Source organism: Adiantum capillus-veneris, chromosome 9 (genome assembly GCF_014529385.1).
Source record: "Adiantum capillus-veneris isolate H3 chromosome 9, ASM1452938v2, whole genome shotgun sequence".
In the NCBI taxonomy this organism is placed as follows: Eukaryota; Viridiplantae; Streptophyta; class Polypodiopsida; order Polypodiales; family Pteridaceae; genus Adiantum; species Adiantum capillus-veneris.
The window spans coordinates 139,290,807-139,362,895 of record NC_140939.1 but is presented as its reverse complement, the minus strand read 5'-3'; the positions used below and the strand labels follow the sequence as shown (position 1 = coordinate 139,362,895).

At 43.6% G+C, this 72,089-nt stretch overlaps 1 protein-coding gene across 2 annotated transcripts; it reads left to right on the top strand.

Annotated features, from left to right (window-relative positions):
* The first annotated feature begins 21,972 nt into the window (after window positions 1-21,972).
* LOC147451257 (uncharacterized) lies at window positions 21,973-56,167 on the top strand. Of its 2 annotated transcripts, none has more exons than XM_086520229.1 (3): window positions 21,973-22,181; window positions 54,316-55,252; window positions 55,341-56,167. In XM_086520229.1, the coding sequence occupies exons 2-3, from the start codon at window positions 54,420-54,422 to the stop codon at window positions 55,891-55,893; spliced, it is 1,386 nt and encodes a 461-aa protein (XP_086376355.1). In that variant the 5' UTR covers window positions 21,973-22,181; window positions 54,316-54,419; the 3' UTR covers window positions 55,894-56,167. The 2 variants fall into 2 exon arrangements, with proteins under 2 accessions (XP_086376355.1, XP_086376354.1); XM_086520228.1 differs by having other exon boundaries at window positions 54,279-55,252.
* The last annotated feature ends 15,922 nt before the right edge of the window (window positions 56,168-72,089 follow it).

Below are 72,089 nucleotides of genomic sequence, written 5' to 3'. Positions count from 1 at the left end.
GATGCAAGGAATACATCTTAAGGATAGTATGAACCTTGTCAATGCTTACAATGCTACATTAGAGTAAGCAAATGTACATGTTTCTTCTAAATGACCAATGTTGTTGTCTTATAAGACTAATTCTCTTTTAATTATGCACAAATTTAGATAGTATGCATGCTTAGAATCTTGTTTGTGATGACGACGTCTCTCAAACACCAAGTAGAATTTGTCACTCTACTTTGGGAGAATGAAATGGACTAAAGACCAGACATGCTTGCAGCAGCTACATCTCCCAAGCACCAAATGGATTAGTCATCCATCTTGGAATGATGTCCTAGGGTAAAAAAGGATCCTCTACCCGCTAAGAAATATCGACTAATGACTGAGGCTTTATCTCTTCTACCTCATAGTCGAGGACAACTATGATTTCAAGAGAGAGGTAATATCATAAAATCTAATATCTAACCAACCCAAATGATTTTTTCATATTAAACTGATCATTTAATGTGGGAGAATAAATGGAAACGATTAGAATCTAGACATGTGCTTATGGATCTATCTCAACACGGGGCCAAGTTAAAGGGTTCAAGTGAGAGATGGTTTGTCAAAGAGCAATGCTAGCTAATGGATCTTAAAGACTTTAGGGTTGGCTTCATTAAAGACCTCTAAAGGTTAGTGTTAAAATTCCTTTGACCTTAGGCAAGTTAGGGTTGTGCTTGAGGTGGGAACCCGGCCCAAGCTTGAGGTGCTTGTTGTGCTTGATGACTGAGGTGCTTGAGGTACTTGTCATGCTTGATGACTAAGGTATTTGAGGTGCTTGTTGTGCTTGAGGTGCTAGGGATGAGCTTGATGTGGGAACCTTCTCTAGTCTTGAGTTAAGCTTGTAGTGAGAACCTTCCCTATGCTTGAATGGTTCAAGGTGTTCCCAAAAGTCAATATGATCCCTACTCAAGGGGGGGCGAGCCCTCATTGTAGGAGCTAGAGAGAGAACATGCACACCCTCACACAAGTCAAGCATGGTCTAGAGAAGTAATTAGGACACTTGTCAAGTTCCTCTTCATATTGTCCTCATGGTGTGCCTAAAGCTTATTGGTTGGCCTCTCAAGGGGTCCAATGATAATTTAACTAATTTATTTAATTGATTATGCATTGATCAAGTCCTCTCTCTCAAAGGGGAAAGGAGAACACTTGTCCCAAGGGTAGTATGGTACCTTGATATGCACCCTGCATGTGATTGGCTAGGCTTGTACGGGTCCAATCATCTTCTAGCATGAGCTACAAGGGGGGGGAGTTGGGGGCTTGCTTGCAGGGTATACTCTCTCACACACATACACACACACTCTCTCATTGTGTGAAGTGCAAAGTGCAAAGTGCAAGAGCTCCATCTCCTTCTCCAAGCTTGTTGAGAAGTTGAGAGCCTACACCAACACTCTTGGCTATGGAATGCAAATCCAACCAAGAGCCATGCTCCAATGCTTAAGTTTTCCATCTTCTCCATCTTCATTGCTATGCTATTATGTATGCTAAGCAAGAAGTGTAATGATAAGTAAAAAACTATTTCTTTCTCCTATGAATGTTTCTTCTTCCTCTTCCCTATCCTCATTCCCCGCTAGCACTCTCCACCTTTGAAGGTGTTTGAGGCCTTGGGACTGAGGCCAGGGATGGTTAATGCTTTTACAAAGATTATGTTATGTTTGTGATGCATGAAGCTTTCCATCTTCATTACATCACCTAAGTCACAAGGAACACAAAGATTGTATTGTACCAAGTCTCTCTTGATGGGAGAACCTATAATACAAAAGCCTATTGGAGGGGGGATCGGCTCCACATAAATCCGGTCCTCAACGGTTCTCAAGTTCTCTAAACTCTCTCTCTAGCAAAAGTATTGTTCACGCCAAGTTAATTAAGTATTATTATTTTGTTGCTACCGCTAATTAAGTTCACCCTCTATGTTCTCAAAGTAGTCTCACAAAAATGCTCACTCTAATTCTCTTAATTCCGCTATCCTCAAAGTTCATAGGCCGTTTCCATTACATTCACATAGGCTGGATTGACAGGCAACATCGAATAAGGACCAAGGATTTCCCACTCTGTTATAAATAATAGAGTTGCTCTTCTAAATCTTCATTAATTGGTGGCCCAAGCAAGGGTCCCCCTTGGCATGCACCTCGCCAATTGAACAAAAAAAAACAAAGTGGACGTCGCCATCTATGCGATAATCAACACTAGCCAGCTCTCTCTCTCTCTCTCTCTCTCTCTCTCTCTCTCTCTCTCTCTCTCCAACGTGCTATGTACTAGCTACAACTACAAATAGTACACAATGATGCCACGTGGTTAGTCTCTCTCCATGGGAAAGCTTACCCTCTCCTCGCCCCCTTGGTAGTGTCTGCAAGAATACTATGTTGGGTTGGGGTATCGAGGACAAGGGTAGCCCCCCCTCAGCACTAAAGGGCACGGGGCATTAAATGAAGCCCCAGAGGTGGGATCTACGGCTGAGAAGCCCGAGCACAAAAGCAGAGGCGCGCAGGGCCGTAGGATGCACCAGAAGTAAACTAGGACGTCGAAAAGTAAACTTGGACATGGGCACACCTGTCCACGTTGACTTATCATGCATTTGTTGCCCACCATGGTCAACATATGCGCACAGGGGGTTGGATAAGCCATGCGCCTTGCCCAGCACCCACCGGGGTTCAAATCGTGCGAGCAGCACCCCACCCCCCATTTTTTTGAGCCCTCAAATCTCCTTGAGATTCGTGCGCGCATCCTCAACCGTAGATCCCATCTCTTTGCTCCCATGCCCTTTAGTGCTGAGGGTAGCCCCCCGGTGTGAGGATGCCTATTAACGTCCTAGGAACAATTTCAAGAGATCTTCCCATTGAACTTGGACCACTTAACTTTGAATTGAAGGCATGTTTTTCAAGAGGTAAAGGGAATAACCTGAGGGAAATGAATCCAAGTTCACTTGGTCACACAAGGGTTGGGGGGGGGGGGGGGGGGTCATTGTGCAGAGAGAGAGAGAGAGAGAGAGAGAGAGAGAGAGAAGATAAGCTTCACTTTGGTAGAAACAAGTGTTTGTGATGAATCAAGGAGAAGTAGCACAGCGTATGCGTGCGCACACATCCTTAATTGCGGCAAGCTTCTTGTAGAGGCGAGGGCAGAAGGTCACGCCACCGACTTTACGGCAGCAGGAGCAGATGTTGGTGTAGCTGCCATCAACGGGGCTTTTGTCGCAGTCGGGATGTGGCAGCCTGCTCACGCATCTCGGTTTCTTCTTGTAAACATCAGCAGCAGCAGCTCCTTCCAACAGGACCGAAACCAAAACCATGCTTATCACTGCCAAAGCGAGTACTGATGAAGCCTTCATTTTTGGTGATGATGGCTCATGCCTGTAGTGCTCGGCGCTCGCGCTCTTTAATCCCACGCACTCTCTTGTTCGTGGGCCGTACGTGGCGCGTTGTGGCGGTGCGGATAAGCTAAGTTGACTTTCGCCTTTTTCTTTCCCACCGAGATTTCGCTGACTTCAGAGCTAGAAAAATACATTTTCCCTAACCGGTAAAAATAAGGGCAAACTTGAAATTCCCCTGTTTTTAGGTCAAAATTTGAAGCTTTTGCCGGCAATTACACTAAAACTTGTGTACATATTCCGGGTTTCTCAAAGGCAAGCTCAAAACATAACCGGGATTTTACAATTTCAGCCGGTTAAAATACATTGGACCCCAAGTTTTTTCTAGCACTAGTTTGCACATGAGGGCTCTTCTGCAACAAATTTGAGCGCTTTCGCACATCTATGGGTAGCGTTATGAGAATGTAATCAAATTTTGCCTATTCTAACAACTTAGGGTTCCCTTGTGTTTGCCTCAGAGCATGACGGGGGTAAGGGCTGGGGTAGAACCCAAGCCGACACTCGTCAACAAATGCATCCCTCAAGTCTCAACGGGGTCTCAACTCTGCCGAAATTTGCAGAGTTGGAAAATGCCTCTCCTACTCCTACCAGCAAGTATTGTTGGCATTTCCAATCGGCTCCTCTTCGCATAATCGACAAGGTAGATGACGAGTGGCAGGGGTTCTACGCCCACCCATGCGGATCCGTCCTAAAGAAGAGAGTTTTGCAACTCTGTCTATTTTGGCAGTGTTACAAACCAGTGAAGTAGTTTGCTAACATAAGGGTTAACCCCCGCTCGTACAAATCCCCCTTTTTCACATCCAAAAACTTAGCCACCCACCATCCCTCGTCGCACACATGATGAAGCTCCCACCATAAGAATCTCTCTCTCTCTCTCTCTCTCTCTCTCTCTCTCTCTCTCTCTCTCTCTCTCTACTTTGAAGCTGGTTGCAGCATCTAACTCTTTTGTGATTCTTATATTCAAGGGTTAGATGCAGCAAGTGGAAGATTCCTTGTTTGTGTCGTTTAGTGAGTAAGTTTTCTCTTCATGTGCACATCCTTTGAAAGTGACACACAACTCCTTTCTATGTAATCTACTATCACACTAAATTCCTCAAATTATAGGCATACTTTGTCTCCTTGCTCTGAAGAGTTCAGTTGCACCACATAACAAGGGTGGAGCATGTGAAAAAAACAGATGGAGGCTACACCTTGTGGAAAAGAAAAGAGTGAAATTTTCAAGGAGCAATCTACGAAAATTCTCAAGCCCTCAAAACAATGGGAGCATTGGTGGATCTACATATTTTAGATTAATACCTTCAAAATATAAAGTGCTCGTAGCACTACAAGTGAGCTTCCATCTCTCTTCAGCATGACATGGACATACCTCAAATTTTTGAGTGATTCTGCCCAGTGGTCCTGCTAACCCGAAGTGTAACTTGTCTTAGATTGTAAGTTGATACGCTTTTTGCAAAACAATACTCATCAATCAAATGGGAAAGTGTGGTCGTATAATTGATTCAAGGTTTTCTTTGGAGTTTTTCTCTAACGTGAAGCAGCAAGAAGGAACTCATGATTTCTTTGTCAAGTACAGAGACTGAGTACAACAGTGTTTTTGTGGTAGCATGTGACGTAATATAGCTAAAGATGCTACTTAGAGAGTTGGTTATATAGCCACAAAGGTTGGTTTCCATTTACTTACAAGCTTAGTAGCATACAATAGGTGCAAAACTCAATGTTCCATGCAAGGATATAGCACATTTAACTGCATTACCACTCATTAGAGACATGGCCTTGGCTAGTAACATGGACCTTAGGTACATGACGATAGATGAGCAAATTGCGGGCATCATCCATGAAAGCCCTGTGACCTAAGAAACTGAGGCAGATGGCGTTGAGATTGAGGAGGAGTGCTCATATGCCAATCTCATCTCATGGTATGCTTGGATGACTTCTCACACGTACATTATCATTGGCATGAGGTGATGGGCGTGAGGAACGCTGTAATGGAATATGGCTATAACATTGACTGTAGTGGTATTAAAGTAACAATAGTGAGCATTTCCTTAAGAGAATTCTTAAAGAGCATAAGGAGAGTACTTGATTAAAGGTAGCAAAATGAACATTATACCTAGTTAGCTTGGCATTAACAATACTTGTAAAAGACAGAGAGAATTAGAGAAATTGACAACATTTGAGGACTGGATTTACTTGGAGCCGATCCCCCCTCCAAAAGGCTTTTGTATTATAGATTCTCCCATGAAGAGAGACTTGGTACAATACATGCTTTTTGTTCCTTGAGACCTTGTTGATGCAATGAAGATGGTAAACTTCATGCACCAAAGTTATGCCCGTAACTACCTTGTCAAAAACAGTAATAACTTGTCTCCGGCCTCAATCCCAAGACCTCAAACACCTTCAAAGGTGGAGAGAGCTAGCAGGGAGTGAGGGAAGGGAAGAGGAAGAAGATGTAGCATACAAGAAAGAAGTAGTTTCCTCTCATATCATTACTCATAGAGCATAGTATAGCATAGTAAGGAAGATGAAGAAGATGGTAAGCATTGCTTTGAAGCATGACTCTTGGGTGGATTTGCATTCCATAGCCAAGAGGTGTTGGTGTAGGCTCTCTACTTCTCAAGCTTGGAGAAATAGATGGAGTTCTTGCTCAACACAATGAGAGAATGTGTGTGAGTGTGTGTGGTAGAGTGTATACCAAAAGCAACCCCCCTACTTGCCTTGGTCGACCCCTCCTCCTAGCTCATCCATTCACTTCATTGGACCTTGCCAAGCTTAGCCAATCACATGCTTTAGTCATACCTAGTAATAGTGATAGCATTTGGACAAGTGTCCTCCTTTCCCCTTTGAGAGAGAGAGGGCTTGAATAATGTTTGAATAATTAATTAATTAGTTTAAATTCTCATTGGACCTCCTCAAAGGCCATCCAATGGGCTTTAGGCACACTTTGAGGGAAACCTTGCTAGGGGCTTGACATGTGTCCTTTATGCCTCTTGTGGGAAGGGTGCCCCTTGGGTGAGTGGTAGTGTGATCTCTCTCATTCCCTACTCTTGGGGCTCGCCCCTTCCTTTGTAGGCAACATGTTGACGTCAAGCATCTCAAGCTCCTTGGTCATCAAGCACCTCAAGCACCTTAGTCATTAAGCATGACAAGCACCTCAGTCAGCTCAAGCACGACAAGCACCTCAAGCAGAAGCCTAGCTTGCCTAAGGTCTAAAGTACCTAAACGTCCTAGGTCTAAGGACTTTTAACACTAACCTTTGGAGGTCTTTGACTAAGCTAACCTTAAGGTCTTTAACGCTCCATTACCGGATCATTGCTCTTTGGTAGACCATCTCCCTTTTGGACCCTTCATGAGATGTAGCCTTCTCTCGCTTGGTCCTGTGATAAGATAGGTCCAAAAGCACATATCTATATTCTAACTCTTGTTCCCATTAATTTTCCCACATTAAATGATCATTTCAATATAAGAAAATCATTTGAGATAGTTAGATATTAGATTTTATGACAAACACCGCTTGTGGCATTATAGCTAGAGTTCACTGAACTAGATTATCTATAAAGAGTGATGGCCATTATATTTCCATCTGACTCATAAGAGGTTTCACATTGGTCATTATGCATAGTCTCTTACTATGTTGTATTTTTCGCTTATCTTTTGTAGGCCTTATCATTATTTTGAGTAGTGGAGAAACAGAGTAGTTTTTAGTCCCATTTCCATTGTGTGCTCTATTTGTTTTGTGTGTGTGTGTGTGTGTGTGTGTGTGTGTAGCTGCTTTACTTATATAATACAACATAAATGAACATTTTAGTTCAAAAGACAGCTTCCTTTAGACAAGTGACAATGCTAAGCACAAAAAAAAACCCAATCTTAGAATTATTTTTGTACATTGCTATAAGAATGAGGTCTCATCGTATTGTAAAAGTATAATGGTCAATCTAAAATGTATGTTCCATAAAGTGGCAAGAGCCTCCACTACACCTACAAGAAGAAGGATCCAGTTGTTACTTGCATCCATACAAAAACATTCAACTAGAACTGGCTATGTTTGTGCATGTTGCAGGTGTCGACACTGGATCCAGTTGTTATCCATGTCACACATGTAGACCTAGTTTATATTCCCAAGTTAAGACTTATGAAGCATAGCATTAATGTCTCTATCAATGATTGTTTGTGGAGACGCAATTGGTACATTGGCATTTGCAACCACTGCATTTCCTCTAGGAAGCATGGTAACTTCCTGCACCATATCAACCAAGATCGCTCTTGGTACAATATATCCTATTCCGTCGTAAGTCTCTCTAAGTAAAATAAATTTGACAATTGAAACTATGACAAGAGAGTGAAAGAAAGAATTATGAATAAATTAAGTTAGTTCTAGATCGCAAAAATTGTTCGAGGTTTAAAATTTTACACTGCCTTTAAAAATTTATCAATAACTTCTAATGGTCCTAACATAATCTACTCTATAATAACCATTATGACATCCTTCAACTATTGGGTCATAGTGGTCTCATTTTAGGAGTATGTATGGTAGGTTATCCCATTAGTTCTTCACAATTTTTGGCTAGAACGTTTCTTTGGTGGCGTGTGAGTCATACCACTCCTATGTGAGTGAGCAGTTCATCATAGGCACTCCCATGTTGCTATGGAACGTCGCATTCTTGAAGTTGAAGTAGTCATCAAACTAAGAAAAATCCTTAGGAAACTTGTCAGGTATCTTCCATCCATTGGTACTTTGTATACTCGTACAATTGGCTAAGCATCAGAGTCTATTGTAAACATTGCACAATATCTTTATGTTGTGTGGGTTGTGGATTGTGGACTTTCCAAATAAGTCAAAGAATACTTTCCAAGGCATTGGGATAAAGAAATAGGCGTCATTGGATAAACATTTTTAACCCTATACGTTAAACATGACAATATTAAAGCATCCCGATGCCATTACTAAAGGAAGTATAGTCCTAGCTATCCACGTTCCCTTCGTTGGTCTTAGGGCAAGTTCATGGGCATCGATGTACAACAGACGATTAGTGACAATGATCTCCTTTTCTAACTTGGATTATACCCATTCGATGATTCCCATTGGTGTACTTTGTCTCCTTGCGGTCTAAACTTCGGGTTTCCTGTAGCATAATGATACCATACTTGAAAGGTACTCAGTACAATATCCATCGATAGTAATCTTTTCTTCTCCATCCCATCACGTGTGGTCGTGATAAGCCACTGCACCTCCACTCACATTTGAAGATGCTCTTTGACTATCAATTTTACCCATATTCCTTGAGGCAAAATATCAATCATCTATACACACACCCCATCGCTCAAGTTAGTTTACAATTGATAAAACTTGGGTTACAACTCAACCAAAAATGATTGGAATCAAATCAAAATCTAATTTTCCCAATTATAAATGACAAAAGGTTACATGTTACTTTAAAGAAGGTGCATAATTGTGTAAAGGTCCAATAAACCAATTCTTGGTTCCTATGATTGAGGTTCTACCCTTGTATTTACTTACATCTTGGGTTTTAGAGTTTAAAACTTCTACTTGTGCACTTAAATTTACATCCTCTTCCTTATACCAACCTTCCCCTTAAGAAATATATGTTGGTGATAATGCACAAATGCAGTTTACATGGACGTGTCGTTCATTGACATCATCTCTATAAAAATGCTCGCTTGAGTTCATCACCATTGGATATGCTTGAGAAAAGTTTCAAACACATCTAGGCTTCTCATAGTTGTCAAAAGTGATGGTAACATTGTGAGGATTGAACTTCAGGATAGGTCCATAGACTTTACTAAAAGAATCTTGAGGTACGTAATAGAATCGGTTGCCAATACTTGACTTCTTCCAAACCCTTAATATGACCTTCTCGTCGCAAAAGCCATATCTTTGGTTGAATAAGAGTGCTTTCTTACTAAGAATGATTTCACAGCTTGGTGTATCCAGAAGTGAGCATAGGCTAAGGTAAAGAACATATCCTTATACTTTGATGTTACCCTCTTAAAAAAGTTCCTTGACCCAAAGTTGTGGATCAACCATGTACCTAGCAGGCACTTGGGTTCGGTGTTCAGGTTGTGCATCGACATACAATTCTCATGTTGTGTAGGAGTTTGGAACAAGATAATCTTTAGTCCCCTTTGAAGCTTGATCCACTTCAACTCCCCAACAAACATTGAATCCAATTGCAGAGTTGAAATAGCCATTGCTCGCAAAGCCACTCGAGAATTCATCTAGACAATTAAGGAGATCCATCTAAAAACAAGACAAGGAGAGAGAAGACTTAGTACACATGGATAAAAAAATTGAGTTTATGCTCTTTATTCATCAAAATTTGATTTTTATGGCTTCTTACAATATTAATGATGCTTTGGGGCTAACTCTCTAAATACTCTCTTAACTCTCATTACTAGGAATTCTCTTAGATTGTCGACACAACAATGTGGTCTGTAGTTATCCTCTAATATTTATTTTCCTATAGTAAGTGCTTCAAACTGCTTGGCAAATCCAGCAATTATGAGCATTTGTGAGCGCATTGCCAAGTAATAGTACATATTCCCTAGGCCTATCCACATTCTGAGTTGAAAAACTTTGAGGTTAGCAAACCAATCTTTTGGGCTATCATCAATGTAGATAAAGAATTGGCAGAAGAGTTCTTAGTTGCAAGTAAGGTAACTACATTCAACACTCTTCTAGCAAGTCATAGTCCATGGTGTTGCCAAAACTTTGGTCCCTATCTCAAGATAAAGAAGTTCCCTTGCATCCCCCGATAACCATGTCGCCATATTGTTGAACACTATGGCCAAAACCTCGTTCCCATTGTTAAAGCATTCAGATGTCACCTTAGGAGCCATTGCTAAGTACATAAAAAACATTCGAAGAAATTCTTAATACACTTGTATGATACTTCAATCAATTCATTGTAATCCAATACCACATAAATCCATACAAGAAGACAACTCAACCACATGTCACCACTCAATGTCACTTATAAATGCATTGTGAATACAATATTCTTTCTCAAATAGCATGCATAAATGCATGCATGATGCATGACTAACCCAACTAGTATCAAGCTTTAGGCTATTCCTATAACTTTAGGCTTTGATACTAGGTGAGAGATATCCCTCCCCAGGGATCTATGCAAAAAATATACAATTTTACACTTTAATAAAATTTCAATATACATCAGAGTTATGAAAGCGTTTGCATGGAAGAGGAGTTATTAGTCCCCGATCTAGCATCGAGTTTAAGCCATGAGCCGGATTGCATTTAGAGGCACCTAGCGACTAGTGCTACCCCTGAATGTTGTTATGAATGAAAGCGTACTCAAGAAAAATAACAAGGTGGAGGGTGAATATAAGTGTACACCACATTGCCGGAATAATTAATGAATGAGAGAGAGAGAGAGAGAGAGAGAGAGAGAGAGAGAGAGAGAGAGAGAGAAGAGCGGTGGATGAAATAATGTGCATAGAGACACAGGAGAATGAGAATGACAAAAGAGAATATTTAAATGCCCCATCTAAATGAACCAGGCAACCATGAATTAATGCAATAACAAAATTTGGGTATACCACAACATCAAAGCACGGAACTAGCAGAGCACGGAACCTTGTGTCGGGATCAACTGGTCCACCCATGCACTTTCACTCTACTATGGACAAAGAGAATTTCACTTTGAAGGGAGCGAGCCAGAAAACCTCCAACCTACCTGAGCCAGACATACGCTGAGGCCGCTTCGCCTTTCTCCATGAACTTGAGCTATGAAAGCATCCCAAATACCACTAGGTGGTAGGAAATAAAAACCAACCATACTAGTTTAGGTGTCACACCTCTTCCATGCCTAACATCAAGTGTTTAGGCAAAGCCAAGGCAAGATCCTCGACGCATTAGTTGTGTAGATCATTCAACCCCCCCGATGCACTAACCATGTAGATGAGCCTATCAAAAAACAGGCCTAGGCAATATGCCCGATCGAGTAAAGCCCCATGCCATTGACCATTTTTTCTAAGGCTAACTGATATAGGTGATGCTGGTCTTATAACAATGTTTCCATGAGAAACATAACACATGAGTCCAATCACAATAACATCTTTCATATGCACAAACAATCTTTTCCAAGCAGTCAAACTGTACAAGGTCTCTACCCTTACACGTCCACCATAAAGCATCAAAACCACTTCATAATCCAATCCAAATCCCTAAATCATAATCCCAATGTCATCACATGGGTGAGCACTCCACCCAACTCAGGGTGATGTACATCAAATCCTGCAAAAACCACTTTAGCACATAACATGGCTGCAAAATTTTTGGCAACACAACCATATCCCCAAAAAAAGATCCAAGAGCCACACCGGCTTTTACATTCAAGATCATAACCATGATCCATGAGGGATCTTAGCTCTTGACCATAAACCATAATCCTTAATGAACCATCTCCCATACTTGGAATTTGACATATATATTGCAATCAAATTAAGCCCACACACATGGCCCTTAGCTTAAGACATGAACTTTTTATGTATAAAATAAGTTCAACCAGTGACTACACATAACTTCAAAATCCCATTTTGACAATTTCTAACCATGCATAAGTCGATGCACTATGATCGTACCTCACTCCCTAGTACATAAAGCTAGTTTTGACTTAGGAGGGTGGAAAGAAATATATACATGCATATAAGGCATTCGTGTCCATCTATGAGGTTCCATACATCATATGACATCATCCTATCAACTTAACCATTATGCAAAACAGCACCGTCACTTTGATCAACGATATGCCATAACATCACATATATGCAAAAAACAACTTTTTGCTATTTTTGGGTACATGTATAACATGAAAATGAAAGTATTTGACCTCAAACTAGTGGATCAAGCTCAGTCCCATAATATAGAATAACACCTTATCACATCACTTTGGCCATGCAAGACCTATACAACAAACTGTGGCACACAAAAAAAGCCACCTTATTCATATTTGTTCGTACGGTTTGGATTGACTAACTGTATACCCCCATATAAGTTTATGGACATCAAACACTTGAATCCAACTCACCAAAATAATCCATAAAACATATGTGAACCTCGTCCAACTCACAACGTCATATGGTACCCCTACAGACATATGTATTCACGTACAAGGAACAATTAATAACTCGCATTCACGAAGTGATATCAATGATCTAAATACATTTATTAATAATTTTAATCAATGTTTTCATTTGGTTAAGTGGGTTCATCCCATGAATCTATATAGTGGTTTTCCAAGAAGCCTAGGGTCCAAAATTTTGACTTAGTGCAATGGACAGCAAGCTATATTTTGACCTTAACTCTTTACTCGTGCATGACACCCAAGAGACAAATATTCTAAATGATGTGTTTAATCTCTTGTTTAAAGGGTTTGACCTAATTCATAGTGGTTTAAGAGATATGATCAAAATAGTGTTATCGCCTACATGACATGAAACGAAAAGCGGCTTTTATATACATACATGACCATTAACACAATGTGTGCATAAATTAGCGTGTTAAATATGATGTAACAAACATGGAGTATCCTTGTACATATCCAACACGTCCATACATGCCCTCGTATATGAAAAAGCAACCACCAAGAGGGTAGTAACTCGAAAAATATAGAGAGAGAAAGAGATGATGGCTATGGAGTTTAGAGCTTCTTACCATTCTTTAGAGTAGTTACTGACTGTCAAAAAGGCTTCTTGCTTTGCCACAAGAGATCGGCGATGAGAGCTACGTAGAGGTTTTCACCACAAAGTCATCGAAAACACGCACATCGTGAAAAGAGAAGAGAAGATAGTAAGCAAGTAGAGAGGGAGTGTTCAGCTTGCACCACTCCATATAATACATACGTATTGCTGTGCGATAGTAGACGCAACTGTCAGCACCGAAAATTGAGCACTCTAAGCAAAATTTAGGTGTTGGGTCAGGCTGGAGTGTGTCCCAAGCTGAGGCAGGGTGCCCCCTCTTGTGCCAAGATTAGCTACAAGCTTTTGGGAGTCTTTTCTAAAAACAAGGATTTGCTTTTGGTGGTCAACACCCCCTATTTCCCTTCAATTTTTGTAGTAAAATTGATTAATTTGCCAGTATCCCAGCAGCTAATGTGAGCGTGACTAAACTATGTTGCATTGTGATACCTCGACATAATTATGACTTTCTTGTACTGCCCGACGTATTTACGGTGCCACTTTTTATAAAAATAATTCCCATAAAAATCTCATTTAATCTTGTTTCTTCACTAGATGGTCATTTTCATATTTGAAAGTGAAAAAAATAATATTTTTATATTTATGTCATCCTAGAAAGCACATTGCTTTTCAAAAACGCCAAAAAACACAAAAAGCTAAAAATAACGTAAAAAGAAAAAAAGAAAAATTTTCTAAAATTAACCACGGGTTTCTCTTGTCCATTGGAAAAAGAAAAGCAAACTCGCTTTTCAAATAAAAGCACTAAAATCATGAAAAGATAAAAACATCGTGATAAGCGCTCGAAAATCATATTTTTATAAAATTAAACCATAGCTTCCCCATCAGGACTCGTAGATTAAGGATCTAGGACTTTTTGCAAAAAACCATCGAAAAGCACAAAAAGCATGAACAAACTAATAAAAGGGGGGATTTTTTCAAAACTGAACCAAACGTGCATCTGGCCTACTAGAACATGAAAACGACCTTGCTTTTCACTTTGAAACCTTGCAACACTGCCAAACAAGCATTTTGAACTAAGATTTCACAAAGCAGATATTAGAATCTATTTTTTTTATTTTTAGAAGAGACTTGCAAATTGGGGATCTTACAGAGTGCATGCGATTATCAGAATACACTCTCATCGGTTGGGTGCAAGTACAATCTCACCCACATACACTCTTAATCCTGCAAGAACTCACCACAGGAAAGATAGCCAAGATGTAGTGCGCCTTCACAGTGAGCCACACCACCTTTTTGCACAAGTGGTTGCGGAGAAGTGTCGCCGCTTACCTACTACAGGGGTGACAATGCCAATAGAGAAGACATCAATGCAAGACATGGTCACGGATTATGGTAATCCCATCAATATAGCGAATTTTGGTTGCACTATTGCTAAGACCAGGAAGTCTAAGAATGTCTGCAATGGGTGTTGGAAGAAGTTTGGTTGATGGCCAAAGTCTTCAACATCTCCAGGGCGGCTCATGGAATGATCTCTATTGTGAAATTAACAAGAGGTGTAAATTGGGTGGAAATTCTGGTCAGATAGTTGTTTGCAAAAGCTAGGCGTGTGGCTAGTACAATGAACAAGGAACACGCAGTGAACACCAAAGTGGGCGAGATTGTGCGGTTGTTGTTTTCTGAAGAAGGATATGAAGGCCCTACATTTCGAGCTTTTGTTCTTGCTACGACTTATGTGCCACTGCCAACTCTTGATGTTTCGGACAAGGGGAGTCAAGTCATTTGGCTACTAGCGATTCTGGTGGTGTATAAGGATCTACCTTTGTTGCGTCCACCAATAACCCTCCCTACGACAGTGACCACAACTCCCCAATCAATAATCACTTCCCGTTTATAAGATGGAATCCAACAACCCCCTACCAAAAGATGGAAACAAGAAATGCAGGAGCAGTAGTTGTAAGCTTTGGTCGCAAACCAAGCTATCGGTGCCAGACAAAGCAGTGATGCAGGTTGGTGTAGGGACAAAGCAATGATGCAGGTCGGACGGTGTCCCTCCAACAAATGTTGACCGTAAGGTTGCAAGAAAAATTTTGAAGATGTAAGTTTATGTTCCAAGAGGAAATCATTCTTTTGTCAATTCATACAAGTATTATTAAAAAAGTGCTGATAGGCCGTTGATTTTCACAAAAGATATTTTGATAATCGTGGTATAACCAAGACATCAAAGCAATAAATGTCCACCACATAACATAAATGGCGTTTAAGATTTATAGTGACAAATAAATCTAAATAGTAAAAAGCACTAAAACACATGAAGCAAGCACACTTGCCAAGTAAAAAATTCCATCACAAAATCACTATTAAATTCATCACAAAATCAAGTCTGACATTCATCTTGATTTTTATTCAAAAAGACACCAAAGCTCAACAAACAGTCACATGTGAACCCGTTGCAAAGGTAGGATTTGGTTTCTTAGACAAGAACTGCTCCCCCATCTCTCATCTCTCATCGCTCAATACTCATCTCACTTTGTGTCTCCCCATCGCTTTATCTGTCATCATGTCTCTTCATCTTGCCTAGCTCATATTTTTGCCAATAGCTCCTAGCTCAACATCGGTCCTACATTAGTCTCACATGAGTTCGGATCAGCTCTCGGCCCCACTTAGACTGTCGTAGCTCAGCCCTAATCAACTTAGCTCAGCTCGACTCCTCTCAGCTCTGTGGATCTTGGCCATGCCACTGCGTCGCTGACCCCTAGCAATGTACACTCTCTAGGCACTTTATCACTTAGCAGTGCCAAATTCGCCGTAGCTCTCCACCTAGGTTTTGATGTTGCCATTGCTCTCTAGCCCTTGTGAAACCTATCAAAACTAGTTCGTGTCGGCGCGGATCAATTTCAGTAGGTTCAAGAAGCTATACAAAACTACCTAATTAGCTCGTTAGCATGCTATACAAAGCAGATTCTTCATTTTTAAATAAAATTGGCTTCAACAGGTTATACCAGGCTAGATAATCACTTTATATGACCTTCGTGAAACTACTCCAACCTAGTTTGTGCGGCCGCGAACTGGTTTCAACACGAGGTGGCGACACCATCGACCACAACAGATACAAGTGCTGCTACGGTAGATTTTTTGTTTTTTTATATAGAATTTGCTTCTTGGTTAAATTGGATCACATTTATATTAAAGAAAGCCCCCAAGCATGTTAGAGAAGTCGAACAATTGCCGCGGTCCCAAAAGTTTTAAAAAAAATATTAATGTGATCCAGTTTAATACATTCATCAATTAATGGGGATGGGAACTGAGAGAGCTCTTGGAGGGAGCTTAGGAGAGAGATTTTCCAAAGCCTCTTTATGGAGCAATATTTTTTTATGAAAAAGCTTTTTTCACCTCTGACGGAGAGAGTTTTTTGGAGGGAGCGTTTTTCCTCTCACAAACTAATTGAACCTTCAAAACAATGTACATTCTCATCAAAAAATATTTGAACCTTCAAAACCTTGCACATTCTCATCAAAAAGTAGAATGCTTCAAACATATTGGAGGCACTGGTTCACATAGGCAAACTCTGTAGATCATGGAATTCTCCATTAAAAATCACACACAATCTAGCATATAAATTTTCATTGCACATAGCACAAGATCAAAAAGATGCAATCCACTTTCTCAATCGATAAACTCCAAGAAAACGAATTACAATATAAAAGGAGTTACAATTCGTGCCGCAATTGCATATTGGCATCAAAGATCGTTATTAAAACAATTTAATTATAGTTATGTACTATGCTGCTCGACGAAAGTTGAAAACACGAAGCAAATCCTCACTCCTCAGCTTGCTTTGATGGATAAACATATTGTGGTTTAAATCCATGCCAAAATAGCGGAGGAATATGCTTGAAAGTCATTATGGCTTGCTTTGTGCCACTCGTTCTACAAAGTCTCCACATGTACACATCGAGCTACTTGTAATATGTACTTCATACCTCTCGCCTCAGACTTGTGAAGTAGATGTTCACCATGAATTTTTCATGCACGCTAGCCTTAACGATAGTGTGTTGCACAATACGATCTTCCATGGTTACTGCCGACTCAATTCTCTTGGAGGCTTGAATCGATACTCCTGTCTGATAATGTACATTGTTGGTTTCCTTCACTTCAATCTTTTCTATGGTGAAGCCTCCTGTTTCCAAATCCAACAACTCAGAAGCATTCATGTTTGTTCCCTTTTCCACTGGCCATATGTCTTTGCAGGTATGTACATTTGATAATTGAGGTCCAACGAAGATTTAAACTTGTCAACTAACAATTTTCTTGATTGTGTTATATGGTTGCGGATGCACAAGTTTAACATAGAAGGGGTTAGGAGCTTACAGGAAACAGATTCTACCAGGATTTTCCATGGTTCCTTGAGTACGATGAGGGATACTTCCCTCCAAATGAGGAGAAGGCACACAACGATGCTGTGAAGGATAGAGAGGAAAGAGCACGTGGAGGGGCACATACGTATGCCATAGCAGAGTCCAGTGTCGAATGGCCTCACTCAGAGGGATTTGATACAACATGTCAGGTCTCAAAGTTATTACCTTCATAATTGCATAGTGCCTACCTCCATTGTTTAAGTTGGGCTTAAATAACCTTTTTGATATTGCTTTGCAGATAGAGGGGTCCGGGGAGGCATCAGGTTCACGGAGGGCAGCTCATGTAAGAGAGAAACGTGAGTATGTTTGACCAGCATCCAAAGCATATACATTTTTTATTCACTTAAAAATTACCTCTTTCCTTCGTGATCAGGAAAGAGAAGTGGAATGTCAACAAAGGAGGTGATGGACTTTGCAAAATGAGTTCAGAGATAGAAATATTGCATGTTTCGGACCTGCCTTTGGTTACATACCCGTAAACAGGTAAGCGACAAACTTGAATGAGAGTTGCAAATTGTTTTAGATTCTTGCTTGATTTGTCTGAGGCCGGTTTCTGTAGATGGCGATGGCGACCATATTCAAATTGTGCATTTAGTTCAGACAAAATGGATGATGACTTGAAGAATGCCTTGCTAAGCTCTATGAGGCCACATGCCATAGAGAAATGTGTTCGTCTGGCGCGTGATGGTTTGGCCGTGGATTCAACAGTAAATGCTTCCATTCTGTTTTTACCAACCAATGCACCTGTGTATGGGATTCCTGAATCCATTGTGCCAGATTGGAATAGAATGGAAGCATGCAGGTTTGGACAGCTCACTCGCCTGGCTTTGTCGACAACAGATGATAAGGGTGTATTCGTGGTTGTCTGCCACTCAGATAATTATAGAATGGTGCGTGATATCGCCGTTGTTGTTGGATGGCATGAAGACCACGTAAACGTGGTTGTTTGTAAAAGAGTGATATGCAAGAAGGAAAATAGGACTGTGCGCACAATGTTGGTTTTTGCAATGAGAAAAAGAGCACACCTGGACATTGGAGGCAATTGACATATCGTATGATGATGCCTGGTTCAATTCGCTAGAGGAAAGTGATTGGACGAAAGAGATGGATGGGGCACCTATGGGAGGTACACTTTGACACCATCTCTCTCTGGAAATAGTTTTTTCCGTTGTCTTTGACATCCGTTTGACGTGTAGGTGGTACAGAACGTGGGCATTGGTTACTTTGGAAACTGCTTGCCCAATACACAAATGAGAATGACATTGTTGTCCAGTACGAAGGAGATTGTGGAGCATTGGCTTTGTTAGGGAGCTAGATGGGCCAATTGATGTGACGATATTAGTGAGCAACGAGGAAGTCACAACTGAACGATGCTTTGTTCTTGCAATGGAGGCCCATCAGCTTAGAGAAATGCAAGAGCGAGAAAGAAGACATGCAGATGGGGTAGATCGTGCCCTGAAAGAAGGATCTCTGTTAGAGCCACACCCTAACATTGTGGTGGGACGTAACTTTTTGGCGAGCATTTTCGGCGAGCACTTTTTGGAATCCGGTGAGCAGATTCCAAAAAGATTCTCTCCCTTCAAAACTTTGTGCTCTCTCGCTACCACCCAAGCTTCTTCTTCTCCATCAATCAATAATTGTGATCCTTGAGCAATAAAGATCTCTCTCTCCCTCTATCTCTTTGCAAAGTTTCCTAACCTCTCTCTCTCTCTGTCTCTCTCTCTCTCTCTCTCACACACACACACACACACACACACACAAGGACATGTATACTCCATTTTCTCTCTCTCCCCTCTCTACAAGCCCCTCTAGCCTCTCTCTCTCTCTCTCTCTCTCTCTCTCTCTCATCTCCACCCCCCCGCTCTCTCTCTCTCTCTCTCTCTCTCTCTCTCTCTCCATATCCATTCCCCCTTTTCTCTCTCTTCTCCCTCCACCTCCACCCTTCTCTCTCCCATCCCCTCTCTCTCTCTCTCTCTCTCTCTCTCTCTCCCCCCAAGTGGCATGGCCACGTGGACTATCGGTCACCCGTAGTCTTTTTTTTTTTGGGCCACGTGGACTACGGGTGGTCGGTAGTCCACGTGGCCATGCCACTTGGACTGAGAGAGAGAGAGAGAGAGAGAGAGAGAGAGAGAGAGAGAGAGAGAGAGAGAGAGAGAGAGAGAGGGGGGGGGGTGAAGGTGCAAGAGAAATAAAGAAAAGGGGAGATGAAAAACAAGGAGATAGGAGGGGGATTATAGAGAGAGAGAGAGAGAGAGAGAGAGGGGGGGGGTGAAGGTGCAAGAGAAATAAAGAAAAGGGGAGATGAAAAACAAGGAGATAGGAGGGGGATTATAGAGAGAGAGAGAGAGAGAGAGAGAGAGAGAGAGAGAGAGAGAGAGAGAGAGAGAGAGAGAGAGAGAGAGAGAGAGAGAGAGAGAGTCAAGGGAGAGGAAAAAAGAGCAAAAGCTATGGTGACGACAATGTGGGATCAAGATATGTTTACCAAGGGAAAAAATGAGAGAGAGAGAGAGAGAGAGAGAGAGAGAGAGAGAGAGACCCAAGAGAGAGAAAGAACAAAGTTGAGAAAAGAAGGGAGAAAGAATCTTTTTGGAATCTGCTCGCCGGATTCCAAAAAAGCACTCGCCAAAAAATGCTTGCCAAAAAATATCCCCCATTGTGGAGTTACATCCTCCAGTCTCACTGACCTAGAGTAGATATTCTAGAGAGCACCTCGCATGGTGTATGGAGAATTCATTTTTGAGAAGCGCTGTAAACTGTCACTTTTGATGTTCTTTCGATATAGTGTCTACCGTGCCTTACATTAATAGACTTCTCTGTTTCTTTGATTGAGTGAAATTTTTGTATTCCAACAGTCTTCACAATAAACTTTGAAACACTTTAGGTATCTTTTCTTGGTGATTGAGCATCAATATCGTGATTCGTCCTGCCTCATCCAATCTCTCTCTGCCTCTCTCTATCTTCACATTTGTCTGGGCAAAACAACACAGACGATGTTACCGACACACAAATGATGCAACATTGGCACCAGATGACGTGTATTTTGCTCACTTAATTTGTTACGTACTTCTCTCCCCTACCTCTACCACTATGTAATGATGTCTTGTAATGTGGCGACTCATTTTAATTGATGGCAGAGAACTCTGGCAGCATTAGGTGGAGGGAGTTTGTTGCATAATATTAGACAATCCAGCAATAAGTACATAGAGAGCTTTTTCATTGGATTTGCTAAAACATTCCTTTGCCAAAGAAAGCTCCCTCAAAAGTTCTCTCAATTCCCCAACTCTTCCAATTAATACACTGTATTTTAAGTGAAGAAAAGTCTATGTGTTTCAAACATTTATGAGAGTATCATGTGTTCATGTTATTGGCCAATTGAAAGTGTATATCTCATACACATAAAAACTAAATACTGAAACAATGAGGGCATTTAATTATGTGGTCCTACAATTGGTCGTGGTTTCCAAAGATGGGAAAGGGCTTCCTTGACTCATGATCCTCTCTGCAGTGATCAAGTCAGTTGAGAGTCTGTCACCAAAGATTTTGATGATTCTGATAATAATGTTGACGAGAGTGAGAGTATAGACAATGGGTTGGGTTCATTGACTGAAGATCCAGAGTTAGCTAGACAAGAAGCTACTTGGAGCTTGTGCCTTTTTACATAGCGCCCGAGGTGGCTCCATGTGTAGATCATGAGGGGGATGATAGCCACTTACACGTGGAGAGAGGTGAGGACATCCTAAAGACCACAAGGGTCTTCAGTTGCTTTAAGTGTTTGGTTGTGCCTTTATGAGACTTATTCCATATGCGCGTGTTCACGGTCTTAGATCAGATGTTTTGGGTCTGAAGATAGCTTTTGCCACAGATGGTTACATTAAAGAGAAAGGAGCTATTATAGTTTTAGTGTACAGGCAATCTTAATAAGCAAATAGAAATGTTATTTACACCTCATGATACTACCATAGAAAACAAAATCCTATGGGTGTCTTTATTGGAGGTGGGTGGATGTCATAAAGGCCGTTTGATTTCTTATGGTTTTGTAAATGTGTACACATTTGATTTGAATAATTGTTTGTTTTAAAAGTTGGTTGAAAAGGGAAAGAGTCTTGTACACATTTTTTCTTCACTCTTGTGCGTCTTCTACAAATTAGACTCTTTAATTGTAGTGATACTAGGTGCACTTCTGTGATTGGTGACTACATTTTGATTGCTAAAGATTTTGACTGATCATCTATCATACAAGATCCTAAAACTAGAATTCGAGTTGGTTATGTAGGCCCTGTCGGCTTTGGAGATGAATTGCTTCATTATTTTTAAACATAATTGCCTTTCTTACGAGGTAATTTGTGACATTACATGCTAAGCACTCAAAAACGGATCACAATCGTCAAAGATTAGAAAATCTTGAACAATCCAACACACAAGGGTATTTTGGGAATTTTTGAGATTCGAGGGGAATTTCCACAAATTAGAGGGGTGTGTATATATATAGACGGGAAAAAGGTAAGGTGGATCCAGACGCCAACTGATTGTCTTGGCATGGTAGCCTAAAGAGAGAATCCCGATGCGATGCCAGCTCTTCTGCAGTGCAGATACAGACAACCATGAGGGCTCTGCTTAATGCTGGCTGCGCGATTCGGGGACATTGCAGCAACTAGGGCAGCAGAGACTCACAGTCGATCTCGGAGAGAGGCCACGGCAATAGATATGTGAGTTTGAGAGAGAGAGAGAGAGAGAGAGAGAAGAGAGAGGTGGCAACCGTTGGCAATGCCTTTTGTTTGCAGTGTCATTTTAAGTTCAGTACCAGTCTCCTTAATATATAGTATAGATGCTATTTTCATTGTTGTTGCAGTGATTTCACCTCCTTGTCAGGTGACTAACCGGTTTTAGAACTGACGCTTTTTCTAGTGAGGGTGTAATCTCTCCACTTCGAAGCGAATAATCCTCCTAGTGGATCTTCCTGCAACTTATGCACTTCATTAATGGAAAGAAAAACCTTGCGTGCTGAACTTTCTGTACCCGAGCCTTTCAATAATTGCTTTTCCTCCAATTCTGCCGTTTGGGCTGCAAAAGGTTGCTATCGATGGATCTTGAATGTGTGCCAATGATGTGGGTCTCCGTTGCTGAAATTTTCTTTGTAGATTCCTTTCAAGAACTGAAAACACTTTGGACAGCCAACCTATGACTCTCGCGGAGGAGAGCACACACAAGCAACACTACCAGCCTATGAGCACCTTGAGTGTGTATCTGAGAGGGAGAGAGAGTGAAGAGCTCCTGTGAAGTTTTTGTAGGTATGGCAGAAGGGGTAAGGTATGGATGTGAGAGAGAGAAACGATGGCTTGTCAATGCATGTTGTCGGAGTGTGCAAAGTTCCAGGGGAGAGTGGGTAGGCACCAAACCTGGACGGAGAATATCTTACGGCTAGAACCAAGAGAATAGGGTGCAGTTACAGATAATCAAAAGCTTGTACATAATATCTAGAGATTAATTGTAGGAGATGACAGATAATTAGTGTATAAATTATGAATAATATGAGTAAGAAATGAGAATCGACATAGAATTTAGGCTTGGAATTATTTATAGATTGTGAAAACACAATTACAATTCGATTGTATATGCCATCATCGATATGCACCTCGATTTGTGAACCCAATGCTAAAAATTCTCTTATCTTGGCGAATTGTCAGGTGCACATCTAACCCTATGTACATGTGGACAAACCAATACCTACTTCTATGGTTTAGGACAAGCTAGGAAGTGTTTTGCACCCTTCCTTGTGAGCCTGTACACAGGGCGTGCATGTCCAGACACTGTAGATTAGTTGCATATCCTTTGATTGCACATGAGCATAGCCAATGTGTGCCACGTGTAGGCACTGGGGACTCTCTCTCTCTCTCTCTCTCTCTCTCTCTCTCTATCACTCACAACACTTTCCTCACAGTTTTGTTCTCTCTTTTGTTTTTGTCTATTGCACATTCTCTCATTAAGTCAAGGAAGGCTCTCCCTTCTTTTTAGGAAAGGAATTTTGAGCACACACCATCCATCCTGAGCATACACCATCATTCACTTCCGTTGCACATTACGTTGGTATCAGAGCTCTTTGGTAGTGTTCGGTATCATCACTCAAGGAAAAGAAGCACAAAGAACCACATAATTTTTTTTTGCTTGTTGTGATGGCACATAATCCAAGACCACTTGGGCGTGTCGATCCCTAATCTGTGTTTTTGAGGAGTGGCAGGTAACCCAAAAAAGAAGGGCTTGTCCAGCCTCCCTCGTTCCTCTTTCCACTCATTAAGAGCGGACCTTGTACTAAGCGGCAGGCCAATCGACATAAGGTGGGAAAAAAGCAACCTTGGTGTGAGCGTAAGGCTGCCAAGGGGTGCCCGCAAGAAGGAGTTGAGCTTGGGTAAGAGAAAAGACGCCTTACACGCAGATTGCAAGCCAAGTACCCAAGTTCCCTACGAACTCCAAGTACCAAAGTACCCCAAGAACCCAAGTACCCAAGTATCCAAGAACCCAAGTACTCAATGCGTGGTCATCACCAAAAGCGGAATGGATACTTTGTGTGGAGGTGATGAGAGTGGAATTAGAGAAACAAGAGTCCCAACACGAGGAGGATTATTCATCGACCCTCCCCCATCCCCATCTACGCCATGGATTGCACCAAGCCCTATCGAGACTTTGGTCAAGTTGATGAGGGAGATGATGCTACAACAAGGGGCGCAACGCGCCACCGTGGATCGAGTCCGTGAAGAACGAAGGGTAGCTATGGAGCTTGAGCGTGAGCAAGGATGCGAAGCTCAACGCACAACATGTGAAGAAAGAAGGGTAGCTATGGAGCTCGAGCGTGAGCAAGCACGCGAGGCCCAACACATAGCGACTGAAGAAAAGTGCCTGCAGGAATTGCTCCTACAGGTACTATCCTTGAAGACTGAGGCCGACAAGTCATCACGTAGCACAGGTAGAGGTAGCACAAGTAGAGGTTGACGTCTCCAACAAGCTAGTCATTGAGAAGTTGACATTCGGTGAGTATGATGGTAAGATGGATGTTTTTGTGATACATTCTTGGTTGCATCAATTTAATGCTTACTTTGCGACTAACAAGGAAACCAACAACATTGATTGCTGCCATGTATCTAGCGGGTGATGCCATTAATTGGTATGGAGCTTGGCAGGAGTCTAAGTTGGCCGAGCACCTTGAGCATGCCGCGGATGGCGTACCCCTCTCTCAGTTCGGACGACTTCTAAGACAAGCTCAAGACTCGCTTTATGCCATCGTAGTGTCTTGATCGGTTAAAAGAAGATTGGTGTGGCCTTAAGCAAAATGGCACTCCTGTTATGTCTTTTTCTAACCGGATTTTGTAGATTGGCGTTCAATTGCACAGATCGGATGCAGAACAAAAGAAGGCTTTCCTTTTTGGGTTAGATAAGTATATCAAGTTTGATGTGCAAGTTTTCAACCCTATGGACTACAATGACACCGTTAGAATCGCTTCAGCGCAAGAGATGAAGCACAACAAAGGTAAGGCGAAGGAGAACAAGTCAAGTACCCGTGTGTTAGGTGCAGCGGAATGAATGTTTGCGCTTTGCTCAAGATGAGTGCTCCGAACTGTGCTCAAGGTTCCTTTTGTTCTTATGGAAGGTAGAGCCTTCCGTTCTTAGTGAGAGAATGCTATGATCACAAACAAAGTGAATGGACACTGTGCGTGCAAGTGTATGAGACTGAGAGATAGACAGAGAAGAGAGATACGATACCAGAGACGTAAAACCCTCCTCCGAAGGTCCCACTCTCGTCGGCGAGAGTGGTCTACTTATGATTGCACAATCGCGTACAAATGCAATGTCGACGATGACGACGGTGATGACGAAGTCGACCTAAGGGCTGAAATTTGCAATCTTTCTACTGCTGTCCAAAAATGCTATGGGCTGAAATCTGCAAATCTTCTATCTGCTGAATTTTGACTCTATGTCGATGACGATGTCGATGGCGACGATGCGATGACGACGCGCTGAAAACGCAGATGCTGAAATCTGCGTTTTCGGGCTGAAAGTGTAAACCTTGCGGAAACTGACCGTGCGGCGAGGAACTGCTGCGGGAAGGTGAGGTCTGCGAGGTTCGGGACTTGATTTGCGGGTACTAACTGCTGAAAACTGAAAACGCTGATGTTCCTCGACTTTCCGTCGCGGGGAATCTGCAAAACACTAGGGTGTGTAGCAGATGCAAAAACGCTAGGGCTGAAAATCTGTGTTTCTGTCGCCGTGGCTCTGCAAATGCAAAATGCTAGGGCTGATCTGAGGTGCTGCTGTTGCCGGGATCTGCAAAGGCAAAACACTGGCTGATCTGAGGTGAAAACGCTAGGTGATGCTCGATCTGCAAAACGCTAGGTCTCCTGGGGGGGGGGGGGGGGGGGGGGGGGGGGGGTTTCTGCTGAGAAGTTGCCTGTTGAGCGTGGAGCTCCTGCTGCCTCTTCTGCCAAATAGTGCTAGCTCTAGTTTTCTTATATACAAACTTAGCAAAATTGCCCTACCTACTTTTGTTGGAAAGTCACTTAAATTAATAAGTGAAAAATGTCAAAAATAGGGAAAATAGGCTAAATGTACCCCTGATAGAATCTGATGGATTTTGATGGGAATACTGATGATCATGCTGTGTGCAACCAGAGGATATGCATCTGCACTAAGTGACTGGGCATGCAAGGTCTACAAATAGACTTACAAAAAGTGCCAGATCACTTCTAATCTAGATTGACTGGACTGACTGAACCCTGAACATGTTGTAGCTTGTCCACGGACACGTAGGGTTGGATGTGTCAGGTGACACCGTGAGAACCAACCAAATGGTAAGAAAAATGGTAATTCTTCCTCTTCTCACTCTTCTTCTACACCTCGAGGACAACACTCTTCACCTCATAGTGGTCATAAAGGAAAGGCTAAAACTCAAAAAACCCCTAAGTTGACACCTGATGAAAAATCTGCTCAATCTGCTCAAGGAATACTAGGAGGTTGATTAAGTCTTGAAAAATGAACCGAGTATGCAAAGGAAGGAAGATGTATGGAGGTCACACTAAAGGTCGCATTAAAAGAGTTTGTCCTAAGAAAGCACCAAAAGAACCCACAGAATCCACATCGTCTGTTAATGCAATCAGTGAGACCACTGATGTATCCCAAGTTTCTCATGATCATGTATATGAGTCTCTCATGCAAAGTTATGGTCTTGTAAATAGTCAACACATTGTGATCTTGTTTGATTTGGGTAGTATGCATGCTGTGATTAGTGACTCTCTCGTTAAGAGGGCATGTTTAGAAGCTCCATTGTGATCTCTGGATTTGCTCTTGGCATGTACGCTTCTTTCACGCAGGAATGTTCGGATTTGATAGTGTTAGTTTAAAATGTTGGTTTTCGTCGAAGTTTGTCGTTTCTCCTCTCAAGGGATGTGATATGATTTTTGGCATCAAGTGGTTTAAAGATTATGATTCACAAGTTAGTTGGAAAGAAAACACATTCTCTCTCACAGTCGAAGGAGCACTTCCCGTGGTTCTTCGCTATGACAAGAACATTCCGTCTGTGTCATTAATCTCTCACTCTCATGTTTTGAACGAGGAAAAAACGCGCAGTTTCGTAGTCTCTCTTCGTACACAATCCCACAGTCTAGAAAAGAACCGGTCATTGTATGGAAATGAATCTCTTTCTGTGATTCCTTCTCCTAATCACGACACGTTTTTTGCATGATAGAGATTTGATTGTTCGTAAGGAGCATCAAGCCTTCGAGTTGCTCCAGTTTGTACCGAGTACACCTTCGAGTGACCGTCAAGCTAGATGGTTCGAGTCTTGTGAGCAATTTGATGGTTTGATTGATTGTGAATTCCTAGTAAAGCTAACCCAATTGCAGATACTATGAGTCACGCAAGACCGATCTTGGCTCTTGAGTCGAGATCCAAAGAACTCATCCAAGAACCATCTTTTGTTTGCATGATTAGTCAGTATGCATTGTCCAAGTCTCTCATTTTGGCGGTCTCTTGTATTTTCGTCACCGTCTTTATGTGTTACCTTCTCATAGGTATGCCGTATTGCACGGTGCATGCACATGATTCACTCACGGATGATCACAGAGGCATGAAGATCACTCTAGAAAAGATAGTGTTTACATTCAAGGAATTCACTATGTTTCATCATTGTTAGTCAGTTTTGCATGCTCATTCCTTCGCAAGACACAATCACAGCAAAAACACTAGCATGATTATCCATCAAGCATTGGTATTTCCGTTGTGGTTTGCCACAGTCGACAATTTAGGTCGAAATGTCAAGTTTAAATCACACTTTTGGCATGTACTTGTTGAAAGGTTTGACACTCCATTACATTTTTCATGTGCATTTTTCATCTACAGTCATTTAGGAAGCATACCCTTTTTCCAATCACTCGAAAAGTAACAGATGTGTCTATGATGTTGTGTTTGAAGTGGTTTCAAAGGACATTCTTGAAGAAGGTGAACTCGAGATCGTAGACGAAGTTGAAGACATGGAGCCGAAGTAGATTATTCTGCGTCGCTTTGCGTGCGGCCCAAAGAAGCAACCATTACAGACTTTGAAGTTCAAGTATCGCGGGACCCACACGGTAGAGTGAGCCGGCAAATAGTTCCGACGAAGAGTTCTTGATAGACTCCCAAGAGTTGTGGGCGGACTATATGGACCCAAATTTGGACCTCTGGACCTATTTTTTAAATAAATCATTTTATGATTTATTTATTGGAAAAGTTGGTGGACAATTGCCCTACCTGAAGCTTAATAAGTATTTAACCCGTGATATGCACCCATAAAGAGAGCGATCTGAAGGCAAGTGTAGAAGACAACCTCAGCTAGCGTTTTCAGATTAGAGCTGCCAGCGCTAAGGGGAGGAACAACAACCAACCAGTGTTTCCTGCAAATCAGATCCAATGTTTTCAGATTTCAGCCACCTGGCGTTTTCAGCTCTGCACAATAGCTAGCATTTTTGGAATACGCAGCAGATCAGCCAGCGATTGCAGAAATCAGCCCTTGACGTTGTGTGATTGCAGAACTTAGCCCTAGCGCTGTCCAAGCAGCAAAACGTTAGCGTTTTCTGTATTCAGCACTTTCCTTCGTTGGAAAGTGGCTCGGATCAGCCCTCGCTTGTCTCCTGTTGCGGTCCGGTACTATGGTAGTCCATCAAGCCTCCCCTCGGCCATTCCCTTGTCGGCATCGAGTGCTCCATTGCTGTCCATCATCGACCTCGTCGAGATCTGCGTTTTTAATCCATCCTACTTCTCACATCGGGAGTGCAAATCAGCCCGTGGTGGTCATCCGCAATTCCCACATCGAGAAGAATCCAAGGTGTATTAAATCAGCCCCGGAGGTGCCTCTTCTTGAGATTGTGGTGATTTGTCGTCGTCAAGTCAGTAGAGTGTACATTGAGATATTGCATTGTGTATACACTCCATTTACGCCATCTAAAGCAAATACCACATCGGCAATGGTGTGGGGGACCCTTGAGAGGGTTGGTTGGGACCCCATCGGGTGTCGTTCTCTTCTTCCTCTCTTTCTCTCTCCCTCTACACATCTCCATTGCATTCTCTCAGCCCCCCCTCGTCAGGGGAACATAAAAGGAACATTCATTGAAGCACAAAGCATTCACTAACGCAAGGAAAGAGGAAAGGATTTTGTCCAAGTGTAAAACTAGATCTTTACCATTTCAATTCCGTTGCACACGACAATTGTATCAGACCTTTGAAGGTTTTGCACTAATCGGCTAATCCCCAAAAAGTTTTTTTTCTCTCTTGTGTTTTTGGTTGTATTGGCAGCCCTTCGGTGTATACTCCTCCCGCTCTTGGAACAGCAGGCCTGCCATTGCGTATAGTGCCGTGCGCCTTGAGTGTCGAAAAATAGCAACCAATTGTATACCGGGTGTTGCATGCGGGGTGCGCCAACGAGGGGGTAGATAGTCTTCCGAAGATTAGTCTGCAACCTTCCTTGAACCAAGAGGAGAAGTCCTTGCATGGTCAAGACTCGTAGCGGTATGGATACCTCCACCAATCAAGAAGGCGAGCAAGTGCCACCTATGGATCCTCCTAGTCCTCCCCCCACCGCTGTCACCAGCGTGTGACTACTATCTATCCTTTTTGTTGATTTCTTTCTTATTATTTATTTACTTTCACTTTTTGGAAACACCCCTCGGGAAATCTAACTGCCCTGCATTGCATAGCTAGTGTGGAACTGTTCAGAGGGAGTCCAGGCCTGAGGGCAAGAGAGCACTAAGGTTGGACAAGGACTATGGTTAGCCAAAGTGGGGTCATTGACTAGCCAAAGTGGAATCCTTTGCTACAGAGGCTACATTTCAGTTCTTGGTGTGGCTGCAGTGTACAAAGAGGGTCGGATGACCTAGAAAGATACAATGGCAGCATCTCCTAAAATTTAGGGAACTGCTATTTTGGGACCTGAAAATGTGTTTGTGTCATTATCTCCGGAATGACAAGGGGAACATTTTATTACTTTGCCGCGAAGCCAACTGGGCAACCGGTCGGGAGATTTTTAGGCGGCAACCCCGAAACGGGAAATGGCCTGTAAATGTGCCAAGTGGCACATTTCTGTGCACTTTCCTCATGCAAGAGAAGGTGGTGCTGAATTTGAAGAGGAGAGGGCTCATTTGCAGCTTCTGTTCACAGGTTAAGAGCTATGGAGTGCTTCCTTTCCCTCTTATGTACAGTGCGGTGCCAGGAGTGATGCCCTACACGCTACGCACTGCTCTCTCTCTCTCCCCTGTGTCAGTATGTTATGCCCCTCTAGTGGACTTTTCAATTGACCAATGTACAGTTGTGTGGGTTCATGCACGATTGCCGAGGCAAGAGCATCATGCACAGGTACTGGATTAGCTAGCGGCTAATCCCCCGCAGGGACAGGTGAATTCGGAGAGATTTCACGTTAGAAATCTCGTCCGATTCAAAGGGCAAGTAGCCCCTACAAGTGCGGGAGCTCGAGCACTTGCTACGGATGCGACCGGCACGCAAAACGGAGCCCGAAACAGTGAATTACAGCCTGCTGTGTATTTTTGCAGGTTTAGGGTTTTGACCCTAAACGGACCCTAATACCCCCAGGAGGTTTGGGGACGCGAGGGGACCGCTGTACAGGTGATCTGGCGCATTTTCGGGGCAGAAAACAGAGAATTCAGCGTGCTGCAAATTCTCGCCAGGTTTTGCAAAGCGTCCGTATGCATCGGGAAAGTCATCCAATGTGTGGGAATACTGACTGTGAGGGGTCCTAGTACAGTTATGCTGCCAAAATCAGGCCAGAACAGTTGAAATTTAGCCAAGATTGTGCGGGGCAGCTTGTAGGGAACCACAACTTTGATTCCCTCTGTTAAAGAATAAAGAAATACCGAAAGGGGCGCCTAATTTAGGGGCCAGTCTGGTGTCGGTCTTCTCATACAGGTGCAGTCTAGCAACCTGTATCCCTTTTCCCTTTGTTGTGTCTTGAAAGTACAGGTAAAGTGGGCGACAAATTAAATGGGTGAAAGCAAATAAGGGTTAAGTCTAAGGTCTACTACCCTTTTTGGATTAAACAGGCCGGTTACATGGTTCCATCGCCGGGATTAAATCACTTTTTCCCATAGAAGTGAGCCTTGGTCAGTTTGGGCTTGAAGACACAGGGGATCATAGACCAGACACAAGAAATTGCAATTATGGCTGACAGACCAGATGATGTGACTGAAGAGGTTTCCTCTTCGCAGGGTCAACAGACACATGAAGTGGGTGAGTCTTCAAGACCACCACAGACGGATGATGATATATTCAGGACCCAGTTGGCTACTGCTGTGGCTATGTTCACACAAGTAATGCAGAACCCAAGGTTTTTAGCCTTTTTGCAACCTCCTTTTCCGTCTCAGCAAGTTGGGTCACTGGATCATATTCAAAAGCCTGTTAAGGCTCAAGCATAGGTGATTCATACTGCAGAGTCAATGGAAACACCTGCACACTTTACGGAGAACATGCAGTCTCCACAACGGGGCTTTCCAATCAACGAGCAAAGAAAACCGAGCAAAGCTAATTATCGAGCAAAGATGAGCAACACCCTTGACAAATTGATGCAAGTGTAAGGTATATTGAAGAAAATAATAATGTCATGTTGGATTTGACCAGCATCACAACACAAAAGGGTCGTACATCTAAAATTACCACAAAGCAGTGGAGGCTTCAAAATCTCAAACCTCCTTACATGTTGAGGCCCTAAGAAAAATCCATGTCACAAAGTATCTCTAGCTATCTCATAAACCTCGCTGCCTTGGAACCTTGTGGTGGATGCCATGGAAGAGGTATCGCACGTGGAATTTTCTTCAGATTCAAGGGCTCTATGTTCTTTGGGTATTGGTGTAGCCCAACCTGGGTTAAGCCATACCTCTACTGCAACGGGTGGATGCTCTTGAAGGAGCTTTTGAACCTGAAGCTAGGGTTGTTCCAAACCTTAATAGCATGTGGGTTCCCCTTCTATGGATTGCTATGAGCAAATGCAACACTTTTTAAATAATTTTTTCTTAATTTTTAATTGTTTTTAGATTTTTTTGAAAATCTACATGCACAAAAAGAAATAAAAATTATAAGACAGAGTAGCCCTTGACTCCCTTTTTGTGACTTAGATCAGTGGATAGTTGTTAGATTAGTTATGAGCCTCTGGTACTTAGATTGGTAAAGAGCCCTCTCATCAATTTATGTTAGAAATGAAGTCCTTGGCCAAACAAAATATTGTCAAAGTGATCAAGTGTCCTTTACTTAGCTAAAATCCAATTTTGTCCTCATAGATCTAAGCTAGATTGATGGAGGAAAATTGGTCCTAAACCATAGAGCAGGTTGCCTGGTCAGTCTAGACCTGTAGGAAATCACCTGCCTGGTCAGATCTTGGAGATAAACCCCTAAAATGGCTCAAATTGGTGAGTAGCTCCTTGCACTAAAATTGATTCAAAGCAACACCAAATGTGGGCCCATGTGCCGATAATAGCCCTTGGCCCATTTTTTTAGCCCTAAAATAGCAACTTTACAAAACATACGGTTATCATGAAGAAGCTGGACTGGAACTAGTGCTTGAAAAGGCTCTCCTAATAACGTAGAAAACCTACATTTGGAGTGCAAATGGTTACAATAGTGAATGTTGTTGGTGTGTGGAGGTGACCGAGAGGCCCTAGAGCATTGGTCGTCTGGCCATTTGAGGACTCGCTTCAATTTAGTAGGTGCCCTTAATTTGGGGAAAAGAAAAAATCTGTTGTGGACCAATGAGTTGAGGCGCGTGAGGTTATGCAATTTTCACTACACATGTTTCACGCAATGTGTTGATGGCATGGCATGCTGACTCACGCTTGGGCATCAACTTTTGTGTTTAGGCCTGGTTGAGGTGCCCAAAGGTGGACAAGCGCTTGAAGAACTAATGAGATGGTTGGAGCCACCCGCGCTGAAGTGCTTTTAGCAGGCTATGTGATCTGCAATGTGAACATCACTTCAGCCAGCTAAGGCCGGCCTGCATTTTTTGGGTGGAAAAGCTGTTTACAGCACATGGAAAGCCTAAATGTGCCCATAGAGTTATCTTCAACCTATCGTTCAATATTGAAGTAATGGAACGTTGGAAGGTGGAAGGTCAACTCAAAATCCAAAGGTGTGCTTTCATTTTAGGCAGTGTTCGGGAAAAATGCGTCTCAGCTTGATATCGTGTCGTTTCCAATTTCAAAAATGTCGGTTGAGGACAAGGGGAAAAGGAGAAATTCCGCCCCAAAATAGAGAAAAATAGTGTAAAACCCAAAAAAAACCCTTTATTGTCTAAAATTTCCTCTAGGCAGACTCAAGGAAAGGAATTTTGTATGTTTCGAAAAATGATTTTTCCCAAAATCTAAATGTTTTAGATTGAGGGTACAATACTACTCTCCCCCCCCCTCTCTCTCTCTCTCTCTCTCTCTCTCTCTCTCTCTCTCTCTCTGCGCATGCGTTTTCTGTCAAGCTTATCTTTCTTATCGATGCATCATGGGGCAATCCACGACAAGAGGCTTGTTCCCTACATGTACTATAGCAGGCATCTGTGGCCATCTAGACCTGTTGAAAACGGCCAAGAGCTTACTGGCCTAGTTAAACACCCAAGCAGCCTGCAGCTTCTTTGTCCTCGCTAGTGATCGTACGACGACCTACCTCACAGATTGAGAGCTCTCTTAAGAGCATGACAGAGTTTTGTTTTGTGCTTGCATAGCAGACCGTGCCTTCCGTCATTCATAGCTATGGGTGATGCTCATCTAGGCAGCTCATCGGCCAATGAGGCGATGAGGCGTTTGGGTGAAGAAGCTAGGCATCACCACTAACTATGTCCGCCGATACAGGGAGTTTTTCAAAACTGTGGGAATTTTGCTGAGCTTCCAAGCTGTATTCCTGCTTACTTCATGTAACTATGGAGCTTAATATCTGCACGTAGTAGTAATGGGAAACCTGTTGGAACCAGTCCGCCGGTGCGGACCAGTTCCAGCAGGTTCCACAAGTACTTTACAATGGAAGCTTTCAGTGCTACCTAGTAGTGATGAGTGCCAACTTTTGCCGTTTGTGGTTGTCGTCGCCCCTCTCCAACCCTTGTAAAACCTATCCGAACTAGTCCGCGCCGGCGCGGACTAGTTCCAACAGGCGCTTTATACTTTCAAAGCTTGATTTATTAAAATTAAAATATTATCAACTTCAGTGAGCCTTCCCACTCTGAGTAAGGCTAGAAAAATACCCTTTTTCTAACTGGTGAAAATAAGGACGAGCTTGAAATTCTCCCGGCTTTTAGGTCAAAAATTGAAGCTTTTGCAGGTAGTTACACTAAAATTTATGTAAATTTTTTGGTTTTCTCAAAGGCAAGCTCAAACTCTAACCGGGATTTAACAATTTCAGATTGTTAAAATACATTGCACCATGATTTTCTTCTAACACGTGGCTTTTGTATGGCCTTCATGATTTTAAGCAACACCAATACATGCTAGCGCATACTGATTTCAACACGGGGTGGTATCACTTTCGGTGATGGAATGGGGTCGGATGCTATTGCTATATATTTTTTGTTTCTTATATAAAACGAGCAAGTTGTTAAAACTAGATTCCACATACTACTGGATCTAAGTGTAGATTTAATCATAGGAATTCTCACCTCTCACGATCTCATATGTCGTTGATCGCTACACAAAACTTTGGGGGAGGGTCTGACCCCAAAGTTTTGGGGTTGCTAGACCACTTAGGCACACTCCTAGAGTAAGAGCATCATGTAAAAAAGAATGCCTCGACATGCCCCCCTCATCCCCATTTGAGGCCCTTTCATTGTCATTTACCATCTTGACCTCGTGCTTCTACTATCCTCAACCAGCGACTAGGACTGCACAACCTTTCTACTACCAATGGCAGGATGCAGTTGTGCTTGTGCACTTTTGCTTGATCCTACCTCTCATGGAACATCTCTAAAATATTCTCACTATTAATATGAATTGCATACTTGATCACATTTATTTTATAAAAAAAAGCTCTCACACATGTTGGAGAAGCCGGACAACTGTGCCAAAAAGGGTCCCTTACACCATGGACCCACCTTGGCAGTTTTTCAAAACAATCTATGCATTTAAAAGTTTATGAGAGTATCATGAGTTCACATTGTTCAATTTGGCCGAATAAAAGTGTATGTCTCATACACATAAAAATAACACATATGAAACAATGAGGGCATTTAATTATGTAGTCATGCAATTGATCGCGGTTCCCAAAGAGGGTAGGGCTTCCTTGGAAACCACAGCTAGAGTCATTACTAGAGTGGACATTGGCACACACAGATTTATTTCACAAATAAATTTATTGCTCAGGGACTCGCTCGTTTCTTTTGTCGCTCGAAAAAACTCGCTTGCCATTTTGTAAGACTCTCCACAACCTGTGCCTAAGGTGCAAGAACAGGTGGCTGAGATGCCAGTCTTTCAAGCTGTACTAGTTCAGCCAGCCACCTTTCAACAGCCTATAGCTGGTTCTAATGGGCAGGGAAGCAACCTACAGGCTATGCAACAAGTCTTCCCACCACCTTCAGTACACCCTAGCTATTTTGGAGGTGGATCGGTATTCCAGAGCATGGCTGGTCATGCACCTGGAAATCAGTTTTACACGCCAGGACCAGTGTTCGAGGGTGCTCAAACAATGATGCCTAACCCCATGTATGGTGTCACGAGCATGCTACCAGGGTTTCAAAGCATTCAGGGCCAATTTGGGATGCCACAGACAAATTTTGGTATGGGTGGAATTACAAATCAACAGCCAAATATGGCATTTCCAGGTCAACTTAATAGCGGCCAAGGAACACAGATGAACCCTAACAGTGTTCCCATGTTTCAGTCACTTCCTTATGACAACTTAACGCCGCTGGAAAAGCCAACTCCGTACAAAGAAGGTGGCAAAGGTGTGACATTCACGACCTTTACAGGGTTTGATGACAGGAAGAAGGCTGTCTCATTCCTCCAGCAGTTTGACAAGGCCTATGCAGGGGGAAACTTTACAGAGGCTTCAAAGGTCCGCAAGGCAACCACTTTCTTGACAGGGAATGCGGGACAATGGTGGACAACTTTATTGCTTCAATGGCAAGCTCCATCCACATGGATTTACTTCAAGCAGATTTTTGCAACAACATGGTTATCTGATGACTTTGAAGCAGATGTCATGACAGAATGGCACCAGCTTAATGTTGCCACTTGCAAGAATTTGGATGACTACAATCGGAAGTTTTGGAAAGCTCTACTTCCAGTAACTTTCTATAGGTTTGTGCCATTGACATAACAGATTGAAAAATACTGTTGTGGCCTACCCAAAGGATTGAGAAAGTATTGCACGACGACCAAAGTCACTACTTTGACGCAGCTCATCGAGGTAGCAAACACTGGCAATGGTTTGCTCAAGGGAGAAGATTGTGAATTTAATACTGGCGTCAAGGAAGGATCAGCCAAGAAAGATTCAGCGAAGAAGTACGTTCCCAATGAGGTTCCTAAAGGGACTCAGGAGCCAGCCAACGCAGGGAAAGGCAAAGCTACAGCTGAATCAGAAAAAGGACCAGCAAAGAAATGGAAAAGACGTTTTCCTCGCAAGTCGGAAGGGCAAAAGAAGGTCCTGAGGTCAGAAAACAAATGCTTTATCTGTGAGCAACTGGCCACATTGCTTACAATTGTCCTCAAAAGAAAAGGCCAGTTGATTGTGAAGACAAGGAGGAGAAGAAAGGAAAGAGGCCCATGGTTGGTCTAGTGCCAGATATGGTGGGCGACAAGCCAAATTCAGATGCAAGTGAGCTTTGCAGAACATGGGGAAAGGTCAGGGATCAAACAGTACTTATCTTCTTTGATCCAGGTGCCAAAGCCAACTTCATTTCCCCAGAATTGGCTTCAAAGTTGGGAATCAGACCTGAAGAGATGGGGTATACAGCAGAGGCAGGTTTGGCATGTCCTGGCCATACAGAGGCTGTGACACCAATCATTGGAAAGTTGTGCCTACATATCGAGTCCTATGTAGATGCTGAAAATATTACATCATGCCACTGGACGGATGTGATGTGTTGCTAGGTATTCCTTGATTGTTTCGTGTACAGGGAATCATGGATGCCTACAACAAAAAGATCACTGTACAGAGCAGGGGAAAGACTCACATTCTGGATGTAAAGCTTAAAGGGGAGTCTATTCCCACTGTATCAGCTTCTGCTATTACTTCTGTAATGAAAAAGCATCTTTTTGCGTACTTGGTTTTTGCACTTGAAGTGTCAGATTGTGATGAATCAAATTTATTTGTGTTAGATAAAGAAAGGTCAATGTTTTTACAACAGTATAGTGACTGTTTTTCCGATTCATTACCGTCTCAATTACCGCTAGAGAGACGTGAGGACCATGCGATAGATTTGGTGCCAGGCAGTAGCCCACCAAATAAGCCTCCGTACAGGGTTAGTGCGGCTCAACAGAAAGAGATAATGAGCCAAGTACAGGAGCTGTTAGAAAAGGGGCTGATTCAGCCCAGTTCATCTCCATTCTGTTCTCCAGTGTTGTTGGTGCAGAAAAAGGATGGCTCATGGCGTATGTGCATCGACTACCGTGCACTGAACAAGAATACCATCAAGAATAGGTTCCCTATACCTAGAATTGATGATATTCTGGACAAATTAGAAGGAGCAGCTATGTTTAGCAGGATAGATCTAAAGAGTGGGTACCATCAAATCCGCATTAGATTAGAGGATGTGCACAATACTGCTTTTAGAACAACGTTTGGCCTTTACGAATTTTTAGTGATGCCCTTTGGTCTCACAAATGCTCCTGCTACGTTCAATAGGATGATGGACAGAATTTTCCGTCCACACCAGCAGTTTGTTGGTACATTCTTTGACGACATGATAGTCTACTCAAAGAATGAAGAGGAGCATAGGCATCACTTGGCCATTGTGTTCAAAGAGCTACGCAGCCATAGGTTGCTCATCAATGCAAAGAAAAGTGAATTTTTTCTGGAAGAGATTCACTTTCTGGGAACATTGTCTCAAAGGATGGTGTCAGAATGGATCTTGCTAAAGTTGAAGCGATCAAGTCATGGCCAGATTTGAAGACGGTGCACGATGTCCGAAGCTTCTTAGGACTATGCTCCTATTACAGAAGGTTTATCCGAAATTTCGCTGAGATTGCTTCACCTTTACATGCCCTTCAAAAGAAGGCAGTCACCTTCAGATGGACACAAAAAGAGATTGTAGCTTTTAATCTCTTAAAGGAAAAGATGACTTCAGATCCAGTCATTGTGTTGCCAGATCTTAGGAAGTCATTTGTGGTCCAATGTGACGCCTGCGGTAGTAGCATTGGTGCAGTGCTAATGTAAGATGGCAGGGTAGTAGCCTATGAGAGTAGAATCTTGCGAGGGCCAAAAAAGACTATGCAAGTTTATGAGAAAGAATTGCAGGCCGTGATTCATGCACTCTTAAACACTACCTACTAGGTGCAGATTTCGTTGTCCAAACGGATCATCAGACCTTGCGATACTTCTTGACACAGGCAAAGTTATCTGAGAAGCATATGCGATGGGCAAATATCTTGTCCATGTTCCATTTTCAGGTTGTGCATGTGGAAGGCAAGAAGAACGTTGTGGCCGATGCCTTGTCAAGGAAGCCACAAATTTCAGCTGTGTCAATTCCTTATCATCATGAACTTGATGATATGAGGGAACAATATGCAAATGATGAAGATTTTGCAAGGGTCTTCGAGCAGCTAATGGATGGACAACGTCATGAACACTATCTTCTCAAAGATGGGTTCATGATGATGCATGGCAGATTGTGTGTCACAAAGCCATTGCGACGCAAAGTTATGGAAGAGAGTCATGTCCCACCGTATGCAGGGCATCGTGGTATCGATGCTACAGTTAAAGCGATTGAGACATTCTTCTACTGGACTACATTGAGAAGAGATGTGGATGCCTTTGTGCGAGAATGCCTAATATGCCAAAAGGTCAAGTTTGACAGGCAAAAGGCACCAGAGTTATTGCAACCACTACCTATTCCAGATAAACCATGGGAAAGTGTTGCTATGGATTTTATCTTTGATCTTCCGAGAACGCAGACAGGAAACGATGGTATTTGGACCATCATTTGCAGATTCAGCAAGCAAGCTCATTTTATTCCTGTCAGGAAGAAGATAAAGCTAGATTAGATGGCACGCTTGTTTATGAGCAATATTTTCAAGTATCATGGCATGCCACAATCGATTGTTAGCGACCGTGATCCACGCATGACAAGTTTGTTCTGGAGAGGCTTGTTTGAGAATATGGGCACAACGCTGAAATTCTCTTCGTCATTTCATCCTCAAACAGATGGGCAGTCAGAAGAGGCAAATTCTACTGTCCTAGATCTGCTGAAGTGCTATGTGTCAGATTATAAAGGAAAGTGGGAGCAGTATTTGCCATTGGTGGAGTATGCATACAATAATACAGTGCATTCATCAACTGGTAAGGCACCTTTTGAAATAGTTGAAGGTGGCAAGAAAGTTCCTCCCATACTGCATACAAAGGACAAGATATTTGAAGCAGATACGTATGTTCAGGACATGGATGAAATGTACAAGAAGGTCAAAGTGGCCTTAGAAAAGACTCAGGAAAAGCAAAAGAAAGCAGCTGATCGTCACCGTCGTGAAGTGGTATTTTCACTTGGTGATTGGGTGCTTCTACGCTTTGAAAAGGCAAGGTTAAAGAAGATGAAGGGCAAGGAAAGACCGTTTCCAAAGCTCAGCATGCGTTACTATGGGCCTTTTCAAGTATGCGACATAATCAATGATGTTGCATATAGGCTGAAATTGCCTGAGAGTTGGAAGATTCACAATGCGTTTCATGTGAGTCTTCTCAGACCCTATATGGGTGATGAGCCAGATCCGTCGGAAGTCGAGGAACTTGACGAGATCTTGGTCCCGGAACAGATTTTGGCACATAAAGAAAGAAAAGTGAAAGGCAAGGTTGCTAGGCGTTACTTGGTGAAGTTCAGAAACTATCCACCAATGGATGCTAAGTGGATGGAAGAAGGTGAACTTGCAGAGTCACCAACTGTGTTATCACTTTACCTTGAAGCCTTCGATTTGCAACCTACCTTGACCCCTTGAGTTTCAAAGCTACATGGATTGTCAGTGTGACAATGGCTTCTGAAAGAAATGATGTACATGGTATTTAAAGTGAGCTCAAATCAAGTACATGTTACATGAATGTTAGAGTTGTACAGATTGTCAGTTTGGCAATTGCTCTTACGGAATGTCCAAAAGTGTGCTTAGTGCTATAAAAGTGAGTATTTCTTGTCAGTTTGTGGAGGATACAGTAATTGCTTCTATTAAATAGTACAAGTGTAACTGCATTCTTAAACTGTCGGTTTGGGTATGCTCGAAAGTGTTACTGGATCCAACGTGTACTAAAAGACAGTGGCAAAATACGTAGCTACCATTTTGTCATTGGAAAGTTAATGACTCAAAGCAATGGCAGAGTGCGAAGCTACCACTATGTCATTGGGACAGGGTTCACACGCAGGCAATACATGTGTCGACGAGGTGTTGAATACACCAGGGTTGACAATGAGCATGTATGTGTTGTACATGTGTCGACAGGTGCTGAATACACCAGTGTTGACTGTGAGCATGTACGACATAGATGCAAACGAGGACGTTTGAGATTTCAAGAGGGGGGTATGTCACCAGCGTGTGACTACTATCTATCCTTTTTGTTGATTTCTTTCTTATTATTTATTTACTTTCACTTTTTGGAAACACCCCTCGGGAAATCTAACTGCCCTGCATTGCATAGCTAGTGTGGAACTGTTGAGAGGGAGTCCAGGCCTGAGGGCAAGAGAGCACTAAGGTTGGACAAGGACTATGGTTAGCCAAAGTGGGGTCTTTGACTAGCCAAAGTGGAATTCTTTGCTACAAAGGCTACATTTCAGTTCTTGGTGTGGCTGCAGTGTACAAAGAGGGTCGGATGACCTAAAAAGATACAATGGCAGCATCTCCTAAAATTTAGGGAACTGCTATTTTGGGACCTGAAAATGTGTTTGCGTCATTATCTCCGGAATGACAAGGGGAACATTTTATTACTTTGCCACGAAGCCAACTGGGAAACCGGTCGGGAGATTTTTAGGCGGCAACCCCGAAATGGGAAATGGCCTGTAAACGTGCCAAGTGGCACATTTCTGTGCACTTTCCTCATGCAAGAGAAGGTGGCGCTGAATTCGAAGAGGAGAGGGCTCATCTGCAGCTTCTGTCAGAGGTTAAGAGCTATGGAGTGCTTCCTTTCCCTCTTATGTACAGTGCGGTGCCAGGAGTGATGCCCTGCACGCTACGCACTGCTCTCTCTCCCCTATGGCAGTATGTTATGCCCCTCTAGTGGGCTTTTCAATTGACCAATGTACAGTTGTGTGGGTTCATGCGCGATTGCTGAGGCAAGAGCCTCTTGCACAGGTACTGGATTAGCTAGCGGCTAATCCCCCGTAGGTACAAGTGAATTCGGAGAGGTTTCACATTAGAAATCTCGTCCGATTCAAAGGGCAAGTAGCCCTACAGGTGCGGGAGCTCGAGGACTTGCTACGGATGCGACCGGCACGCAAAACGGAGCCCGAAACAGTGAATTACAGCCTGCTGTGTATTTTTGCAGGTTTAGGGTTTTGGCCCTAAACGGACCCTAATACCCCCAGGAGGTTCGGGGACGCGAGGGGACCGCTGTACGGGTGATCTGGCGCATTTTCGGGGCAGAAAACAGAGAATTCAGCGTGCTGCAGATTCTCGCCAGGTTTTGCAAAGCGTCCGTATGCGTCGGGAAAGTCATCCAATGCGTGGGAATACTGACTGTGAGGGGTCCTAGTACAGTTATGCTGCCGAAATCAAGCCAGAACAGTTGAAATTCAGCCAAGATTGTGCGGGGCAGCTTGTAGGGAACCACAACTTTGATTCCCTCTGTTAAAGAATAAAGAAATACTGAAAGGGGCGCTTAATTTAGGGGCCAGTCTGGTGTCGGTCTTCTCATACAGGTGCAGTCTAGCAGCGTGTATCCCTTTCCCCTTTGTTGTGTCTTGAAAGTACAGGTAAAGTGGGCGACAAATTAAATGGGTGAAAGCAAATAAGGTTTAAGTCTAAGGTCTACTACCCTTTTTGGATTAAACAGGCCGGTTACAACCGCTCCTCCTGTGCCACCAAATCCCATGGATGCTATGATGCGCATGATGATGGAGACAAGAGTGTTTGGAAGTAGAGGAGGTACCTCCTGTCGAGCGTGTGGAAGTGGTAGAGCGTGAGGAGTGTCGATTGACTGCCGAAGCTGAGGCTGGTAGACGGGAGCATGAAGAAGCGGCGGAACGTGAAGAACGTCGCTTGGCGGTTGAGGCAGAGGCAGAGGCATGTAGGCAAGAAAGGACAACTATGCGTGATCTCATCACCGGTGATGCCATCACCTGGAAGGATGAGTGGATGGAGAAGCAGGAGGCAACCCACATGGCTACCCTTTTCGAGTTTCTCCTCGTTCCCCCTCTCGAGCTTAGTTCGGAGGAGTTCGAGGAAGATCTAAAGACTTGCGTCATACCTCCACAGTACCTGAAGTGATTGAAAGAGGATTTTCGGGCTTTGTTTCAACAAGGTAAACCTGTGAATCTGTTTAGTGATCATCATTTCCCTACACACCCTCCCCATTGACCTATGGACATTGTCTTCGACCAATTGCGTGACAAGGAACATGTAGGTAAAATTTTTTATCCATCGGGTAAAGAGAAGCCAAAACAAGGTGATTTCTCATTTAGGAGGCTTTGCCCTTTCAATGTACGGTCTTTTGGTTTACCAGTTCTCTTTGTTTGTAAGAAATCAAACTCATTTTAGTTTTGTGTGGATTTAAGGGACTCAAGTCAAGGATGGTTAAATTCCGGAAGCCGAGACCTCACATTGCCGTTCCTTTGGAGCGTCCACAGGAGGTACAACGAGTTTCCAAGGTGGACTTGTCGAGTTGCTGCCACGAGAGTGGACTTCCAAGGAGCAATCCAAAAGAAGAACCACCGGAGATCATTGTTCCAGTCAAAGTCACCAAATCGAGGTGTTTTCGAATGCTTCCATTTGAGTTTGGCAATACAAAAGAAGCAAAGCAACATTTCCTCAAATACAAGGATCAAGGGAGACATGAAGATGCTTGGGTGGACGAAGGCTTTTTCATCCACTATCTTGACTTGCTAGCCTCATATAAGGAGGCCATACAGATCCGTACCCGTACCTCACCTTAAGCAGGAGGGGATGTCACGTGCACATGGCTCTGTGTGCCATGTGGACATGTTTCATCGACTTCCAGAGCCAGTTTTCCCCTTCTTCCTAGATAGGGATGTCTAGAATCCTAGGAGGATTAGTATCGGCAATTTTGTGAGCCCGTTTGGAGGACTTGCATGTCCGAACAAGACCATTAGATTGGGTTTTCCAATTTGTATACGCGTTTTGACAGATGTTATTACACTAAAGTGTAAATGGTTTGTATACGCGTTTTGACAGATGTTATTACACTACAGTGGGCATCTGGCATGACGAGCATGTAGTTCTAGGTTAAAGGAACGGTCATATACGGCCAACGGACAGAAACAAGCAAAAACTCAAAAACGGGCCAGAAACCTTCCTTATAAATTGTGCCACCCCCTCACCCGTTTCCTTCACAAAGCTACAAAGCTCTCAAGCTCTCTCAACTTCTCAAGGCTCTCTCCCTTGCTCTCAAGTTTCAACCTCCGCTTGGCGCTACTCTCAAGCCTCATTGCTCAAGCTCTCTCTTGCTCTCAAGGCTTCAAGCTCTCTCTCCCTTGGTCTCAACTTCTCAAGTGAAGCCTCTCTTAAGCTCTCTATCGCAATTCTCAAGCTTTGAAGGAGTCGTGGCTCAAGCGGCATTGGGCAAGCCTCTCTCTCAACTTTCATCTTTCAAGCCCTCTATCTCAACTTTCAAGCTCTGCCTCTCAAAGTTCACACCCTCAAGCCGATTTAGGATCAAGCTCTCTCTTTTTCTCGAAATCTGGATAATCCATCATCCATGGCCTCTTCTTTTCGTACTCTGTTCATGCAAGCAACACTCAAAAAGCGAAGGAATGGTCGTGGTGGGATGAAGTGACATCGGAGGGCACCTTGTCGGCGGCGGGAGGTTCTTGCATGGACATGCAAGTTATGCTCTTACACGGGGCAAGGGGAGCATGACAAAGTGAGGGCACACTTTCTTCGAGTGCCGGGACATGAGGTGAAATTTTGCACCAACGTAAGCGTCGAGAAGAAGAAGGAGCTTGAGGAAAGGATCGGCAATTCAATCATAAATCCGAGCCCGTACGCAAAGGTATCGTCTCGAAGACCCTCATTTTTCCTTCTTCTCTACCCGGTGTCGGTGCCGGTGGATCTTCATCGGGTCCGATTTGTTGCCAAAGGACCCTTGCCACCTCTTGGGACCCAAAGAAGAAAGAGGTGGATGCCACTGTGGCCCAATTCTTCTATCACGATCATATCCCATTTGTCGGCGAGGTATGTTTTATGATTCATCAATCTTCTGTCTCATTTCTTCCGTTATCGTCGTTTCCGCCTTTTTGATACTAACCTCTTCTATGTTTGATCGAAATAGGTCGGAGTATTGGAAAGTTATGGTGCAACGAATAGGAGAGTATGGCACCGGCTATGTGCCGCAATCTTCAGAGGCTCTCCGAACCACTTTACTCGATCGCGATCGTGGAGCAAGCAACACTCAATATTCAACGGCTTTGGACAAAACATGGTGTTTCCCTCATTGCCAATGGGTGGAGCGATACAAGGAAGAGATCTATCCATGGCCTCTTCGCATTCTCGAGTGAAGAGATGTACTTTGTGCACTCTCATGATGCCACCGAGAGTGGCAAGTCCGCCGATGTCCTCTCTGGAGAGTGGACAGCGGCCATAGAAACGATCTGTGAGCAACACGTGGTGGCCTTTGTCATAGATGGGGAGGCATCAAACAGGGCAGCAACAGCTATTATACTGGATCGCTCCAGTCATTGCCTATGCAGTGAAGATTATTACTTACATCAACAATCACAACTTGGTTCGGAGTGAGTACCTCAAGAGGTCGGGCGATAAAGTGCTTCTAAAGTATTCAGACACCCGCTTCACATTCAACTTTCTTCTTGTGCGCAGGCTGTCTGAATGTCAAAATGCGGTCCGACAGGTCTTCATCAGTGATGAGTTCACCACCTCCCCCTATGCAAAGACAGTTTGGTAGGGATTTTGTGCAAGGATAAGGCAAAGGATCTTGAGTTCTGGAAGGAGCTCAAGAGTCTAGACACACAGGTAAAACCGGTGGTTCATTTGCTTCGAGTTTTGGATGGCATGGATCCTTGCATTGGCAAGGTTTATGAGGCAATGGACCGCATGATCGAGTAGCTTGCACAGCTTGAGCCGAAAGTAGAGCGATATGAGGAGATCCATGCGCTTTGCAGCTCGAGGTGGGATTCATATGCCTCTCCTTTACACGGGTGAGCGAACATGAGGGATCCAGAGTTCCAAGGTGTAGGGCAAGAGATAGATAGAGTTCTTTTTTTTCCCGAGAAAAAGATCCTTCTATTAGTTACTGAAACTGTCCATAGGGCTACAACCACCTCAAGAGAGGGCTACAATAACCATGGTGGGAGACTCTCAATGAAAAAACCAGCATATGTACAATGGGGCTAAATCAAGAAATGGGGGGAGGGAAAAGCCACACAAGTGGTCAGTAATGCCATCGGAGTACACCTTGGACCATGGTGTAGAAAGGCCCAGGACGCCAGATTCGAAGGAAAGCCTCTCTACGCTCCTGCATGCGGTCGGAGCTGCCCTGTAGTCCCTGGAACTGTCCTCTGAGAGTGTGGATCAGCTCTAGCCAGAAGTCACGAACAGTCTCTGTTGGTGGCACGGGGCGAGCCTCAAAGATGCGGAAGCATCTGGCCCGCCGGATGAACCAGAGTGCCAGGCCTCTGACGAGCTCCCAACACTCCTCTCTCTCACTGCACCACTCCTGTGGAGTAAGCTCTGTAGCAGGCTGGAGTGTAGGTCGCCCCTCCTGCATCACTATCATCCTGCTGGTGGAAGATAGCTCAAACTGAAGTGCCGGGCATGAGAGGGTGGACCAAGCCGCTGCTCCCCAAGTGTATTGTTGAGCCGTAGAGAGAGCAGGCATGAGCCGAAGAACTCGTAGCCACACCTGCTGGGCCGAGGGACAATCCCAAAGACAGTGACGATGACTCTCCACAAGGTGGTCACAAGCTGCACATGCGGCCGAGAGACCACTATGCACTAGCCAGCTTCCGACTGCTGTAGCTCTGTGTGCGACCAGCCACTGAAACAAGGTGACTCGCCTCGGCTATCTGGAGTCCCACAGCTTCTCCCAAAAAACTGTCAAGAACTCAGCTGTGAGCCCCTCCTCCTGCCAATGAGAAGCTGCAGCGGGGCGGGCCTCTCTTGCTGCTAGTATATGATGTCCCAATCGAAGAGTGTACTGAAAGAACGGGACTCCTGGGTGGTCTGTAGAAGAGAAGGAATCCCTCCATAGCCACTCACCAGGATCCCATTGTACTCGTGCCAGTGGACAACACTCCCAAGCCCACAGCCTCCAGTGTCCAGTCTCAAGAGCTGCTGGGTCAGGGTCTATGACAACGGTCCTCCCACAGATGCCCACTACTCGGATCCTCTGAAACAGCACTCTGCTACCTGCGGAGCCTCTACTGCAACTTGCTGAAGGCGTATTCCACCCTGAAGCTCGAAGAAAAGAGCTGGGACAATCTCTGAGCAGGCCCTGACTGAGATGAGAACCTCTAGTTGTGTGAAGACTCCCATCCACCGGGGTGCTACTGGCTCGATGGGCGTGAGCCACTCAGCTAGAATTGACTCTGAGATGTCCTGGCACATGCTTTGCACCCCTCTCATGCCTTGTAACTGAAGGCCTTGGACCTCCTCTGACAAACCTGTGAACTCTAGCCAATCACCTAAAGAGCGCGCTGGACTTGCTGCCATGGGACCCCAGGAAACATGAGGCCGACTACCAACCAAGTGGCCTCTCTAAGTGCTAACCATGGGGTTCCAGACGAGGGGCTGCCGTAGGCGCTCCTCCGTGCACGTAGGCTGTCTCTGCTCCAGGCCACGCCGCAAGTGCTCCCAAGATTGAAGCAGACTCACAGCGAAGCGGTCCTCCAGTCTCCTGCTCAGACCAACTCTGCGCATCTCTGTAAAGATCCATCTGGTCGAAGGCTGCCAAGGGCCTCCTGCCTGAGGCACCCTAGTACGTAGCCGCTGTAGCAAAGGGCTCATCACCTGGAAGAAGTCCTTTGACGATGAACTTCCCAAGAAGGGCTCTGCTCTACTGTGCTGGATCAATGATCCCAAGCCCTCCCTGTGAACAAGGAAGAGTGATGACCTGCCAAGCCACCTTGGCTCGGGCTATCTGAGTGTCACGTCCTGACCAAAGGAAGTTCCTGATCAGCCTCTTTACCTGGCTAATACAAGAACTCGAGAAGATCCAACAGGAAGTGATGTACGACATAGTCGCCAACAACACTTGGTTGGCAACTACTACTCTGCCAGCCAAAGAAAGTCGTGTTGAGCTCCAGTGTAACAACTTTCTCTTGATAGACAAGAGAAGGGGAGCAATCTGCTGCTCGGGAGACAAGTCCAGACCAACTTGACAGCCCAAGTACCGAACTGCAGTCCCTGGGGGGATCCACCTGAAACCCTCTCCTGGCATCCAATTTGGCACAGGAGCACTACCAACCGAGAAAGCCACTGTCTTTCTCCAGTTGATCAGTGCGCCCGATGCACAACAGAAGGTCTCCAGAGCTTGCTCACACCTGTGGAGGTTGACCTTGTGGCCATCTAAGTACAAGGCTGAGTCGTCGGCAAACTCAGCGTCCAGTAGCTCATCTCCTCGAATAGGGAGTGCTAAGCCCCATAGACCAACCTGCTGCGACACCAAAAACCTGCTCATCGCCTCCGCATAGAACAGAAAGAGGAACAGGGCAAGAGGACAGCCCTGTCTGACCGAGCGTGTAAGCATGAAGCGATCACCTCTCTCTCCTGCCAAGAGTACTTGACTATGAGCCTGTCTGTACAAAGCTGACACCCCTCTAATCCAAGCATCTGAGAAGCCCATCCTGCGTAGAGTGCCCTCTAGAAAGTCCCAGTCAACTCTGTCGTATGCCTTCTCAAAATCGAGAAGAAGGATCACGAGGTCCTCACCACGGAGCCGTGCCAGGGCAGAGGCCTCCCAAAAGGTAAAGATGTTATCAAGGATACTGCGTTCCTTGACAAAACCTGTATGAGTCCCATGTATCAGACTCTCTAGAAGTGGCTGAATCCTCAAACTCAGAGCCTTGGCGAGAATTTTGTAGGCTGAGTTGAGGATGGTGATGGTGCGCCACTGTCGAATCTCATCCAAGGAGCCACCCTCCTGGGGAATGAGGTAGATCAGGCCCTCACTCATGCTGTCAGGCATCTCTCCTGTGTGCAAAATGTACTGAAAAGCACTGCAGAGATCTGGGCCAAGCAGGTCCCAGTACTCCAAGAAAAAACTGGGAGTCAGCCCATCCTCACCTGGACAACTACCACAGGGGAGGGCCCTAAGAGTCGTGTGCAGCTCCTCAAGCTGAAGTGGCAGCTCAAGCCTCTGACGCATCTCCTCAGTCACAAGACAAGGCATCTGTGCCCAAACCTGCTCCCTGCATGCATCCTGACACACTGACTGGGACTCTGCATACAGTAACTCACGGTAAAAGTTAGTAGCAATTGCACGCATATCCTCGGGCTTAGAAGCAACTGACCCATCGGGCCTCCTCAAATGACTGACCTTGGCATGCGAGTGCCGAGGTCCCACTGCCTCAAAGAAAGCACCAGTCACTCTGTCGCCCATCTGGGTCCACTGAGATGCCTGTCGGTGGGAAGCAAACTCATGTCGCCTCTCCTCTGTGCTAGCAAGCTCCCGTCGAGCCTACTGTAACTGCTCCTCCAACCAGGGGCTGTCTGGATGCTGCTCTTGCATTCTCTGTAACGAAGCAATCTCCCCGTCTGAGACGCCGCTCCTCCTCTCTCGCCTGCAGCCCGGCGAGCCAAAGACTCCTGGAGAAAAAAACGACTAATCTGTGCTAGGCCTGCGGCCACTCTGTCAGCAAGAGAGTCCTACCTGTCCAAGCCCTCTGTCCAGAGAGCCTCTACCCTCTCTCTGAGTGCCGAGTCTAGCAAGACCCTCTCTAGGATGCGAAGCATTGTGCTCCCACTCCTCTGCCTGTCTGCTACTGTGAGGATCACTGGTGGATGGTCCGAGAAGGAGGTCCCTGCCAGGATGCCCACTGTCCCTCCCAAGTCACTGAAGTGGTCACTAGTGTAGAAGCGATCTATCCGAGATAGATTCACTCCTCCCACTCTGCGGTCCGATCGAGAGAAGACAAGGCTGTCTGGGGGCCTCACAAAACCAGAGTGCTGCCATGCATCCGAGACCCTCAAAGTCATACAAAGCCTCTCCCAAGCTGCCAACTCAACTCCATGCACAATAGCATGGCTACCACCAATCCTGTCAGAAGGGTCCTCCAGCATGTTGAAGTCCCCCCCTATGCACCAATGCTCTGCCTGCGGCAGAGACTCAACTATCTGTGACCAAAACGCTGCACGAGCACTGGCCACATTGGGCGCATAGATGTTCAGGAAACCCACTAGGCTACCCTAAACCTGCATAGTAATCCAATGAGCCCTGCCTGTCACAATGATGCCTCTGCCCACTATGGCCTGCTGCAAAGAGTCCGCAATAGTCATACATACCCCACCCTGGATGCCTCCAGGTCCAAAAGCAGCTAACCAAAAAGTATCATATCGTCCACGCAAGAGCTGACCACAACGTCTGATGCGGCTCTCACACAGATGGTGCTCTTGAAGCATAAGGAGACCAATCTCTCCTCCCACAAGACAACGCTGAAGCTCCTGGCGCAGTCGGCCTCGCTGGTGCTGAAACTGGGACCCACCTAGTGCTTGCACGTTCCATGAGACGATCCTCATGGAGAACGAGAGAGAACAAATGCTGCCGCAGTAGCTAGACGGGCTATCTTGGAGGCTGGCTTGGATGGGGAGTAATCCGCATCCGAGCGTCCTCTAGATAGGTGTGACTGCAACAAGTGCCTGGCCCAAGCCCAAGCAAAGCGAGCTGTACGTAAAGCAACCTCCTCTGTCCAGGAGTCCTCATGAATGTATACATAGCATGGCAAGCACTGTGTATCGGCAAAGAAGTGAACCACAATGTGTCTACATCCTGCTGAGTCTGGAGGTGTCACCGCAAACTTGGCCAATGGCCACAAAGTCTGGAGCAAATCTGTAACTCCTAGTTCTCCCATGTGGTGAGAGAACTCTAGTACCTGTGTGTGAAACCATCCCAACAGTGAGTCGAGAGTCCACTTTGCCTGCTCTCTAACGCAGAGGGGGAAGGAGAAGCCAACTGCTGAGTCCAAGGCCTCTGTCCCCCTAGCGGCAAGGAACAGAAAATGGATCCTGAAGCAGGCTGCCTCATGGTCTGTTGAGGGGTCACCGAGAAAACGAGTAAAGCTGTAGTCGAAGAAGTCCCATCGGTGCCGGATGTTAATGCTCGTCAGACCACGAGGGATAGTTGCAAGGAAAGATGTTTGTACCTGCAGAGGGGGCCGCAGGAAAGGCTGTCCCTCTCTCGCTAAGCGACTCGTGGCAAAGGCGCTGCCAAGAGATCTCCTAGCCGTAGGAGAAGGCCCTGCCCCCTAGGTCGAAAGTGGAACTGTAGTAGGAGAGGGGGGGAGAAGGAGATGGGGAGAGCGGTGGAGAAGAGGGGTGGGAAGGAGCGACAGAGGTAGAAGGGCGGGGGTAAGAGGCGGTAGGAGCAGGAGGCGGGGGGGAGGATGAGGAAGATGGAGGGAACTCTGGGGGGGGGGGGGGGGGGAGGGGTTGTCGAGGGTGAAGCTGGGGAAGGGACTGGGGCAAGGATCTCGTCCTGCTCTAGAGGACCAAAATGGTTCCCCGTGGGAACCCACTGCTGTTGAGTAGGTGCCTGAGGACCACTCTGAGTGCCAATCTGATGCTGTGGCCCCTGTCGACGTCTACCACGGACCTGCTGCCATCCAGGGTCGAAACCATGTCTCCACTGTCGAAAGTGGGCACGTGCTGCTCGGATGGTCAGTGGACTCATGGCGATGACCTTGGACGCCATCTCGGAGGTCTCAAACTCGATCTGGTAGTAACCGCGTCCGAGTATCTGTACGTCCAAGATCCTGCCCACCTCTGCGAGAAGGCGGGCGTGGAGAAGGTCACGCATCTCTCCTCTGCTAGGTCGGGTGCCGAGGATCTTGCAGATGACAGAAGTCGCCTGCAAGCGCTCTACCTTTGCGGCTAGGCTCGCTTGCTTTGTCGGTGAAAGAGCAAGTCGAATGGTGGGCTCAGCGGGGTCGGGCGAAGGGGCTTCGGGTGAGTCCCTCTATGGCGGAGCTAGAGCCCCCATCTGTGTCTACTGCTGAGGCGAAGAAGCGGATGGTGAAGAAAATCTGCAACCGAGTACGCCAAGCACTTGTCCGAAGAAGAAGTGTTGCAGAGCTAGGCGCAGAAAACCTTCGGGAACGACGAGGACAGGGGGGGTGGGGGGGGAACGGATAAAGCGGCGAGCGAGAATTCAAGAGGCTGCGTTGGGGGGGGGGGGGGGGGGTGCATCGGACGGGCTAGGTGGCAGCGCGGGGCGAGGGTGGCGGGCAGCAGCGCGCAAGGGCGGGCTGGGCTGGGCTGCGCCAAGGCGGGAGGCAGCGCGAGGGCGAGGGAGGTAGCGCAGGGGCGGGAGGGGCAGTGATGGCGCAGCAGGGGGGGGGGGTTAGCAAGCGCTACCTGAGGCCATCTTCCAGATAGAGATGTTATGAACCAATTTACAGAGATCTTAAACAAGATGGTTCTAGACAGAGATGGGCGACGCGTTGTCAGAGATCAGTTGAGACAGTATAGAGAGATGGGGGAGTCATTTGGCAGTCCAAATGCTTAGATTGATCGTAGGAAGATAGGTCAGTGCTATGGTGGGAGGACTATGGCTATGATGGCGCTGAGCTTCAGAGATTGGCAATCTGTATTCTTAGGCAGTCAGTTAGTACCTCGTGCTTGGAGCAATTGTGGAGTTCCTTTAGCCACATTGCTTCCAAGAAGAGGAATCGGCTTGGAGTGGAGAAGGAAAATGAGCTTGTCTTTGTCAACGCAAATTTGTGCAACGGTACATGCAAATAGTCAGATCCCTTTACACAGTGGGAGATGGAGCAAGAGGCTCCTCAGGCAGGTGGAGATGTAGAGCCACCGACACCAGGTACTTCATCCATGGCTAAGATCGAGCCGGGCCTAGAGCTCGATGATGAGGTATGGGAGGATGTCCATGATGTACAGCCGGCTACTACGAATTGGGAGGCCTCTCAGGCTAGTGGCTCTTGAGTCTTGAGTCTTGAGAGTGGCGACTTTAGGACTTCCATATCTTTACTACGAATTGGGAGGCCTCTCAGGCTAGTGGCTCTCGAGTCACTGAAAGCTCGTGAGCGAATGCTGAGAACTCTCCCCAAGATAGGAAGCCCCCTTCCTGCTCAATCTTGGGAAAAGAGAATGATTACCACCAAAAAGAAATCTGAGACAACCTGGAGTAAAACTGCTTCCTTTGTAATTGAATAGCAAAAACGTGAATCTCAAGGAATTCGAGACTCAAAGAGAATCACATTATCGATAAACTCAAACTGCTAAGAATAGGAAGACCTAAAAGGTAGTCACTTGAGGATTATGTTTGCCAAAGAAGCCATCGGGGTTCAAAAAGGACCTGGCTACTCAAGCAAACTCCTTGAGATCAAACTCAATGTCTGCCACTTCTCTGCATGTGCCAAGAATAAATATGTAGGTACAATCCAATACAATATGCCAAACTGCATACAGACTCAGAAGAGCACATATACTCCCACTTTTGTAAACAAAGTTGTCCTTTCCACTTGTGCTAAAGGAAATATACCCATAATTAAATTGTTCAATCAATATCCAATACACAACAAGACACCAATACTCAAAGGAAGAGTAAAGGAACCGTTTGGGGAAACTACAACATGCCCATGAAGATCGGAATGGGCTGCCCCAAGGTTGGTGTAATCACCTCCGGCGACGGACCAGACAAAAAAACACAGATAACTACAAACTACACATTCCACAATACTTGAGCACTTCAAAACACTTAAATAAAAGAGAGAGTGGACGACACGACTCCGAGCCAAGACGTGTTGGCCCCAAAGATTGACGCCCTTTTGGTATTTCTTTATTATTGATTTGCAAAGGTACAACTCCCAATGATCCAACTCTTCGAAGCTCTGCATTCAAAATGCCCCAAAAGAGTGGCACATGGGGCACTTATAAACTTACGAGGGTTGCCAGAAGCAGAGCCCCAAAATCAGTAGTCCTAAAAGCATCTTATCCCAAAAAGCATCCGTGCCCTAATAGCATGACATGGCCCTCTTGCATTAAGACCGCTCCCAAACTGCTTTCACAAGCGTCACAATAAACCTTAAAATATTTCTGCAAGTTTGGTAACTTAACACTGGCCTAGTAGTCGACTTCCACTTGAGTCTCTCAAAAGTTGCAATCTAAGAAGGTTCCCAAATGAATGTCGTTCATTCTGAGTCAGGGTGTGCTACAGTGAAGCAATCTTCGCAAACTATCTGATGAATTGCCTATATCATAATCGCAAAAAGCTACAATCATCATGTACATTCTTCAATATGGCCAATCTTGAACAGCCACCACTAAAGTTGGATCCATACTAACACCCTTGGACGAAACAATGTGTCCCAAAAAGTGTGCTTTGACCAAAAGAACTCACTCTTTCTTCCGATAATCTCTCTTATTATGCCTTGTTTGTTCAGCCTAAGTGAAAGGTGATGTGCAAGGGTAAAAGGCCAGCCACCATCACAGGTTTCTGGGTGAGACTGTTTATTGTTCACACAATCTTGGTGTACAAACATTGTTCGTGATTTTGAAGTTGCTGACAATGAGGTGGAAGGGCCTTGATCATCATATCGTATACCTGTTTGTCCACCTCCTCTTTTGGGGGGAAAGCGCATCCTTTGACCCACTTACACCTCGCTTACACACCCACCTTTTTTGCACATATGGCATACACCTATTTTTTGAAAGTTTAAGCACCTCCATAATCTCCTTGCAAGTTAAGAGGCCCTCCTGAACCCCATGTAAACTTGCCACTAGTTTTTAAATAGCTTGTTTGTCTGATATCCTCTTCTTCATCTTCAGAAAGGGAAGAAAGCAAAGAGAGTCTATGTCATGACAGATAACAAGTCAGGCTCCAATGTGTATGAAATCCCGTCCACTAGGTGCTTTACAGATGACCAAGAAACATCAGCAGACACTATCGGTATCTACAGACATTATCAGATGCTTTCAGCTGGGAAACCAGTTCTGGCTGCGGATAAATGTGAGGGGCTATCGTGTTTGCCGGGACAGTGTTGGAGCGACCTAAGTGCAAAGACGGATCTTCCATGGCAATTTGGTCCTCCTGGAAGTTCTCTTGATGTTGACTCACAATACATAACTGTAGAAGAATCTCCTATTCCAGGTTTAGGAGGAGACTTGGCAGTTTCAAAGGACTGCAAGAAAGGTTCCGAGTCAGAGCTGGAGTGGCAGTGGATAATGGATCAACAACAGACTTACAAAAGTGAGTGGTTTTCTACAAACAAATTTGAAGAAGACACCACTACAACAGAAGACGAACCAAGCAATAAACCTACTCACAGGGAAGAAGGTTTAAAAAGAGCTGAAACTGATTCATCCACCATCACCACAAGCTCTCTATTCAGTGGATCAAAAACTGAGGGATCATCATCAGATGCTGGGACTAGCAACTCATCAAAAGTATCTGGAAATTTATCAGTAGAGTTGAGTGCGGCAAAAGCATATTCTCATAGAGATTGTGCAGTGTGGCGTACTGCAGACAGCAAAGAGCTTGCAGCCTTGGTTTCTCAAAAAGGTCATGGGTACCTGGAAAATTGTGACTTGCCGCACTCTCAGAGTTCATTTACATGGAAAGGGCCACTGACCAATTCTGTGAAAGACATGAGGTCTGCCAATTCCTCAGCAGACAAGGTTTTATTGGCTTCACTACTCTGCCGACAAGAACCAAGGCAGTCAATGCAGTTTGAGTGTTCATCAAGCACATCTGAACCTCAGCCAATCCCATCTCCTTTCCCACGATCTTCTTCAATAAATAGGTGATGATGTAATGTATTGAACACCCTGTGAAACATCACTTCCATTGCTTTCGTAATTGTAGCTCAGAGTGTTCTCTTTGTTTTTTAGCTTTGAGGATCAGAAGACCACGGCTTGGAAAACAAGCAGTGGAAGACATATAGGTGTTAGTAAGCATGGTGGCTTTGAGGCACTTGGAGAAGCCCTTTGCCACTCACAAACACGCGCAAGACAAGCTGAAAAGCTGGCAGCACAAGCATTACAAGAAAGAGAGAAGCTTGCTCGGTTGCTGTTCAGGGAGTCGTGGACAGCGCGTACATACAAGCAGTGGGTGCAGACGTTGGAGTTGGAAAACATGTGGCTGAAGATGTGGGATATGGAGGTTTGGATGGGTAAGGAACTGTCGGATATTTCTAGTGCTGCTGAACAGATGGTGCTCAACCCCTTGAAACACAATACTGGAAAACATGCTTCTCGGAAGAAGACGCACCACCACTTACTGAGCGCATGGGAAGGCAGAAGACATCACAAACATGGCTGTGTCCCGGAAAGTAGTGTTTGGTTGCGTTGCACAATTGGACTTGCATTTGCCCTTGGGTTGAGCTTTGCAGGTGCTGGCCTTATGATTGGGTGGAGCATGGGGTGGATATTACTTTCTTGTTAGCTTACCATTTTCTTCTCCTAAAATCCCCTTGAAGTAGGGCGTGACCGCCTATTGAGTTCACATTTTGCTCTGAGGAGTTCCCTTACGTATAAATACATTTTCACCATATACTTGGTTTTTAGGCTCCAGTTGTAGGACATGTGAAGAAAGGTGCTCCATGTATAGGGCAGAAAATGCAGGAATGCCTCGTTTGTACAATTTGTACATCCGTGTATAGTGACTGGCTTTTGCAACATATCTTTTATGAACAGGTATTTAATTATTACGTTGATGATGGATTTGTGTGTGGTGGCTAGCTGCATCAATCTTTTTGATTGTTGGCTTCTAAAAGAAGCCATAGAGGAGAAGAGAGTTTGGTGGACATTTGAAATTTTATTATTTCCATTACTCATTGGACCTACCTTTTCATGTGAAATAGTTAAATCTTCTTTTGATTAGGGTGTCAATTGATGCAGCTTTTCATTTCTCAGCCTTAGATGACTTGACTTCACCTTCATTTATTCTTTTGGAATGCCAAGGTCAACCCTCGGTGGTTTGATTAAGCTTGTCAAGAATTTACTTGCGACGGAAATAGTACAAAACAGTTGGGACCCCGTAAAGGGACATAGAATGGTCAATCATGCTATAGAATTTCCGAGGCATCCATTTGAATGGTTTGCTTTGCGGTGACAAAATGCAGGGATGGACTGATGCATCACGAACATCACCGAGTAAAGAAGGCAGAGAGAGAGAGAGAGAGAGAGAGAGAGAGAGAGAGAGAGAGAGAGGAAATGAAGGCCAGTTAACACCACAATTTATGTGCTTTATACCTGAATATCTATAACATCTCTTATAAAGTGCAGTCAACTGTGGTAGCACCTTCATTAACCTACCTACCATTGATCCAAAATCATTCTACCCATTTTTGATAATAGGCCTATGGTTGAAGCAATAACGTTATTTAGTCCTCTGGCTAAGCTTAATTAGAGGGTTGTGTATAGTTTGAGGTTAATAACCTTAAGGTTGGGATCCAATGGTAGAAATTCAAGGCGTGTAGAATTTGCATTTACATTGGCATCTCCATGCTTGGGGATAGTATTGCTCACCATCATCTTCTGCATGTGGATCGTAGTCAGAGTGGAATAGTGCTGCTACTGCCTCCCATGGTTTTTGAATTGCTAGTGGGGTCCACACATCTGAATTGGCCAATTGTAGCTTCTTGGAATCGAACCCATCACCTCTTGAAAAGCCGTCCTCCATTCCAATGAAGTTGGCACATGATAATCTCTCTCTCTCTCTCTCTCTCTCTCTCTCTCTCTCTCTCTCTCTCTCTCTGTGTCATAGCAGGTCTTGAGTTCAACTCTCCTCGTCGGATAGATCTTTAAGGTCTCTTGGGATAGTTTCCTACGAATGAGATACGAGGCCAGTTTCATTGTCTATTCAGAGAGAGCTTTGGACCATTGACTAGAGTCATGAGATATCAAGATTAGAGATGCCTTGGGTTGTAGTTGCTAGAGCTGTGTAGACATAGGGAGAGTCGCTTGATGAGATTAGACAGTAGGAGACATTCACAGAGGGAGATCAATAACTTATTTAGAACAGAGACTGCACAGTCATATGAGGAAGCATCATAGCAGACTTGAGAGTCCACTTATAGTAGACGTATGTTGACTCACAGAGCCATTGAGCTTGGAAGAGCCTGACGCCCACGTCTAGGAGAGCCACCACAACATCAGCGGAGGCTCCATCAGAGGACCATGACTATTCTAGCACGACATGGGAGACATCTAGTACGACTATTTATAGAGGCGGACATTGACGATGCTCTTCAATGACCGATGCAGTACATCCTCGACGGACACTGATGTTCATTTCTTTTATTTTATTTCATTTTATTTTGTACCCAGAAAATGTATTAGATCCACCAAGATTGTATCAGTTTGTTCTCATAAGTTTGGCCTTCTGGAGACATTTAATATAACATTTCATCTCTCTCTCTCTCTCTCTCTCTCTCTCTCTCTCTCTCTCATAAGAAGAGGAAATTGGAATAACCTTTCTATCACCCAAGGTGATAGATTGGTGATTTGAGTTCCAATTTCCTTTGGAGCATCAAATCTTTGAGTTCAAGACTTGATGGATAGATCTTTGAGGTCTCTTGTTCCCACAACATCTCTCTCTCTCTCTCTCTCTCTCTCTCTCTCAAACACACACACACACACACACACACACACACACACACACACACACACACACACACACACACACACACACACACACACACACTTGGATTGATTGCTGATTCATTCTCTCTCTCTCTCTCTCTCTCTCTCTCTCTCTCTCTCTCTCTCTCTCTCTTAATCACACTTGCAAATTCCTCTATATTTTGAATGAGAGGGTAAGAAAACTTATAGAATTTGGAGGAAATTTGTTAGAAGCTTCCTATGTGTAGGTTTTTTGTTAGTGAGAAAAAGGACCAAATTTTCCCTTTCACTACTGAAATTGAGAGAGGGATATAAAACCTCGAAGGAAAAATCATGTAAAAATTTTCATTTAAAGTTTATTTACCGTTTATTTTGTAGTAGTAATGTCATACATCATGTTTTTGGCCTACATGTGGCCTTAGTAAAGTGTTGAACTCTCGAGATCATTTGTGAACTATTGGATAAAGCTTGTCGATTAGTGCCACATGGAAAAGTTAATGAAGAGCAACAATTGCCCTTGTCTCATTTATAGTCATTAATTAGGCATCGTCTTTTTTTTGGGACATACCAGAGGGCCCACATGGAGAGGTGCTTATCCCTTGCAAATATTAGCCATGTTACATGGTTGGGTAAGGGCCGCTTACCATCGGGCAAGAGCCACGCATAGGCATCAACATGGCCACCTAATTGATGTACCACATGCTGGGAACAACGGAGAGAACTCGTAGCAACCAACTAGGAACCTCCTTCTCAGGTGACTCACCCCAGGAGGAGGATGCACTCAAGTGTCCAAGGGCAAGAACCCTAGCAACGTGAACACCACGTGAGCACAAGGTGTCCCTCTAGAGTGTGACCCACCAAGGGATTTGAACGCACAACCCATAGGTTGAGAGTCCAAAGCCTTACCATTAGACCAGCCCTTTGGGGACATTAATTAGGCATCATCTTATGTAGGCCATTTTGAGTTTATGTGTACTAGGTAGTTGACACTTGTTCTTTTTTCCCTTCAAATAGCGGAGTCGGTGCTCGATTTTTTTCCCAAAAAACTAAAAAAAAAACCTAAATATGAGAAATCTAATGGGTAAATTGACTATATTTAAAGGGTTTTTCCACAATTTTCTCTAAATTGGGCGTTCTCACCTTCAAATAGGTAAATCTTAGAATTTGTAGGTGAGATTATGCTAAGCAGAATTAGAATTTGTAGGTGAGATTATGCTAAGGCTAGGTTGTTTCAAAGCACCGAGAGGAGTCTCTCTCTCTCTCTCTCTCTCTCTCTCTCTCTCTCTCTCTCTCTCTCTCTCTCTCTCTATGATCATCGAGAATGCAAAAAGCTAAGCGTTACTAGTTGTGGATGTTGAAACCTACGCATCAATAGTGCTAACTTTAGGTGTTGTTTGGTAGAAGATGGGTTCCTCATCCCACAACTAAGAATGCACGAGGGAAAGACATCTCCTACAACAAAGTTTTATTGAATCGTCCCTATCTATAGGTGCATGTGTCCTATCCAAATTAACTTAATCATAGCTTGCCAAACTTACTTGGGATTAGTTCGCTCTCTCTCTCTCTCTCTCTCTCTCTACATATATATATATATATCAACTTGTTTGCATTTTTTATTTATAACCAATTTTTATTCCTAATATTGACACTATCTACGATAGGGTTTGACATCCATCTTGCCTTCTTAAGGCATCTTTCCATCGTAAGTATGTCAAAATTTTCATGAGTCTGTCAGTAGAAGTGTTTGTTTAATAATATTCCTTATGTAGTAAAGGGACATAAAATCGGGTATCTAGCAATGGAAGGGTAGTAGATTAAGATGCATATCTAATTTAGAGAACGTAGGATTGCTATAGCACGAAGAACATGATATTAGTTTGTAAAATAGGAGTCTTCTAATTTTTGTGTCTTTCAAATCTCTGTTATAGAATGTCTTGATCTTCACCAAGGCTTGCAAAGAGAAACGATACTCACATTGTTTCCAAATGTGTTACATTTTTATATTCTTCACCGAACATGTCACTAAGGGACAAAAATTGATGTATATTATTTGTGATTTTTCATCATTGGAAGGGAAATATGAAAATATTACCTTCCATAGGGAAGGGTGGTAGTACCCATTGCCCATCTTTTGAAGGAATAGAGGGCCCTTCAAATCCTACTAGTATCGCCATCCTTCTAGGGAGCTAACTTGAGATCCTTTAGACATGGAAAACAAAATGCAAAATTGATTCTTTTCCTTATCATTTAGTTGTAATAGCAAGTCCCACATTATGTGGGATATTTGTATTAAGAAAAACTCTTTTATCGTCATTTTAGTAAAGCACATTTTCTCGGTAGTTTTTCCAACAAAGCTCATAAAAAAAATTCTCAAGTTTCTTTCTCCTGCTTGCCCACAAAAAATGCCAGATGCAAAACTTTTATCACCAAAATTGAGATCATAAATTGTACATCTGTCATCCACAAATTTGACAACAAGACCAAGTCTTGCAAGTGAAAATATAGACAAAAGGTTCTTTTTCATCCCTGGTACATAAAGTGCATCAACAAGTGTGAAAGAGTTTCCATTCATAGCAATTAGCAAAACTTTTCCAACTCCTCCCTCGACTAGATAAGAGGCATTTTAGGCACAAGTGATCGTATTCCCATGAGGGACAACCTCAAGGGAGGTAAACAGGCATGACGCAAAGTAATGTGCTTGTAGCACCACTATCAAAGTACCAAACATGTGACTGCTGCAACTGGCATACATGCATCGTGGAGAGAACGATCATAAGTACACTCTACCCTAAATGCCCATTTTGCATCTAAACTAACATCACAATCTCCATTTATAGAAGATTCTACAATAGCTACATTGATAGTAGATCCAACCGCTTTCTTCTTGGCTTCTTTGGCCTTCAACTTGGGACATTGCTTGATCAAGTGATCATTAGCCAGCTTTTATGAACGGCTCTTCTCTGGGACATCTTTGAACATTAGACCAACCATCACTGACATTTATGCATCCTAAACGCAATATTTTGCTAAGAATGATTTTGGAAACACGCTCTTTTACTTCAATGTAATATTTGCCCAAGAGATCGTTCTATATCATGTGATACGAAGGGGCTGAAATCTTGGACCATACTCACCGATTTTCTTGCATGCACGTTTCCAACGATGGTTCTCAACCATGACTAATACACTTCCAATGAAGAAAATTTCTTATGCAAGTACAAGTTATGCCTCTTCTAACGCCTGCGTTTGAAAGCTTTGTTTTGCAAAGATCTTTGTCACGTTTGCCCAAGCCTAACCTCCCTATCGTACTTAGAAGAAATACTGCTAGGTATTGTATCTCCTTGCGCATGTTGTTTTGTAGTGCTCATGGGCGTTACCACATGATTGACATGATTGAAGTTCAACTTTGTCTGCTCTTGGTATGCATTCATAACAAACCTCTCTACCTCGTGTCTCTTGCCACCCTTCTTCTCAAACTCTTCTCTCAAATACTTTGTAGTTGCATGTGCTTGAGGGTGTGTGCATGTGCAATAGCTCTTTTTGAGGCCACCCCAAATATACTCTTTAATACATGGAGCCCCACTTAATTTTGTGACTATGCATAGTTTACATTGCCACTCTATATATTGATCACATATGTTGTTTACAAACTCCCACTCTTTGCCCCAAGAGCTTACTACTTGTGCCGACATTTTCGTCCATTGATTGCAATCATAGATGAAGACATAAGAACTACATATTCAGTTGCAAAAATAATTTTCACACAGGGTCAATATATGTTAAAAATAGGAATTTCATTAAGAGAGCAATCAAATTTACACACTGTGCAATTTGCAAACAAAAAGTAATAACATTTCTAAAAATCATATTGTCTTTATCTAGTGATGGTAAATTTTATTATTTGCTTGATTGTTTTCACATGCAACAATCACAATATCAACATATTCCAACATTAATTAAAAATGTCACTTTTTATGTATACAAATTTAAATAAACATAGGGCAACAAAAACAATCAATTTAGGCATGGTAACGATGTTAATTATTTGCAATACACAAAAAAATAATTCACGATCTTCATTATTTGCAATACACAAACAAAAATATGTATGATTTCACTCTCATGCAACAAAACGAGAGCAAAACAAACTTTCATAGTACATGATGCACTTTCTATCCGACATTATGTATTAAAAAAACTATAAAATCTTCAATGCAAGTATACACTTGAGGACTACTTTTACCCAATCAAGGATTTTACCCCCTCAAACATTTGATTAAATATATAAGAACTACTTTCACCCAATTAAGTATTGTAGCTCTCATATTGTGTAGTGACAAACAACCTACATCAAACAAAGCCTATGATGGTATGAAAAGCAAGACTTAAAGGATGTTAAAATACCGGGTATAGTAGTACAAGACATCCAACCCTTGACTAACGACTCATTTTTAGTATATATTCATCTTCTAAAACCAACTTCATCCCCTTTATAAACCAGTGGCTTTGTTGCAATGAGCATGACCCTAAAGAGACCCAATTTGTTCAGGATCATACCTTGGTCTTATGCCAGGTTTTTAATATGTTACGATGTGGTTACTATATTAAGAATCATGTCCAGCCCACGTTAGGATCTGTGACCTAGTAACCTTAGGTGAATTCACAAGGAGAATTACTTATACCCGGCACAAGGATACACTCCTTAGGGATCTGGCTAGTCAAAAGGATGAAAATTTTAGCCTTTTATTTTATAAAAGGTTGCCCACCAAGTTTTTTTGATATTGCAACATGCTCGTCTAGGTATAAGATAGGCATGACAAGGCTGCCATGATATGGAAGAAGCATGGTGGTCTTACCAGTTGGGGCGGTTTTTGCAATGTTTACAGGCTAACAGGAAGGTCACGTGAGTATTTAATGTGATCACATGTTTTGGAAAGTGATCACTCAACTTCATTAACATGTTCCCGTGTTTGTGATCACACTAATGAAATACCTAGCCAGGTGGCCTATAAGAGGAGCACAGATGGGTAGAGATGAGCATGAAATAGTCCTTGGTCTTTCACTAGCACCAAAAGAGGCACAAGTAGAAGGGCTTAGAAGGTTGCAAGAGATTCTAGAAGCTCTAGTGGTTGAGAACAGAAAAAAAGGAGGAGTTAGAAACCTTCAAGTAATAAATTGAGGTGCTACAAAAGGGAAAAAAAGAGCTAAGGAAACAAAAATATCGAGCGAGAACTGTGAGAGTATAGGCTACCACCACAACATAAGTGCCTATCGAAATGCCACACATTGTAGAAATCAAGATTTGGGAGATTGACCAACATGATAGAGAGAGATAATCTAAGCATGACCTTAGCAGAGGTCATAGAGATAGTCCATAGACGAGGCCATAGGGTACCAAATATTGAAAGGATGTTGATGTGTATCTATCTTACCCATTGCTTGGGAGATAAATGCTTTTTTCTATATATTTTTTGATGCATAGAGCAAGGAAATAGGATCACATTTGTTCACCAAGAAAAAAAATGCATGACCTTTGTAGATATTTGAGCATTGATGGCATGCCATTCTCAATCATAGAGACCCTTCAATTATAGCAAAGATAAAAAGGGACTATGCGGATTGGGAAGCCAACTATCCGGAGCATTTTCAATCTAACGATTGATTACCTCCCACGTGCACATGCATCATGTCCAAGGAATTCATGGCATTTTAACCCAAGTGGAGGAAAGAACAGTTAAAGAAGCATCACGATGCTCTCACCAAGGCACTTGCATGTCGATCCCACTTGTGTCCTTGTTATGAAAGACAATGCTCTTGGAAACGCGATGAAGTGGACTTCAAAACCAATCCATAAGCATTGAAATTTTCAAAGATCCTAAAGCCACCTAGTGACTAACCCAATGCCGAGGGGATCCACTCCCTATAGAAAAGGACCTACAAGCATAGAATCTTAGAAAACCCCCTATTTACGACTTGTAGATGTTAATTATGACCCCCCTTCTTCTTGCAATTCTAAGAGCTATGGTGGAAAATATTATTATACCCTTGTCTTACATATAAGGCTTCATATACTTGTTTGAAAACTGTGTAGCAAAAATCTCTTTTGTGTTTTGTTAACTTTAGTTTATGTTAATATACCTTGATGCAATTCTCCTTATTTCTAAGCCTCAAACAATCCTAATAGCATAAGAAAGACCAAATCCCAAGAAGTACTCATTAGGTAGTCCTTTTTTTTTTTGCCATACTCACAATTGTGAGTTGAGATAATTTATATTAACCCAATAAGAATAAATTGAGGTGCTACAAAAGGGAAAAAAAGAGCTAAGGAAACAAAAATATCGAGCGAGAACTGTGAGAGTATAGGCTACCACCACAACATAAGTGCCTATCGAAATGCCACACATTGTAGAAATCAAGATTAGTTTGTATCTAAGATGCATATCTAATTTAGAGAACGTAGGATTGCTATAGCACGAAGAACATGATATTAGTTTGTAAAATAGGAGTCTTCTAATTTTTGTGTCTTTCAAATCTTTATTATAGAATGTCTTGATCTTCACCAAGGCTTGCAAAGAGAAACGATACTCACATTGTTTCCAAATGTGTTACATTTTTATATTCTTCACCGAACATGTCACTAAGGGACAAAAATTGATGTATATTATTTGTGATTTTTCATCATTGGAAGGGAAATATGAAAATACTACCTTCCATAGGGAAGGGTGGTAGTACCCATTGCCCATCTTTTGAAGGAATAGAGGGCCCTTCAAATCCTACTAGTATCGCCATCCTTCTAGGGAGCTAACTTGAGATCCTTTAGACATGGAAAACAAAATGCAAAATTGATTCTTCTCCTTATCATTTAGTTGTAATAGCAAGTCCCACATTATGTGGGATATTTGTATTAAGAAAAACTCTTTTATCGTCATTTTAGTAAAGCACATTTTCTCGGTAGTTTTTCCAACAAAGCTCATAAAAAAAATTCTCAAGTTTCTTTCTCCTGCTTGCCCACAAAAAATGCAGATGCAAAACTTTTATCACCAAAATTGAGATCATAAATTGTACATCTGTCATCCACAAATTTGACAACAAGACCAAGTCTTGCAAGTGAAAATATAGACAAAAGGTTCTTTTTCATCCCTGGTACATAAAGTGCATCAACAAGTGTGAAAGAGTTGCAACCCATTCATAGCAATTAGCAAAACTTTTCCAACTCCTCCCTCGACTAGATAAGAGGCATTTTAGGCACAAGTGATCGTATTCCCATGAGGGACAACCTCAAGGGAGGTAAACAGGCATGACGCAAAGTAATGTGCTTGTAGCACCACTATCAAAGTACCAAACATGTGACTGCTGCAACTGGCATACATGCATCGTGGAGAGAACGATCATAAGTACACTCTACCCTAAATGCCCATTTTGCATCTAAACTAACATCACAATCTCCATTTATAGAAGATTCTACAATAGCTACATTGATAGTAGATCCAACCGCTTTCTTCTTGGCTTCTTTGGCCTTCAACTTGGGACATTGCTTGATCAAGTGATCATTAGCCTTGCGATAATGGCAGCACATCTTCTTCTTGCCTTTTTCACCAAAATTCCAAGACAAGTGGGTCCTTGAATAAGCACTAGACATAGGTGAATTGCTACTCATAAAAGAACATCAAGAAATGGCTACATTATTGCACTTCCTTTTTGAGCAGCAAAAAAATCTTGTGCAATTGCACGCTATTTAGCCATGTTCTTTCTTGAAATTGTCTCCTATAAGGACAATGTGCACAATGCATCAAACTTGATAGCTTGAGGGTTTCCTTGGGTCATAAGTCTCCAAGTACGAGCAAAAGTCTGGTAAGAGTGTGGTAATGCATCAAGAATACTTTGTACAAGTAATCTGTTACAAATAAATACACTTGCAAAAAAGATTTTCTTATTGATATCATAATCTTTGACTCGATCTCTTTACGCAACAATGCATTTTTTTCCTCATTGTGACTTGGACAAAGACCAATTAGAGTATCCCAAGCATGTTTTGCTAATTTTTTTTAGAAGCAATAGTGCACTTAACAAAGAATGCAATCAATGCATGATCTTGAGCATCTCTTACATCCCAATGATATTGCTCAACCATATGCAAAATAGCCCTGTCTGCTAGAACTTGCAACATCTGAACAAAGCCTCTATCCGCAGAAGGCGGATGTACATCAATGCCCCGCATAACATTTTAGACACTCTTTGACACAAGAACATGCATCATCATGTAAGCCCACATTGGGTAGTTTATCCTTAGTAGCAAACATCTTGAAAACATTTGTGTCGTTGTCAACCATGGCGAGTGACTGCACCTGACGTGAAATCTATCTCAAAAGAGGAAAAACAAAGTAGGACTAACACGCCCTATGTAGCATAAGTTGAAGAGGACTATAAGGGACCTATTTTGCAAAAACCTTCCACCGGCAAAAAATTTGTACAAAAGAACAAAAGTATATGCACAATACTGCTTGTAGTGGAAATAGAGACTGAAACAAGCCCGAATGAAAAATTTGAATATACCTAGCTCTACAAACTCTCTCAAAGTACTAGTTGATCTAGTGACACTTGCTATAACTCATATAAATTTGAGAACATGGGCAGAGGGGTGCTGGAAACGTTACTAAGAGGACGTAATCTGCTCTAATACCAATTGCTTGCCAAAACTTTTAACAAGCCCAAAACTGCTATAGAAAGTATGAGGATGAAAAAAGATATATAGTCACTTTCAAGGAAGGTGACGAGGTCTTGTCTTAAGGGTGAAAATTGGACCCACGCCTAAATTATGTCCAACATCTTCTGGACCATTAAAATATCCAAGCGAGTAGAAAAAATGGCCTAAAAATTACCCCTTTTTCCATACTCTTGCATTCACCTAGCTTTTCATGTCTATGACAATGCTTAGATCGGGATGATAATATAGTTAATCAAGATGTCTTGATTGACTTCATTCTACCTCTAAGCCTACCACAAAACCTAAAAGAATAATGGATTCTCATGATTAAGGACATGTCATCATGTTCATCATCAAGTTCTAGTCAAGTGGAAAGGGAGACCTAAAGAATGTGCCATTGAGGAATACATTGGTTTTCTAAAGAAGAAATTATTGTTACCATATACATGTGGTAGTGATGTGTGTGAACACACTTAGGACCGCTGGGGCATTTTTTCCCTCACTAGGAGGTTTTTTTCCATGTGCATTGTATATACGCCCATTACTCTAGGGCTATCTTATCTTTCCTTTGCACACTAAGTATTACACTCTCTGTTGTGTGCCTTGAGCTTCCTTCTTCTTCTCCAAGCTTTGTGTGTTTCCCTGCAACCCTAATTTCAACAATTGGTATCAGAGAAAGTTACGTCCTCTTGGGCTTAGTCGCCAGTAGCTCCAACACACGATTGCTCACTTTCTTTGATTTTTGTGTGCTTTGGTGAGCGTCAACAACTCAGAATTTTCATTTGGGCTCATTTCGGCCTCTGTTTCCACTATTGGTAGTACTGCGCAGGCCATCTCGTCATTTTGTGAAGGATTTTTGTTAGTGTCATTTTCAGCATAACAGGTCCCTTACAGTCTTCTATGGTTTGTGCTATATAGAACGTATTGTTTCCGCTTCTTTTCTTCTCTTTTTGGGTAGTTTTCACATGAGGTGTAGGTGTTAGGTAAAGGCGCTGTGCCTCACCGTGCTTTGCCCGTGTCCGCCGGCCAGTGTCCGGCTGCCCACATTTATCTCTTTATTCTTTATACATACAAAGAATAAGGAGCTCTCACTCACATTCTCACATGGTGCTCACACAGTGAGATTTGGGAGCTCCACCCCACATCCTGTGTCCTGCTCTCTGTCTCCCTCTCTCTCCTTCTCACTCTCCGCACACGCACCGCATCCGTGCACTCACAATTGGTATCAGAGCTATGGTGACCGCGGAGAGCACGACGGCTTTGAGAGCTTCGAGGCGATAGCTCGCTTGCTCTCGGCGGTGAGATTAAGAAAGCTTGGAAGTTTTGTGAGAATGCAATGGGAGGTTGTGAGCTCAGTTGAGAGTGATGTATGCTCTTGTGGAAGCTCAGAAAGGAGTGTGGAAGATTGTGTGTAAGTGAAGGTGCTGCCCTAAAAACTGTATGCGCAGCAACACTGTTTTCAGATTCGTTTTTCTCCTTGTAGAATGTAGATATGAGAATTTTGTCTCATTCACCCATCCGTTTCGACGTGGTCTACAACTTTGCAGAAGAAATGTTTTGCAAATTCATCACCGTTTTGCTGATATTCAGCTCAGACTGACTGTATACAGAAATTCAAGATTTTCTGTTGTCGCATTGTGTGTAAGTTTGATGCACTTTTGGAAGCACGAGAGATGCTTGAAGTTGAGTGCATAAATTCTGAGCTGAAGATGCAATTGCAGCTTGTGTTAAGCTTGTGGTTTGAGGGTTTTTTGGTAGATTTGGGCAACGAAGTAGGGAGGCGTTTACACACCATCGAAGCGGTCTCTTGAGAAACGCAAAAAAAATAAAAAATTGGAGCACACGGGTGGAGCTTCTTTCAGTGGTTTTCACAGGATACTTTGGCAGTGATTTTGTGCTTGGATTCATGGTCTTTGTGAATGGGTTTGCATATGGTTATGGTGCATAGTTTATGCCCATTATATATGCATTTTGGCGAGCACTTTCAAGTGCCGGTGAGCTCTCTTGAGAGCATTGTTTTCGCATTGATCAAGTTTCCGGATTGCAAATCTTTTGGCGCTTGCTTATGCGCGGTCACTCCGTTGATGTACGTTGAGTGCGGATTGCCATTGTATGTGAAAATGTGGAGCCATTTTGGCATTTCTACTCATTGGCATTGAGTAGTGTTATGGTTTATGGTAGAGATTGTACTTGAGTTTTCTGCTCAGTTTTCAGGGGAAACTCTGTCGGATTTTTCCCAGATTCTTGCCATAGTTTGTGATCGAGTGTTTACTCTCACTTTGACAGGTTTTGTCAGTTTGGACACAGTTTTGTGTTTTTGTATCCACTCTCGCAAGAGTGAGGAGTTGTGTATCCTTCTTTGCTTGAGACAGTGGTTTGCTCTCGGGTGGGAGAGTCTTGTGATCTCGAGCATTGTTTGCCATGGAGACGCTTCAGGTTAGAGGCGGTTCTCGTTCACGATCGCGACTGACATGTTGGTACTGTGGCCATAAGGGGCATCTTAGGCGCCGTTGCTTCAGGCGTATGAGGCAGTGGAAGAGGCAGATGCATGGTGCTACTATGAGGACAGATGCTAGAGAGTATGCATGTGACGGGCATGTCACTTTTGAGTCTAGCTTGCCTTAAGACTACTTTGTGTCTTGGGATAGCACATTGTCTATGCGTTTTCTACTAGATGAGCATGCAATTTTTCACGTGATGCCACGTCATGATTTGTTTTGCTCTTTCTCTAGTGGGAGACTTGGTTGTGTGCAGTTTGCTGATGGTTCAACATATGACATAGAGGGTGCTGGAGATGTATGCATGTCTTTACCTAGCGGTGCATTGCTTACGCTACGAGATGTACGTTATGTACCACGACTCAGCCAGAGTCTCATTTCAGTGCGTCAGTTTTGCAGAGTAGTGGACATGGTGTACTTCTTAGAGAGCGGTCATTTCAGATGCATAGGGGATCAATGGTGATAGCCAGAGGTGCTAGGAGTGTTCTGGTATACCCTTTGCATATTTCTGACACACGAGGCGGTGTAGTCTCTGTGTATTTGCAGCCATGTTTGGAGCGAGAGACGAGGCGTGTCTCTTTTGCGGATGTGTTGCATGGAGACAAGGTTGTGCATTTGTCTTGTGGTGACGTTCACATAGACAGTGGTATCTCTGGGAATGCACAGCTTTGTCAGTCATCAGTTGAGGTGACTTCAGTTGAGCCAGAGACCGATGCATTGTTCTATGATGCATCTAATACGTTTGAGGGAGATAGTGTCCTTCAAACAGTTGTGTGTGATTGCAGTGGTGCTGATTTTTCAATTTTGCAGTCATTCTCAGCGAACATGCCTTTGCCAGATGATGCTGACATGGTGATGCATAGTCAGGTGGTTCCTGATGAGGATGCATATGGCACTGAGGTTGCTGACAGGGATAGGTTAGCACACATAGTGCATGTTTCATCGGCTTTCGGGTCTCTCATGTCTGACCTTTTGGTCTCAAGACTTGATCTTGCTTATGCGGTTGGTGCATTTGCAGTGGGAGTTGTCAGTCGTGCGATGGCTGACACTGGCATTGTGCATTGTGGAGCCATGCAGGTCGTCACTCGATACCTGCATCAAGAGTTTCATCTTAGCTCTAGCCGTAGTGGCATGCATGTTGCATTTACACTAGAGCGGTTACAGAGTGAGCCAGTGGGCATAGGTTGAGAGCCGTCTTCTCTCACCTCTTGTATATACTAGTTGTAGGCTAGTCTTCTCGCGACTTATCGGCACACAACCTTTAGTGGGAGAATGTTAGGTAAAGGCGGTGTGCCTCACCGTGCTTTGCCCGTGTCCACCGGCCAGTGTCCGGCTGCCCACATTTATCTCCTTATTCTTTATACATACAAAGAATAAGGAGCTCTTACTCACATTCTCACATGGTGCTCACACAGTGAGATTTGGGAGCTCCACCCCACATCGTGTGTTCTGCTCTCTATCTCCCTCTCTCTCCTTCTCACTCTCCGCACACGCACCGCATCCGGGCACTCACAGTAGGCATGCACCATGGCTGACAACAACACACATGTGTTCAAGATGTTTGCTACTGAGGACAGATTGGATGGGTACAATTACCCTATGTGAGCTTATATGATGCACATGTCCTTGTATCAAAGGGTGTTTGGAACATTGTGCAGGACATTGGTGTACGTCCTGGTTCTATGGATACAGGCGATGTTGAGTATGCTGCAGGTTTTGCTGTAGGGATTGCTGTTGTTAGAATTGTTTTGCATACGACTGAGCAAGCTCATTGGGATTTAAGAGATGCACAAGCTCATGCATTGATCGCATTGTCTGTGAAGTGCACTATTACTCCTCACTTTCGTTCAACAAAATCTACAAAACAGGCTTGGGATATTCTGGTTGGTCTTTATGCAAGTCGCAATGAGGCAAAATTTGCATTGTTGCGTAAAGAGCTAGAGTCAAAGATTATGCATGAGTAAGATGAAATGGACACTTTCATTGTTGGTGTCAAGGATAAAAATGAGCAACTTATTTCTGTAGGTGAAGTTATTTTTGACAGTTCCCTTGTGTAGACTGTTCTTAATGCTTTGCCAAATTCTTACCAGACTTTTGCTAGCACTTGGAGACTTATGACCCGAGAAAATCCAATATTGGAAGCTATGTTTTTAATTTTTAAAAGAGACTTGAAAATTGGGGATCTTATAGAGTGTAGGCAATTACTGAAATACACTCTCATTGATTGGATGCAGGTACAGCCTCACCCACATACGCTCTTAATCCTGCAAGAACTCGTCGCAAAAGATACCCAAGATGTAGTGCACCTTCACGGCGAGCCACACCAGCTTTCTACTCAATTGGTTGCAAAAAAGTGTCGCTTACCTACTACAAGGGTGATAGCGCCAATAGAGAAGACATCAATACAAGACATGGTCGCAGATTATGGCAATCCGATCAGTATAATAAATTTTGGTTGCACTATTGCTAAGACCAGGAAGTCCGAGAATGTTTGCGATGGGTGCTAGAAGGAGTTTGGCTGATGGCCAAAGTCTTCAACATCTCCAGGGCGGCTCATGCAATGATCTCTATTGCGAAATTAACAAGAGGTGCAAATCGGGTGGAAATTCTGATCAGGTAGTTGTTTGCAAAAGCTAGGCATGTGGTTAGTACATGAACAAGAAGTGAACACTAAAGTGGGCGAGATTGTGCGGTTGTTGTTCCTTGAACAAGGATATGACGGCCCTACCTTTTGAGTTTTTGTTCCTGCTACGACTTCTGTGTCGCTGCCAACTCTTGATGTTTTGGACAAAGGGAGTCAAGTCATTTGGCTAA

What these genes read in the sequence shown, in the direction of transcription:
- LOC147451257 (XM_086520228.1), top strand. Translation starts at nt 54,309, where the DNA reads ATGACAGATAACAAGTCAGGCTCCAATGTGTATGAAATCCCGTCCACT. An exon ending in CGATCTTCTTCAATAAATAG is followed by an intron (nt 55,253 to 55,340) that starts GTGATGATGTAA and finishes TTTGTTTTTTAG; the next exon opens with CTTTGAGGATCAGAAGACCA.